Below are 62,888 nucleotides of genomic sequence, written 5' to 3'. Positions count from 1 at the left end.
GTCAAAGGCGGCAGTCTGGGCAATGATTGTGAGTGTAGGGATTGCCAAAAACTGTTGTTGTTTTTTTGTTCCCGCTTACGGGCCATCAGCACGTGGTTCAGTGAACGGGTATAGCGGGGGTATTTGGCCCATTGGCAAACCCTCAGTCAACTCTGTCGTTCCCTTGTTATTACCCAAGCTCAACCCTGTGCATGCGCTATTTCAATTTCATAGACTGAATGGTGTATGGTCGCTGCACACTATACACCGCGGCATCGAAGACGGAGAACCGACAAGTGTCAATGGCTATAGCGTGCCCTGTAATCCCCACAACCTTTCTCTGGTTGAATTGAGGCTGACTTTCGTCCAGTAATAGGATCAAGAACCCATCAAAGACCAATTTCAGCCGATGAGAGCCATTCAGCGTGGTGCGAGTAACTGTTGCCTTTTTTGTTGGTTCGTTAATGATCAGGGAGGAGGGTCGGTGTTTTTGGAAGTTGGCTACCCCTGCGTACTCAGTCACCCGCCCTTGCCATGAATTACCCTAGTAACAGGCCCACCTACCTCGGGGCAACCATTCAATCTTATCCCTTTTCACACAACAAGTCTTTTTTTATTCTACATCATGCCAAAACAGCGGCAGATCAAGCAAGCCGTTTGATGTCCTACAGAAAAAAAGTTCGCGATCGGGCTGAAGGAGTTGAATATTTAATTTTCAGGAGAAAAGCTGCGGAGCACTGCCTACAGCAAAATACACTTTGTATTGAAAACACTAACAATGGTAAAAGAAAACACCAGGCTGTATACATGGAATTGCAGAAGGAAGGTCCCAAGCAAAGCAGTTCTCAAAATTGTGTAAGCCTAGACACTGAAACAAAACGGGCATCGAACTTTGGGTAAAGTTAGTTTTGAATGTCATCCGTTCGACGCAGCACTGAGCTGGGCGAGCGGTTATGTCATTATTATAGTCTATATTATAATACATTGCACATTGACTTTATATGTGAATAATTAAGATAGACCTTATACGTTACCAGTATCGTATAGTGAGTGTCCTTTGTTTAATGTTATATTTTAGTAACAATTGAACACACCAAATACAAAAGCATTGCCCTCAAACAGTGTTCGGTGATCGCTTCAGGGATATCCTTTCCACGCGTTCTCAGTTCTTCTCGTCGTTGCGTAGTTAGACCTATTGGTTGTTAAAGGTCTTGAAAACGCTACGCTTAAAGGGCCATGCAATGTCATTTTGAAAATGCAATCCTTGAAAATGCACCTTTGTGCCACATTTAACCTCATTTTCAATTTTCGTTTTGCCATTTTCAATAGGGTATTTTGGTACCTTTTGGTTGTTATGTTAATCCAAATTCTCATATATTCATGAGCAAAACTGTGATGTCATTCCGGGCAGAAACCTCAATGTTACAGCTATTTCGGCACAAAAAGTTGCTAGAAATTTATATATTTTGCTGTGGTACATTTTGCATTTTCTTTTCTTTGGTGATTAGTGTTGTGTCACTACATGACAGCAGGCCAATGAGTAAAGTTTTCTCACAGATGTTTTGAATAAGCAAATTTTTGGGTTTACAATTTTAACAGAAAATCCCTAAACTCAACAGTGTCTTCCTGAAATGGCATCACAGCAACAGCGCCCTCAGTTGTCTTAAAAAACACGGAAAATATTTAAGAAGTGCACTTTTCAATAGAATTAATCTAAAAGGGATGTCAAATAGTTTTTTATACATTTAAGAGGAGTAAAAAGTTGCACAAAATGTGTTCCTAAAAAAAACATTGCATGACCCCTTTAAAATGGACTGAAAACTTGATTAGGGATAACAGTTAACTTGTTCATTTGCATAATATTTATTTGCTACTAAATCCATCAACAATACCACCACAATTCAAGCTACCACAGTTTGATCAAGGTCTCGTCGATCTTAGTTTTACCACGTTGTCCTTTTTTGTCAGACCAAAAAATGGAGAATTATAGGCCGAGGATTTGTGTGTGTGTGTGTAAGCAGTGTAAGCTTTAATTGAAAACTAGTAGCTTCTTCATGAAACTGTATTAAGATACAAGAATACTTGTAGGCCACACGAGTTTTAAGATATCTTAAGAGTCCATGAACATTCATCATATCCATGTTGACTCAATTTCAATCAGGCTGTCTGTGTACTGCAAGGGCAAAACGTTTCTGTGCGGCCAATTTATATTTTCAAAGACGAAAGAAATTGAAACGGGGTTGAAACGTGACCCAAAGAAAAGAGTGACAATGAATGCAACAAGTGCACAGTCAAATTCCGCCTTGTCTGTGTTTTTAAAGCTTTTGACAATCTACTAAACGTGCACACAATGAAAAAACCAATATAATGAGCAATGGTGCGCGAGTTGTAGGCCTATCATTGATCACTTCCAATGCTCAATATATTTGCAAAAGAGGATACAATATCGTGTTCACTCCCGATCAAGAATTGTACAATTGTGTTGGGCTTCTTTTAGCAAAGCCAATGATTAATGACTTTATTTTACACAAGAGTTCATCTGATGTCATGTTAATTCCATGCACCATGCACTGCACTATTTGTCAGGTACACGTGTGACAGCACAAGTTATACATAGCCCGCTCTTCTTGACCACGACACGCACACTATTCGTTGAATTTCTGTCGTTTTCATCGTTAGCATTGGTGGCGCTATACACAATTTCCTGCACATTTGCTTTCGATTTTGTACATGAATGACAAAATATCAAGCTCTCTCGGCTGGGAATTCGCCCTTTTTAGCGTTACTTACGAACATATAATAGTGGAGAGATCATGAAAAAGGAGAATGTAGGCCTTAAGGTGCACGAAGCTAAACATTGAAAACGTGCGGTTTTGGTGGGATATTCGATTTTCGATGGATCAAATTAATGTTGGTCCTCCGATATCTCGCTGTTTGAGAGTGCTATTCTTATTCCGGTCGCATGTTTCATTTCGAGAAAAAAAAATCCGCTTCAGACAGGTGTTCTTATTACATTGGGACCTGATTTGCGCTATATAAGACTCCGATATTATTAGTGCATTGCAGACGCCCAAAATCGGAATGAAGTAGTTTTTCCGTGAAAACAAAACATAGGCCTACACATTGAAAATTCGTCAGGAGAAAAACAATCTATTTTTTTGAAAAGCATGGGGTATGCATCTTTAAACAAAAACCTCAGTCAAAACAAGCGCTGAAAACAATGCTACATGGGAAAACAGCGTATTCAAAAACAATTAGTTCTTCCACATTAACTTTGGGCCATTTGTTGGAAAAAAATCCACAATCTACGATATTTTCATATTTTTATAGCATGAATATGAAAAACATCTTGAATTCGCACGATTTGGATTAGGCGGGTTGGCACGGGGGTGTCTACCTATTATTCATCATAAATAGATTTGCGATAAAAGTGACATCTTTAAAGGGAATATACATCATTTGCTTTTGCTGTAATTTTCAGAAATGGATGGAATTGGGGGGTTGGAAATATATAGCAAATATAGTTACACTGACTTTTTTGAGGTTTTGGGTTCGAAAATGCTATAAAGACCAAGAAAAACAATCATTTTCCTGTAGTCTGGTTCCCTGACTCCATATAAGAAGAAACAGAGCAGTTTACATACATTGGGGAATTGTAAGGTCAGGGAACCAGTCTAGCTGGCTTGTACCCGTTCATAGGTTTGTAATCGATTGCAAACAAGTGCGATGGTCAATTGGGGCCAGTATTTGAAAAAAGCCAGTTTTTTTCCAACGCTGATCGGCCGATCAGCGTTGGCAATTGATACAAAAATACCACTTTTCTTGACAATGACAGTACACCAGGTGCCATGATTTTACAGGATGCTTTACATTCACTAACACTGTCATTCACTGTCATTCACTAACAGTCCAGCAAGGTATTTCAAAATGATTTAGTAGTTTTATTTTTTGATGTTTGCAAATGTTGTATTTTCCCTTTAAGTTGATTACCGGTACAAGGACTGTTTTTAAAACGCACTTGCGCACTTAAAGGGAATGTACATCATTGGCTTTTGCTTAATTTTCAGAAATGAACTATTTGAGGGGTTAGTATAATAGATCAAATTATTGTCGCACTGACATGTTTGAAGTTTTGTGTTCGGAAATGCTGGAAAAACCAAGAAAAACAAAAATGTTCAAGTAGTCTGGTTCCCTGACTCCACTGAAAATTAAATGGATCAATTTATAGATGCCGAAAAATTGTACGGTAAGGGAACCAGTCTAGCTGGCATGCCCCCATTCATGAACATGCAACCAATAGGAAACAAAATTTGGACTGAAGAAAAAATGATACATTTTGAGCAGTAGTTGAAAAATAGTTAGGTTGTTCCAACGGTGGTCGGCCGACCACCGTTGGAAATGTATACAAAAACACCATTTACTTGAAAATGACTTCACACCAGGTGCCATAATTTTACAGGATGCTTTGGACTGTCATTTACCAACATCCTGTAAGGTATTTCGTAAAAACTTGGTAGTTTTATTTTTCGATGCTTGCAAATGTTGTAATTTCCCTTTAAGGTATCAGAGTAACACATACAGGCTGCATACATTTGCATTTTGTGTGCAGATGTTATGATTCTGCTCTGAATATACGGCTCTGCGTATATGCCAAGACTATAAGCTTCAAAACGGGAAACTTCACACACACACAATGACTTTTAAAAGTTCATGAAAATAGCAGAGAAACGGAAAGGAGGCGAAAAAACAACAAATGAAAACAACCGATTTTACTGTTTTGACAATTAGTACATCATATAGGTTTTCCCGGCCAATTTCGCAAAAATAGCATTGGAATTCATCTTGATAATGGCCAATTTGAAGCGAAGTAGCGCCCTGCTGTCATTCCCGTGGTTCGTATTAGATTTCAGGCGTTCAGATTCGTTTTAAGATCTTACATTTTCATGTTTTACACATCCTAAATTGAAGTATGTCATTCGGTTGAAGTGATCATTCAATTTAGCAGTCGGTTTGGTTAAGGGTTATTTGCATGAGATTCTTGTTTTCGTTTTCATTTCCGCACATTCTATTTAGCGCTTTTTGCATTCAAAATGAAAGTCAATGAAGGTATATGGTGCGAGGCTTTTCATTTCTTTCACCTTTTGATTATTACTGCTTCATGTCGTGGTCCATTTGTGTGTTTCTGGCCCCTCCTCTTGGCAGGGTTTCCCGTCTACCAGGTCTCAGATACGTGGCTACAATTGACCTGGCAGTAGATCTGTTTATGCCAAGATTGTCTGTAAGTTCAAGATAGTATTGGGCATTGCCATCGAAAACTTCGATGATGACCACGGTCTACGTTTGAAATTCTCATGTAACGCCCGTGTGCTGGCACATTGATATTTCTAGTGCTTCAATCTAACAGTTTGCATGGTGGTCAGAGTAGTGGCAGAGTCTTGTGGGAGACAGGTTTTTATATCTATATTTCCAAATTGTAACAAAAATACTCCACCCTATTCTAACAAACAACGGAACGACAAGGACCTATTTCGAATTACTTTGCTTACTTTTCACATATGCTTGCTTAAATGGTGAATTCGAATGACCAAGCTTGCACAGCTTAAAGCTCCAGCGAATTTGGATGCTCGTTTGTGCAATTTTACTTTGAATGCCCTATTTTTTTTTTAAATAGCATGAATAAATGTGAAATCGCATGCTTTTAATGGGAAACTGAGTGGTGTTTTTAGGTAATTGAATGTTGATCTCAATGTGCATTCAAATTCGTGTGGAAATGAGTGATTGGTTGCCAATTTGGCCGCCAAATCTGCTAACTTGGCCGGGAAAACCTATATTATTTGGTATACATGAATGCTAGTCACCATGACTTTTGCCATTCTGAACATCTGAACACGTTGTGATACTCGAAGGGTGTTGGAGAATCCAATAAGTTAATATCAAGTAATGTAAAAGTATTGGTTCTTATAACTATATATTGTGAATAGTCTGAATTGCGTGTAAAAATGTCCACATTTATCGATTGCTCATAAAATGATCCCTCTCTGATAACTATGAGCTGTCTACGGTCAGTAGCGTATCCAGCTTTCGATGTCGGGGGGGGGGGGGGGGGCAACAGCACATCCGCGCCGAAATGTAGACATGTTTTTTTCTCAGGACAATACGGGCGATTCACAATAGTGCGCCTCCAAGAGTTTGCAACGCGTTGGCCAATCACAATGCGCAAAATCTGTCGACCCAATGCGCGTTTGGAAAAGGTCGACTGATTTCGCGCATTGTGATTGGCCAACGGGTTGAAAACTATTGGAGGCGCACTATTGTGAATCGCCCGTATTGGCCTCCGTAAAATCAAAAATACCCATTTTCACGGCGCATTGTAATGGTTTGTTTTTGAGCGGGTTTTCTTTTGTGGATTGATGTCAGAAATCTCTAACCATATATTAAAATAATTGTTGAACAAAATATTTGTCAAAAAAATCCGCCAGGGGGACAACGTGCCCCCCCCCCCCCCCCCCCCCCCCCTCTCTGGATACGCCACTGAGTACGGTGGAGGATCAGTATCAACTAGTGATCAGTATCTTGTTTTGATTTGGTGTCTAGGAAGGGATTGTTTCCGCCAGTGAAGAAAGTTTCGCTTAGGGCTCGCTTTTCCCTTTTAACGGGCGTTATCGATCCTTCATGACTGGTGGATTGGCCAATGGATCATCCCTAGATGTTTGTGTTGAACATCCCCCCAAAAAGGTTGAAGTTCTGAAAATCTTGAAAACGTGGACAAGAGGAACATCCATTATAATGGACGTCAAAGCGCGCATGATGATGTAAATAACTATATGCATACCAGATTATAATGCACAGAGACACCTGATGTCAAATGGTGACCCCTCCCCCTTCTAGAATATGCAATTTATGGAAAAACTTGTGGAAAAGTTTCTAGATTTTTCCCTTTTTGAGTAACCTATTGTTTCTATTTCCCCCCAATTTGGGGGAGGGGGTTTCTCCGCGCCGCAATTGGTTTTCTTGTTTGCTTCAGTTAAGTTTCGTTAGTTACATGTATTAATGAGGTTTTCACGTACTCTTACGATCATGCAATCAAAAATCTAATTTAGGTTCGTGAGCATATTTTTTTCTAGTTGGGAAGGCAGTCATAGGGCTGAGTGATGGTAAAATGCGCCAAGACCTCTACGGTACCCAGTGCCTTTGTCAGATCAGGTGTTTTGATCTGACCCTCTGGAAAATGGACGTCTAGAACGCCCTTTGCAGCTTGCACGGTCATGCTTGCGGGTCGGACCTGTATGGTGTCAAACTGGTAGTGGTGATCCGCACACGTCTTCCTATCGCGTTGGTAGGACCCAAACCACGTCTGTGACATGATGTGGTTGTAAGTGCTGAAATTGGGAAATTTGTCTGGGGACTGGTAGCTCCCGGACGACTCGAAGTTGGCAGTAAATGTGTGGCCATCGAAGTTGACGGTGTAACTGTTGTCAGTTTGCTTCATGTCAGCCTTGCTAGCGTTTAGGTTGTACTGCAACCGCGAAGCAGCATTCAGGATGCTGGAATCGGTGTAGATGATGGACTTATAGTTCAGGTTTGTGGTTGCGCTGTCGCTGGAGGGCGCACTAGCAATCAGGTAAGGGATGTCTAGCTTGAATTCGGGGAAGGTTGGGAGGAGCCATGTTGGGATGCCGATGGGACCTGCGTTGTGTTCCGTACCAATCTCTAGAACCACGGGATGTTGGTCAGCTCCGAGGCCGGGGAGAGAAACATCTGCCAAGGCCATCGAACGACCTACAAAATAAAAATATAAGCATGATTATTATAGGCCTAGGCGTAGTCTAGGGTAATAATATTTCAACAAGCACGATTTTACATTCATTTGGGCATCGCTAGAGTTTTTTTCTATAGCACTCACCAGGAAGCTGAGCAGTAATTGTGAAATATGAGTAGATGGGAAAAGGAAAGAAAGCGCCACAAGCGTCAGTTGAGGTCCAGCTCCCCCTCCACCCCACCTCCGCTTTTTGAATTAGCGACTGACAGCCCCCCCCCCCCCCATATCATGTACGCATACACAATCATGCATCAGACATGGACGCATTGTTGGCTCCTTCATTTCCGTTATTGTTTCATTTATACGTTAAATGAACAGTGCAATGTTGACCTCGTTTTGATTTTGTGGGTGGGGCACCTTTGGAACGGGGAGGCGGTATCACCCCCCGCAAGGATCATGATTTGGATGAGGTTCTATTACGAAATGATTGGAAGTTAAAGACTTTTATAATCACTTGCTAATGGTCACTGGAGTAATTTTACGATAACGGTTATCAGATCATGGCAATTAATATTTTCCAGTGTCAGTCAAAAAAACAATTGTGTGAATGGACCAGGTGCATTAAAGTGGGAGTATACTGAACAATGCGTACCATTTATCTCCCACAGCCTTAGTTTATGAATTTCTTTCACAATATCACTGATATGGTCATGCGAATTTCCATATTTCAGAGCAAAACTTTGATGCAGGGGGGGGGGGGGGGCTCGTGCATATTTTCAATTGGGAGCGCCAATAAAATCCTAAAATCAAGCACACTATATTAACTACAAATGCACCCTTGTCATGACTATTTCTTTAGGGGAATACCGTTCACATGTACGTCACATCCCTTCTTGTTGCTAATGCAATTTTTTTTATTGAATTTTTTTTTTGGGGGGGGGGGCTAGACACATTTTGTTTTGATCCCTTGAAAAAATAATCAAAGTAACAAAGGTTTCATGAAACTCTATTTAAACAGGTTCACAATAAACATCTGTGAAAAATACATTTAGCTCTTCATTTATTATATGATCCCTTGAAAAAATAATTACAGTATATAGAGTACATAAAACTTACGTTACATTGATCTGTTTTGTCGTATCATAGTTATCAGTACAATTAAAACGAATGTGAAAGATGCATTTGAAGTGCTGCATACAGGATGAATTCGGAGGAATATTTGCAATGTGGATTATATGGATTTTATGACTATAAAGGCTTTTATATCACTTAAACCGCATGTATCACGACAAGATGCCATTTTTATCCATAAAACCGGCTACCAGGGGCTCCGTCACGCTTGGTGGCGCTGTTGATTCGCAAATTACAAAACATAATGATAATCATTTGCGAGAATATCAAACAAAATTAGTTAAAGATGGCAACGTATGTTGCGTAACGTTATGTTTCAAATGGTGCTTGTTGCAGGTGGTGAGCCAACTTACAACGTATTGTCTTGATATCCTATTTAGATTTAATAGTAGGATCACAGGGCGTATACTTTCGTCAAACATTACGGTCAAAGATAACTTGTACCTGGTAACGTATGTAAGTCAGTGGCGTATAGTCTCTGCCGAGGACAAGTTGCTTTCAGTCTTTGAACCACCTTAATGGGGATGCTGCATGCTGAGTAAGTCAAACGTCGCATCTGCTTCCCGGCCCAGTATTAAAGCTCCTGATAGAACTTATGGTTGGTGTTTTATATGACGGAGTAAATAAAGTGACTTACCAAATGCCTCACTTGTCGTAATTAACGAATCTTTTAACGTCTCAACAAACTCTTTCGATTGACCGTAAATTTCCCTTTCACTCAGTGTTGGAGCAAAGGCTTAAACCTTCAAGGCCAAGGCTTTGACCCTCAAGGCCAAGGCCAAGGCCAAGGCTTAGACCTTCAAGCCTCGAGGCCAAGGCCAAGGCTTAACCCTCAAGGCCAAGGCCAAGGCCAAGGCCCTGTTTTATAAAATGACCACTGATATAGAACTAATTATAGTCACATGACTCATCATCACGAATCGCCCATTAAGAAGAACAACATGTCTTAAATTGCAATCAACATGCTCGCATACACCGTTTTATGACTGCATTAGATCTATGAAAGTGTAAGTGCAGGTCTTCAATGTGGTTTAACTAAAACAAAATAAAGATTTACTTCTATATTGACGCACAATTCTCCAACAGTGTAACAAAAGGGGGATCCAAGAAACTGATTTGGGAAATGTTTATTTGCTGGGCCAACATGGTAAGAAATATCAGCATTATCTAAAACAGATACATGCAAATCTTTAGCACTTATCAGGGAGACATGTACAACCAATCAGATCTGGGTCATTCCAAAGGGTTGGGAAGCAGTGCATGTTACATCCATATATTTGGTTATATTATTAAAAATATCAATGCATTCTAAACAATTGCTTAACATAATATTCGTCTTAGGGTGTTTCAATATTTGAGAAAGTTTGAAATCATTTGAAAGTACTTTGACAAAAATATGAGCAAAAATGTATTAATTCGGATGTAACATAATTGACACTGTTTCAATGTTACATCCAAAAATTCTTTTTTTGCCATATTTTACACGTGTATGTAAAATGTTACCCAAACTGACATTGCATATTTACAACTGGACACCTAAGCACCAAGAAAAGCTTTTGTTTTGGTATAGTCAGGGTTCAAATATGGCAGAAACAATACCTCAAGTGTGGATGTAACGGTGTAAAAATCACTCAATGGAAGTGTGACATTTGGGGTTTACACCGTGTAAATGTTACATCCACACAAACAAGCTATCATTTCTGCTCCATTTGATGTCTGACTACCATAACAAAAGCTTCTCTTATTGTGTTGCATCTATAGTAAGAATTACGCGAAGTAAATTTGGGTAATATTTCGAAGAAATTTAAAAAAAAAGATAACAAATGTCATATTTGGACGTAACACTGACACGGTGTCAATGTTACATCCAAAATTACATTTTTTGCTCATATTTTTGGCAAAATACATTGAAATGATTTCAAACTTTCTGCAGTCGTGAAACACCCAACAACAAATATTATGTAGAGCAACTGCTAGCAAGGCATTCATGCTTTTCTTAATATGGTCATATGTCACACTTTGTTCCCCAACCCGGTGGAATGACCAATCTATTCCATAATTGTATGCAATTTAAGTGATCATCTCATTAACCCTGCACAAGTGTACAGAATATTTTTGCAGCAAATCTACTACAATGGTAACAACATGTGATGCTATAAAAGTGGAAGTGTGCCCAACACACAAATCTACAAGGGGTTTCCCTCCTCCATGGTAATACGATTAAAATGGTAACAGCAAAATTTCGAACAGATTTATCTGGAAAATGCAAAAATCTATGGGCCTTGAAGGGCCTTGACTCAAAATTGCAAGGCTGTGATCCCTCAAGGCCAAGGCCAAGGCCAAGGCTTTTGCCCTCAAGCCTCGAGGCCAAGGCCAAGGCCCCAGAATCCAGCCTTAAGGCAGCCTTAAGGCCAAGGCCCAGCATCAAGGCACTACATCACTGCTTTCACTATGATCTTTTGCAAAAGTCCAGTACTTGTTTACTAAAAGTATGGGTTTTTCTTAAGGGAATAAATGTGTGCTCCGGAGGTTTTTATCACTCGTTTAATACCGCTTAGAGTCTGGGTGCTGATAATTACCCGAGCCGGAGGCGAGGGTAATTATCAGCACCCAGACTCTAAGCGGTATTAAACAGAGTGATAAATACCGACCGAGCACATATATATTCCCATTCATAAATACCTTATCCGTAAAAAAATATCAAATAATTCGTTCAAAAAATCCCGATTTTGTTCAACAAGTTCACTTTATGCTTTTGGAAACATCCCTCCAGCAAAATAATGGAGTGTTCAGCTGGCGAGTAAGATGTAAACAACCCTTTTATGGAGATTGATGCGCGCGTAACATGTTCTGCGCGATGTCACGCAGAACGCACCTGGGGCGTTGCGTTTTGAATTTAGAATTATAAAATTCTGACTCGCTTGTAGTGTTGCGCATGCCTACGTGAGGATTGTGAACGTTCAACCAATGAAACGGTAAGAGGCACTGGATTTTTAGGAGTCCACATTTTATTGTGACACTGGAAAAGTGTTTAAGACCAGCTAGCCATGTCTTTATCATCCGTTTAAGACCGGCCACGTGACGGGCTCTCGACCAATAGGAATAGCTAAACTGTCTGAGGTATTTATGAATATTAATTTATGTGGTTTGTGTTCCATTAATGACAACATGCAGAATTTTGCGCTAATTGCCCCGGCAAATGAATGCAGAAATGCTGGGGATGAGGTCGACCTTTTTTACGAGGCGGTGGGAGGGGGAGGCTACTACTGCTACATGTATTTTAAGGATTGTGCGTCATCAATCTGAGTGCATATGACGGTGATTCGTATACTCACCTGCTGGAAGCATCTTCTGAACCGTGGTTTTCGGGAGGGGAATTATGGCCCACCAGGCGTGGTAATAGCCCTGAATTGCATCTTTGGCGTCCACCCATGGGCTACTGCTGCAGACCAGCAGTGTTAATACCAAGAATGTAAATGCTGCCATTTGGCTCTCTGACTGACTGGGAGGATGAACCGGACTGTATCGTAGTTCCAACGCTTAATGTCTGGTACTATATGAAGAAATGCCGACAGCCAAACAGCATTATATAGCCTCTACTAAATTGATATTAATTTTTTTATCTCGAAAAATCATTACGATAAAAGTTCACGAACTGTACAAATTGCTGAGTAACAAAACACGTCAATCAAACCATGCATATTATAAGCTAAAAGTCACGTTATCAGTACTGATTCAAGTATCGATATGTTGGGAAGCAGCAATCTGGAAGACCAGATGGTAGAGTTTTCATAGTAATTTAGAAATATCGTGTGCACTATACGTCTGTATCTCGATCTGTGGCCTTATAATTAAAGAGAACGGAAAAAGTACGTGTATAAATGCATCAGGCCTATATGGCGCTCACTGTCTTGAAAAAAACGTTGGCGTAAAACATCAGTTGAAATCGACTTTACTCGCCAAATTTTCTACAATCCTGGTCATAATAACCGGAACTCAGGATATCAAAATCTACCCCATCACGGGCGGATCCAGCTGGGATTGGGGAAGGGAAGGGAAATAAAGTAAGCACTGGGGACGAGGTTGCGGGTGAAGCGACTTCGCCGCCTCAACCTCTTTGTGGTATACTGAGACTTGGTGCCAAGTCGGTAATTGTTTTGCGTACGGTATACCGGTTACTGACCGGCTCCATCACGCACGCAAAATATCGCTGCAATGCGCGTAGTTTTATGGTTCCAAGACCATAATGATGCTGACGATTTCTGATAAAATTACCGACTTAGCGAATACGTTTTCAATTTTGTACACAGCATATGGGAGTATTTTGAATTGCTAGCGAATTAAAAGTGTGTTCCCCATGCTATTTTTGAGCTTCATCCCCAGAATAGATTACTTCAAGTACTTTTTTGTTTAGCAATACAAAAGTTAATCACTGTTGAATGAGACATCGACCGAAGCAAATCGGCCCATGTTTAGTTATTGAATGATTACTGTACAATTGGAATTAATTGGCTGCCAGACAATTACTTTTGTTTTAAACGCTACAGCATACACCAAAATGTTTATATTTTTTGTCACGTCGGCACATGTCCGATATATAATGTGTGTGCATGCAAATTGTATGCGACCCGCGCGCAAGCCAATCGGAGTAGACTGAAGAAATTGTGACGTCATTTCGACCTAAGCTGTTGCTTTGTCAATTGGCTGCCATGTTTTTGTAATGCAACAGGTTACCGAAGACCCGAGAGGAGGCGCCCGCTGAATGGTCACTGCAGAATCTAGGGGTCAAGACGCAATCTTGTTTTGCATAATTAATCGCCGAATCTGCTCGCATGTCATAGACGCTGCGCTATTCCATAGACTAGTGGCAGCCTTGATGTGACAGTAAGAGTAAACCATAGATCTCCGACATGATGGGAGGCAACACCCCCGACATGATGAGAGGCAACACCCTTACACTATCCAGGAAAGCATTGGTTGCTATGCGCCGTGCTTCGCGTAAAATCGGATCTTATTTTCCACCGCCGCTTTTCAAATATCACAGAGCCTGCTTGCGCCTGAATTTGGTATTTATTCTTTTTCTTCATTTATTCATTTTCCTGCCAAAGGGGTTTCAGATCGGGTTGGCGATAATGAAAAGTATTTTAATTTTTTTTCCCCTTGGATTGGGAGCCCAAAATAGGTTTGGTGCCCTGTGCAGAGAGCATCACTCACTGTGTGCATGCGGCACCGCAAAATTACTTGCACGCCGCATCACGCGCCAGACCGTTAATCTCAAATAGCGCCCTCAACGCATCAACATTTCCTGCTCCGTATGCTTTTTTTTTGGATAGTGCACATGGAAATAATTTCCATCTGATAAAACGTTTGTAAAAAAACATATTATACTTCATTTGAACATAAACGGCAGGAGCATTTAGTTGGACGTCGTCAAATCACCGCCCCCCCCCCCCAAAAGTGTAATCTGATGCCAAATTTCCTTCAGATTTCATAGTGTACCGTCGTTATGCAAAAAGGGCACCCATGGTTTCCCCCCTCCCCCCAAAAAAATAATTGAAATATCCTCCAAAAATACTAGTTAAGAAATGGAGAATGTTGCTGATTTGATTTAAAAAAAGAAAAAAAAAGAACTAGAGGGAAATCGTCAGAGGGCATTTCTAAGGATGAGCAGTTCAGGCAAACATACTGTATAACAAAACAACATTGGCAACTGCGACTTTCGACAAACTAAAAGAAATCACATCCAGAAAAGTCTCCATCTTTTGGAAATTGTTCTTTTGTGTGGTGCATTGTTTCATTGTGCAGAGAAAGCTCGTACATTATGCAAAGGGCTGTAAATAAGGACTGTTAAAAAATGGAATACTGTACTGTGAAACTCATCGACATCTATAATTAACTTTACAATCGACATCAATGAGCAATTCTCCTTTAACATTTTATTAAGCTCTTCAATCTATGAATGACTATCATTTGCACACTGAAGTTAACGCAATTTTAAAATTAAGCGAAGTAAAACCAAGTTAGTATTGTAGACCTTAATAAGGGAATAAATATGTAAAACCAGCTGGGGGCCTGGACATGGATTATGGCCCTAGCCGAAGGCGAGGATCATTACCCGCATTCAGGCAAACTGGCCAAGCACATATTTATTCCCATTCATAAATACCATTCAGTCAAAAAGTCAAAACAAGTTAAAAATGCACAATTTTTTGTGAAACACCCATCTGGCCATGTGTTTGGTATATGCCTGGCACGCATAGTGCTAAAAATCTCCTTATACGGAAATTGGCGTGCGCGGCGCGTACTGTGCAATGGTGGCACAAAACGCAGGAATTGTGTTTAAACCAGCTGGTGTTTTATCAGCGGTTTAAAACCACCCACGTGACGGGCTCTTGACCAATAGGAATGGGTAAACTGTCTCAGGTATTTATGAATACAATTTTCAAATTAACATACAAGTTCCTTTGTTAAGCCGCCAACCAAAGTTTCACCACCTCCGCAAACACTATACACGAAATAAACACCATTTTGAAAAATATACACAATGCATTGAAATTGCTCTTTGCTTCAATAATGTTTTTCACAATACAGACACATCATTATCTTACAGAAATTTGTCGACATTCCTACAAAGCAAACACATGAGGAACGATCCTTTAAAGTCTCTTTTGTAAAATCTGTGAATAATTCAACATTGTTACAATTACATGACTTTTTCCTTCACAAATGCCACCTCTCCTGATGGCAAATATTCTGTGCAATATGACTTGAACCATTTAAAAAAAAAGAAGCCATATCTTCATCCTATCCAAACCATTTTCATTACAGTATAATGCATAATGTGGTTTGTACACTGTACATAAAGTTTCACTGTAACTGTGAAAATCAGTTCACAGACAAGCACCTCCTCATATGTACATTGCATGTAAATTGCATGCATATAGCTGTTGGGAAATCAAATCAGCTGAAAACATGCACACAATTCTTTCTGGAAATGACATTAAAGCCCACCGTATAACATGCTACACACTTTATTGTATTTATCAGCAACAACAATTCATAGTCCATACGACACATATGTACACATCCATTGGATGATTACTGCACTGATTTCCATCATGCCAGGTCAAAGGTTAGAGTTCATTTACAAAGCTATGTACATGTTTACAGAAGCTGGTTGCCCCAAATCCAGCAAAATAGATACTGAAATCCCATAGTGTGGTTTGAGTTGAATTGAAGTTTGAAAATCAAACTTGACTGAATTAAAATGGACCCCTCTTCCTTCCCACATACTTGACAGAAGTGGATATTTATGGCAAATCTATCAGGTTAGCTGCTGGCAATCACATCATTCCTGTTTAGGTAGGAGAGAGCGACAGGATTGTGTTGTCAGGAGCCGATGGGAGCTGAAAACAGACAGGCCAATCCCGATGAAGAAGAGGAAGAGAGCTGTCTTAGGTATGGCAGTGCTGTTGGGTCGCCCACCGCTTATCTGTTAAAAGAAAACAAACAATGCATAGTTTTGACTAATACCTAGTATTTCATCACTTCCGTAAAATCCAGCTAAATTAGATGCACTTTTTGTTTAACAAAGGTTTCACTGGCTTCAGGAGGTTCAGCAGTTTCACGACTGAACCATTTAAAGATACTATCCATGGTCTTTGACAAATTCTGTTTTTGCCTCCGTTTTTTCTCCTGATGAAATTTTCCCCACGAGTGTTTAACTAAACAAAACCCTGCTGTTTTTATATTTTAGCATCTGCAGCCCTCTGAGAAATAGGCTTTTATTTTGGGTTGCACTTGTGCAAAAACGGATTCACCCTGCAAGTAGACTGGTTCCCATCCCCATATTATTATTGATTAAGGCAACAACAGCCTACCTCCAAAAGCCTGTTGGCAATGAGTCTACGGTTTATTCTTGATATGATCATGATGGTGGTGTGTTCCTGACTTTGTGCCTCAGTGTTGTAGCTGCAATAATAGCATCCGACTCCTCACTGATCTGGGGCGAGAACAAAGTAGAAAATGAACTGTATTTATAGTGGAGTGTTAACAAACAATGATATACAATTGTGTTTATAAATATCAGACATGACAGTAGTGCTTATGATTTGTTGTAAAATTAGTCTCGACTTTCATATGGTCACCCTGACTGGCACAATTACAAGCACACACAACCACCACACAGCTGACGCGATGAACTGTTATGCACACCGGGAGTTGCACCAAAAATACCCTTTCTTCGGGTTCAGCTTGATCGTTTTGTCATTTGAGAGGATCCTCTGCTGCATAAAGGATAAATATTGTGTCATAGATGAGTTTTTGCTTGTAATTTGAACGAAAATTTAAAATATTGGCAAAAAGCGTGTAAACCTCCTTCTAAGTCTTGTGTTCCCTTTGACTCTACTGTCACCAGATCACGTCCGAATGTTGAAAAAGGCGATAAGTAGGGTCAAAGTTACTTGGACTAATGCTGGGTAGGACATGTAACAGCCCTCGGGTCAGTAGTACATTCTGCAACACAGTAGAGTCCATTGACCCGACAGCTGTTGGATGTCATACTTAGCATAAATAACTGAGGCGCGTTATGATTGGCTGTTTTGATCCTTTGATGCAATTTTTTTTCCTCGCAAATGATCGAATGTACATGTAAGTATTAGTCCCAGGAAGTGGATACGTGGATCTGTGGATACGGAGTGGGACTGAGTTGGGGAGGGGCGACAGAGGGCACTATTTTTTCTTTTTAAAAACATCTTCCAAGGGGATGAATCAGTACATACAACGTAAAATGAATGAGGGGGGATCAGAAGAAAGTCTAAGTCCAATGTATTTCCCGGGAAGTGGAAAATCGAATACGGGGATACGGAGTGGGAAGTGCACGCATATTGTGTGTAGCCGGGCGAAGCTGATGCATGCATTGGCCTTACGTATTGTGAGGGTGTTTATTGTGGGAAATCAATCAGTCAATCGTGACATCATATGATATCTGGGTATCCGGATACGAGGTGGATAGACGACTGGCGGGATATTCTGCAATTGCGCCAGTTATCTTATATCAATGCAAAAGGGCAAAAGCCGAGACATCATAGAATTCAACCTTAAGTGCAGTTTTGTGCGCCAGTAAATGACACTCTCCTCAGTAGTCAGTACGTTGGGTGGCATGGCTATGTGGCATAAGCCAAGGTACAGCACAGCAATACTACAGTCGTTTTCCTAGTTCCGGATTTTTCCTAGTTCCGGATCGCTTCAAATAAAAACCTACCTCTTTTGAATTAGTCTCCAATACTATTTTTTCTGACGAAGTGCATTTTGAAAAGGAAAATGTAAGCTTCTTGATACACAAAGATCTTTTCGATAAAATCTCTAGAAAAGGAATTTTGGCCAGATTTCCGAGTCGCACTTTGACATGTTTGGACGGTTTGTACAAAATCACGGGAGCCGCGAATCAACGATAAATTTCTCCTCGGTACATCGATCGGACTGTGTGATTTCAAATATTTTGTTCGTACTCTACAGTTGTATAAACTCTTGCATCGAATGTTTGTTGAATCAAAATAAGTTGTAGAGTCTCTAACATTTGAAACTTTGCCTACGAATGACCGTATGTTTTTGCCTAGTTCCGGATCACGCGTGCACATAGGACCCAACTACAGGCACGTTAATCGATTTTATCGGCGATCGTGAAGTGTACGGCCCCTGTTTTGTTTTGATCAACTTAAAGAGTCAAAAATGTTTTTCATTGTTCAAAAATCACCTGTACAATCAAAAGCAGACTTTTCTCAATTCCAGTGACACCCGTTTTGCAATTTTGAACAGATTCTTGGGATAGAAATCACAATTTTCCTGTGCGGTTTGTGCCTTGTGATTCAGCGCGCCATGCGTGCTCACCGTACATCACATGGTGATCGCCATCTTTATTTTCGGGTCGCGTGTTGTCACCGCGCTGTCATCGTCATTTTTTACCCCCAAGTTTCCCTCAAAAAATCAAAACCCTGCCCTCTAATCTATGACATACCTGTTTATTGAGAGTGTCGCCAACTAGTTTGGTAGGTCCAATAATTTTAAAGTAGATTTTGTGACAAGGATGTTTCCCGAATTGAAGGGGGAATTTCTCTTTTCTTCTAAAGGTACATGTATGTAAACCTAACCACCACCATTTGTATTTTCACTTCCCACTGAAGCCTACAGGGGCGCATAAGGCGGTTTGAAGACCGTTTTGAGGGTGAAATCTGACGATTTTGATTGGGGGTACGAGTGAAAATGGTAAAAAAAAAATTATTAGTAACCACAATAGGGCCATCAATCTCGGACTCGTCTCTACTATCGCCCGACCATGTCCAAATGTTAAAAAATGATCCGTAGAGTCCTAGTTACTTGGACTAGATCATGTCCATAGAAAGCCCCATAAATGTGACCAATTTACTGGACTACCTCCGTAAATAAAGGCCACACTTCCACCATGTACAAAAACATGTTGAACTTTGTCAAATTTTGATTTTCACATCTATGAGGCTCCGCGTGACCCCGTGAGCGGAGCCTCATAGATCAAGAAACCCGCAAAATTGCCTGCAGCACAAAACACTAATAAAGTACAAAAACGTCCATCAAAATGGAGACATTTCACACAGAACCGCTGCACAGTTTGCCCCTATACTCCGTACTTTATCTCTTGACATACTCACGTATCATGCGCAGAACTAACATAGACCTCTGTCGGTTTTTAGGCCAAAATGATGAAAAATATGCCCTTTCCGCACTGAGCCAACCTGACACTTGAAACGTGCACGCATATGATCGAGCGATGATTTTCGGTTCGCTCGGAGCGCGCTGCGGGGGGTACGGTACATGCACTTGTATTTAAAAAAAATATGTAGCTCCAAAATAAGTAGTATAATGACTGGAAAACCTATTTCAGAAACTACTTTTAGATAAAAAAAGAAATTACTGACATTGCTCAATCCGTTCAAATGATATCACCATTAAAACGCAAAGACCCTAGAAACCTGTTTCGTCAAAAAAAAAGCAATTTATTGTGCATCATTCTGACTGCTTGGAACAACGAAGAAATTGACACAGAATACTTGTTTCAACAACTGTCAACAACAAGCTCTAGTCATTAGCAATTCGCAAACAATATATGATTTATAAAATCCACTCTTTTTTTTTTTTAAAGATGGGCCTTCAAAAGAACTTTGTTGAATATTTTTTACTTTTAAACTGAGGTTCAAGTTATTTCTCAGTGGTGATGTTTGACGAAGTTGCAATCAGGTTAGTTGTTCAATTACTAAGCACCGGCCGGCCAAGTTAAGATTTTTAGCACTTTTGTTGCGAACGAAAAAGTTGATGAACATCACTGACATTGCTGTCAAGGTGTTTAAACTACTTTACGGGCACGTACAATTCCTTGTAAGTTTGCATGGACATGGATATCAAAACTGAAAGTTTCGTAAAAAAGGAACGGGAATAGATCCTCTATCTACAAATATGAGTAAACTAGAAAGAAAAAAATGCATTGTCGATGTCGTTTTTGTTTTTATGCCGTTCAAATGTAATGTAATTTGATCAGGGCCGGTTACTGTGCTTGTCCGCCGCATTGTCCTTTTTTGAGTATCCTGAGGCAATCTCGTCAGTGTTTTAATAAACAGATCTATTTAACCATAAATTGATACAGCAACAGATTTGCTTTCTGAATGCAATGATTTATTTCTTCCTTTCTTTTCTTTTCATCTATGCCCGTAGCTGTACTAATAATGTTTGACTCGCCAAACGGGCTAGTTCGACCATGGGGGAATAAACCGCCGCTATATTGACGGTCAGCTTTGCTAGGCTATCGTTTGCATACGAGCCAGCGCTTTCATCTGGCGCATGCCTAGGCCGTTGGCACGGATCTGCATAATTCATGTTCTAGGAACGTCATACGACCTGCTCATCAACTTGGTGACGTAGGCATAAATTATGATAAGTGTACCTTCCTCCCAGTGTGATACTGACGCTACCGACATGTTTTTGTACATGGTGGAAGTGTGGCCTTTATTTACAGAGTAGTCCAGTAAATTGGCCACATTTATGGGGCTAGTCCAGTAAATTGGTCACATTTATCCTGTTTATGGGGCTAGTCCATAGACTTTGTACACACATGTACTCCTAGAACTATGAGTAGTATGAGGCTCCACGAGCTCCACTACGTGGAGCGAGTCATAGTTCTAGGAGTACTTTGTACACACATTAATTGGGCCAATCCAATTGTACACAACCATGACAACCAACCGCTGAAAAAGCCTAAGTGGCGTCAGGTTGCAACATTCTTTCCTAACCTTTCAATCATGAAGTCACAATAAAGCTGAAAATTATGCAAAAACACCGAATGCTTTACTTTACTTTAATGAAATGATGTTCAACGTTTAATGAAAATCAATGTTATTACCGGCACGTTGCTTTCAAGTCATCAAACTCGACGCCATTTTGCATGTGATGTCTGCATGCAGGGGGAAAAATCTTTTCGCGGGTAACACATTGCACGCGAAAAAGATTCCACCGTTGATCTCCGAGCCAACATATCACATACAGACTCGGTCCGAGTACCAGTGACAATCCGGTACGCGGTACGTACACGTACTTACGCACGTACACGTTCGTGTTCGATCAATCTTACTTTACTTTTGGTATACCCCCACATTTTCGATCGTACACGTACACAAGTTCCTCCATTCGGAAAGGCTGGATGGATGCATGAATTGAAAGAATTGAAAGACGAATTTCAAATTGAAATTGAAGCGGAGGCACTCGATGTTAAGCAACTTGTGACAATGAGGACCTTTTCTTTTTAAATCCTCTCAACAACAGACAGCATGAGGCCCTAGCCGGTTTTGGTGCCAATTTGAAATTTGTCAATAGGATATTTTGGTCACATTTTCAGCATGTATTGAAAATGTTGTATTTATCGGCCCTAATAATTATGTAAAATTTAAATTCTTTGTGACAAAATATGTGTATATCAAACTCTGATATATTAAGCTTTCACCCCGTGCTATATTTCGAGATTCACCCCGAACAATAGATATTTGTTTGCGCTATTTTCCAAGTGGACATGCTTTTGTTCGGTTAGAATAATTTACAGAAAAGCAGACGGTGTTTCAAAAGTTCTGATTTTTTCTGCTTTTCCGCTTTAGTTTCGGCTACCAGATGTTTCCAGAAAAGGAGAATTTAATTTACCTTTCAATAAAATTCTACTTTTCTGGCGTTTCCGCTACCTGAAAAGCATCTTTCGGCTGGCCTCCGGTGGCGGCGGCTCACGCAGATTAGACGGGGTCTTTCCTCTCGCTTGTGCAGCAATCAAGCGTTTACGTTTCCAAGTTTTCTGCTTTATTGCAGCTACCCGAAAAGTAGATTTTATATTCATCAGGCAGCCGAAACTGAAGTGGCCGAAAGATGCTCCTTTCACAAACTTTTCACAAACACCGAACGAATCAGTGTTTTGCTAAGTATTTAACTAAGGCGGCCGAAAGTGGCCATTATTTTGCAAATGTTTTGTTGCAAACGATGATGATTTCGACCCCTCGTTGCCTCCGATTTCACGGTCAAGTTTTTTTTCCGGATGCATGCGCATCGCGGTTTGTCTGTGTGATGTGCATCGGTCACCGCCCGAAAAATTGAAACAAGACAATCTGTAAATTGAAAACAAACTGAGATTTAAAAAAAAAAAATAACGGATATGTTAAAAAGCACAGTGAGATACGAGAGAAACTTCACGTGTTGATTCAGCCACGTTGAAGCCCGGCGCGATTCATCAGCACCGCAATTCGGCCCGAAATTTGCAACAGAGCTTCTACAAGTCACTTGGGTGTCGGTCGGTCGGTCAGTCCCAAAAAAAATTGACCAAAAACGAACCCCCAACTCCCCCATAAAACTGTAAGTACTAAATTGTAACTGTCAAACAAAAAAAGCGATCCAAATACATTAATTAAATACTTGACAGAAATAATATTGTTTGTAACAATTCGTGGTGTTGTTTATGGATCTTTTGTACATTGAGGCAAGATAATGTGTGGTAATGTTAGTCACGTGGTATGTAATGCTCTAGGAACTTATGGGTTTCCACTACACCTGCATCTGGCCCTGTGTCAGTTTAATGAGTCTTCAGGGCGTATACGGATGAGGAGAGCATTATGAAGGTCAATAGTATTATTTTGCATTGTAGTTTTCAAGACAGCCAGAGCTAGCGCTTATTGTGTAGTCGCACTTGTTTTAAGCTCTGGCAACAGAGTTTCTACAAGTCACTCGGGTGTCGGTCGGTCTGTCGGTCCCCCCCCAAAAAAAAATGTACCAAAAACGAACCCCCTAACTCACCCATAAAACTATAAGTATCAAATTGTCCAAATGAAAAGCAAACAAAATACATTAAATACATAACAAAAATTGTTTGTACAATTCGTGACATTGTTTATGAAATGTTTTTGAATTGAAGCAAGATAATGTGTGGTAAAGTAATAGTCACGTGGCATACACACGCGCCGTTAACTTGAGGGGCTAGGGGGCTTCTTCGTTGGTTCCCTAGTTGAAAAAGCACCCGTGCACTATGAACCACCATGATGGAAGCTTTGACCGGAAAGCAATAACCTCAGCCATGACAATGGTGGCAAAGTTGATTATGCTTGCCAGGATTTTTTTCATTCGATCTTTCAATAGGGGCAAATGTTCATACCTTTCCCCTGAAGGTTTTTCTTTTCATTTGTCATGGCCGAGGTTATTGCTTTCGGGTTTAAAGCTTCCATCATGGCGGAAATATCATAGACATGACATGATTTTAGATACCTTGAGAGAAATATCGATTCTGCACTGCCTGAAGATTTAGAAAATACCTCCTCTTGATATGTTACAGTGTTTGTGCAAGACGTTCGAAGCGCCGCGCTTAGCTGCGGAAATGAAAGTGGCCAGGAAGCGCCTCAGATTGCACCACAGAGCATCCATATTCCAAATTAAGCCACGTCGTAAGGGCTTTGCGCTCCGCTTTGGCATTAATTTTGCCCGTCCTTTAGTTCCAGCATCCCCTGGCAAAAGTTTGTTCCAGCGGCAGTGCTCCGGTTTCTGGTCTGCGCGCGCGTCGGCAAAATTATAAAAGTTTTTTGTTGTCAATGTAAGATGATGTCTCAAAACCGCCAAACTCTCTGGTATGATTGGAATCCTACTGCTGCACAATTTCAACGTGTTTTTAGATGGGGTTACGACCGAGTATACGCTTTATGTGGCCTCTCTGGGCTCCCATATATTTTGCACTAAATTTAGTTGGGCACCAATTGCAGACGGTGTTACAATGTTGTAATTGTGCGCCTGGAAGCTAGACTGAGGGAGCGATGGTCGTGTATCTAGAACCTGTAAACGCTTTTTCATTAGCGCAATATGTAAGGGAGCAGACTAATGACCAGCCTGGCAGCTGGCGAATATTTTATTTACACAACTATCTGGGGCACGATGTTAATGTCGCTGTGTGCCCTGACGTCACAGTTTTCTCTGATTTTTGTCTTGACTATCCAAATTTCCCGAAGAATGTTCTTGACGGTCGAGATCGTGAGTGGGTGCAGAATTCTCAAGCCTTATGGCCTTACTGAGGTCACCTCAAGCTCCACTCTGAAGGATATTTTTTTGAGAGTTTTAAGGGGATCGAAGCGTCATCATAAGCACGATCAACCGACATTTGACGAAAAAAAAAGTTGGGGAAAAAAAACCCCGCGTCGCCACACCACTTTTGGGGCAAGCTCCGTACCAGAAACCGGAGACTTTTTTGGCCTAAGACAATTTTAGGGGCTTTTCTCAACACAAAATAGCGACAAATCCTGTAGAAATTGAGAGAAAATGGCCCGAGTACTTTGACCTCTGTATATATACATTTCAATGTACCGCTTTCACTAGTCTTCTTGCCGCCAGGCCCATTTATGCGCATACGTGTATTATGAATTTATAAGTAAAAAGGTCCATAATGTATAAAGCAAGCAATCAGGAAGACTTCTTTACAATGTATAATTATGCAGATTTTTATGTTCTTGTCAGACTTGGCCGATAGGCGCCTTTTAGATTTCATGGGTGTATTGTAATAAATTTCCTGAGAAACATTGGAAGGACCCTTTCATTTTGCTTTTAGGCCCTATACAGTAAACCACGGTGATTTTTTTTAGACTTACCACCAAACCAGTGGTCGTTACCAAAAGTTTGATCTGCTTTTGTAGTTCTCTGAAATGAGAAAAGCATAATCTCTCCGTCATCGGATTCTGTCTTCGAATGTTATCAGAGCAAAACAAGTTTACTTTTCTATTAAGCTGAAAAGCAGAAATTTAATGTAGAAAACAGTCCTGTCAAAACGTACGATCACCTTTTTTTTGCTTTTCTGAAATTTGAAAGCAGATGACCACTTTTCTCCCGCCTGAGTAAGATCTGCTTTTCGGCCATCAATTTTTCCCGAATCAAAGTAATATGGATGCAGCCATTTTTTTGCTATTAGAGCATTTTGTGGGCCATGAACTTGAGGGTTTGCAAAAAAAAGATGCGTGGAAGTTGTGCACCGTATTGCGAGCTCCTATTTCTGCGAAATTCGGATGAAATTTTGCCCCCAAAATTGTTTCTTCTTTTTTTTGCAATGGAGCGCAGGCATCATTTTTTAAAATGGCGAAACACAAGGGGTGATCAGATGTGGATGGAATTTTCTCCCAAAAGTCATCGGATTAACCCCCCCCCCCCTCAAAAAAAAATTAACAGAAAATGAAAGATGACGAAATAAGCTTTAATTTGATGGGTGTCTCAAATACCTTGGATAGTTGTGATTATTTTAAATATTTTTGGGAAGTGCGCGTAATTATCACCGAGGCCTAGGGAAGTAGGCCTACTGCAATCTGTACTCTGCAGCCTGTATTAGTCCTTTATTTCTGCAGTAAAAATGAAGTGACTACGATTTCAACACCCTATAGCTATGTTTGTCTCTTTCCATATTTTGACCAATCTACCGTGGAGATCTGCCTTTTTTATGTTTCCTTTTTCCCCGTATTGACAACCCTTTGGAACTTCGGCTACATGTACATTTATACATGTAGTTAGAAGAGATGTACAGCCTAGCCGAATGCTCTAGTTCTGGCCAACGCCAACAGGCCGAATACTAGCACGCCCTCACTTAACTTTGTTGTCATTAATTATGTAAATAAGGTTCAAGGCGCGCGCGCTGTATGCATGACGTCGATATCGAAGGTCGGATATCCGCGGATCGAGATCGGACGTACATTGACAAGTGATGAACGAGCGGTGCTTAGAAAGCTAAGGGAGAGTTCGGTGAGTGTAAAAAAAAGAAAACTCATTCTAAAATGTATCGGTGGCTCTATTTTTTTCAGTCACCACATCATTGTAGGGATATAGAAATTTATGTAGTCACAATTAAGTACAGATTTCCACCAAATACTATTGTGACAAACCTCCAAGTTGGAGCAATCACGACAAAATGTACCGGTTTCGCACGGCACGGCTGGCTGTCGTATACGTACGAGATGATGTCATCCTGCCACAGAGTACCAGTGTTGATGCTCCATATGGGGATTAACCGTGTGTACACTATGCTGTGACACGGTTACCCACTAACACGCTATATTTAGAACATGTTCATGTATTTTAACGCTGGTACAAAATTGTCAACATGTACAGAACTGCAGTTGATGGGCCATTCTCCGCTAAATTGTTCAAATGTGCCTTTTTGTGTCGTTTGTGTTTCTAAGAAGTATGGAGTGTGTTCGATAATGAGTTATATTAATTTTCGTCGTGGCTGAGTTTTGTTTCATAAACCCATGTAGTAAGAAGGTAAAAAAATCAAGACAAATCTTAGAAATTGTGACGGTAAGGTGGTATTTGTTGCGGTTTTCTTAGTCTGAGTAACTTGGACCCAACTTATCGCCTTTTTAACATTCGGACATGGTCTGGCGATAGTACAGATTACCACCAAATACTATCGCCAGACCATGTCCGAATGTTAAAAAGGCGATAAGTTGGGTCCAAGTTACTCGGACTACGGTTTTCTCATGTCGCCAGCCAAGGTGCGTTTCATGAAAAGGCTCCCATTCGTCTTTCATGTGTGCATATCAATGAATACCCTTTTATATAAATTATTAGTCCATAGTATGCCCTAAATATACAATGACAAATCAAAAAAGATTAGCTCATTAATTTTACTTGAGCGCGCCTTCAGAGCGCATGTCGCCAATTTCACAACCAGATACGTTACTATTTTTTCAAAACGATAAACAGACTTAACATTTGAGGAATATGCACGCTGAAGTTGCTCACAGACTAGACCAAACTGGGGATTATATTGTACATATGACATAAATCTAATAAGTTTTGAATTTAAAAAAAAATATAGAACTGTCAACGAAAAAAATCCATGTTACGTATGTGTAGTGCCAGATACGTTACCTATTTTTGCCTTTCCTTTCGAGACACGTGACGGAAGCTGACCTCAAACACCATACCAGTCAACAGTGTGTTGGGTGATGACTGATCAAGTGGCGGAAAGAGTAGTTAAGGTCACGCATTTTGTCAAGGGAAGCCTATTTCAACATAAGCGGGTCAGATACGTTACACCAGATACGTTACACCAGATACGTTACACCAGATACGTTACTGATTATGAATTCATCATGCAAATGTTATGCTGACGTCAACAAACATGGGCTACGTCATCAATTCCCCACGATGTCTACACGTGCAACAGTTTCTTAACACATTGTGATTCATAGAGCGCATGCTTGCCGAGAAGGATTGTAATTTTGTGCTGAATTTCTGTTGAATATTCTTAAAGTTGATAAGTAGCATTTATACAATGTTTTTTTATAGTAAAATATGTAACTTGTAGAATCTGTAGATAAAGATTTTAGGAAGTGACTAGTGAGTAGTTGTAATTGCACAAAAAGTTGATAGCATGAAAGCATCGTTGTTGGTTTACATAGAATATCTCAGTTTAGTATGGTAACGTATCTGATCAGCTCGGTAACGTATCTGTTCAAAAATCAATCTTTAATTTGCGAGCGTAGCTAAGACAATACAATTAAATGTATTGTTCAGACGTTATCTCTAACCAATGGGGACACTTAAATGATGGTTTCGAGGGTAGGGAAGGTGGGTTGGTTGGGGGTGAACTTAGGGGTGGGATGTGGGGCAGCTCAAAACACATAGGAAAAGGAAATTCTGACCTCCATCCTGTGTGCCTGAATTCAGTTTTAAATCATTTGGTCATAGCTAGTTGATCAGGATTGTTTGCCAGGGGTTGCTTTGTTTTGCATTTTAGTGAAGTCATTAACCGTGATATGCATGCGCAAAACATATCACGCGAAAAAAACGTCACATGATTATTTCCAAATACTTTATAGTCCCCTGCTCTGACCCTCAAAAAATGAAAATAAAAAAAAATAATAAGTATTAATAATAACCTTAATAATAGAACAAGATGATATTCTAAACGCAGGCGCGGATCCGAACCCCTGTTCTTGAACCCCCCCCCCCCATGCTCTGACCCCCCAAAACCCGCAACAATGGGATATAAAAAAATATCTGACAGGCCGACCCCCCCCCCCCTGCAAAAATTCCTGGATCCGCCCTGCATTATGGTCCTTGAAATATATACTTAAGTAATTCTTTGTTTTTTAACGATCATTATAAAATGATGTTTTTTTGTTGACAAACAGGATAAACGAAACCTCTTATATCAGTCTGTCTGTCACAATGTGTACCAATGAAATTCACATCTATTTAAAATATCCACAGAATCTTATTTAAAGACATGAATTTATTGATGTGGACTTGCGGTAACGTATCTGTTAGATCGTTACACGACGTTTAGAAGACTTAACTTCAAGTAGTTATTTTCCCCCAAAATAAAAAGTTAGTTAAAAATCGCTTTTGTATTATTCCATGTATTCATAAAATGCACATTATAACAGAGTGACGAAATAGGGATCATTTCTGCTGTACATAAGAAACAATGCAAACTCGACTTTTATTGATTGTTTTTTAATTGTCGGGTTCTGACTTTGTTCGTATACAGTGTGTACACATTTTTAGATTTTGACGATACCTTTGGTGTATGAAGAGCCAGGCGTTTTCAATAGCATCATTATATTATAATATGATTGATCACAGCAGCTGCTATACAGTTTTGTGTAAGTGCTGCTTACTGCGTTATCCCGTATATCGTATTTTTATCATAAATCTGATTTGCCAGATACGTTACCGAAACAGCTTGGCATTGTGGATCTTACTATCTCAATCTCATCGGAAATATTTGTATAATTACCTGTTGTCCTGTTCATCGAAATGATAATTGACTAATTACTTAGTTTATGGCAAATAAATGTGAAATTGCAACTTGCAAAGTGATAGATGTAGCAACGGAAATTATGTGCATATCCAATCGAGACAGACAGTTTATGTGCCTTGCTTTCACAATCTAGAAAAAAACGACGTTTTCCAATGTACCTGTCAAATACTGTCACTCAAATCCCTCTATTTTTAGTCTGTCTTTCACAATGTGTAGCTCCGAAATTCATATTGACTTAAGCCTCCCCAGTTTTTGTTTCAAAGGACAACTTTTCTATAAATAGAATGGTGGTAACGTATCTGTTAGGTTGTTAAAACACGTTTTTGAAGGTTCAATTTCAAGTATTTATGTCAAAAAATATGGCTTAGTTAAAAATCAGTACTGTTTTGTTCCATGTTCTGGAGCTATTAAACTTTACAATTTTGAGCATATATTCATTGAAGTTGATATTTTGTAAAGTCCGAGTCCCAACTTGAACACTTTAACGAAGAATGACCCTGATATGCAACCAAGAACCATGTTGAGTGTATTTTAATTTGTTATTCGTACCATTTTGATATGCGTTGTATTAAAGCTTTGATGAAATTGAAAGGAGTTTGTTGCTTGCCAAAAAAGGAAAACCCAGGTTTTTGTTGAAGTACATGTACATGTAGACCCAAAAAAGGAAAGATTGTTGCATCCATTCCTGGTGCCACTTTTGCATGTTTTTCATTATTCATGACAATGACGATCATGACAATGAAGCAGCCAGTCATTGCAAAAATGTTGAAAAGACGTGAATTTGGGACTGACAATCATTTCCAATTTTAGAAAATATTTGAAAATGCACTCAACAGTCCATAGACTTTGTACACAACCAAAGAAGTGGCATCTGGAATTCTGGATACTACATTCTCCCCAGCCCCCCCCCCCAAAAAACTTTCAATATAGTCGTGTTCCCTAACGTGGCGCACTTCGAAGCTTACCCAACTTTCCTCTTGTAGTGTTGCCAAACCTCTTTGTTGACAAACCTCAAATTCATGCAGTAAAATACTGGTACTTTTAGTTTTACCTCATTAATGCTTGCTATTTAACCTCTGTGAACAATTTCGGTTTCAAAAAATTTAATCCGAAATTCAAAAACAGTGGCGTCCGGAAATTGGGCACAAATTGGCGTTGCAGAGTGTTCCCTAACGTGGCGCACTTAAGTAAATCTCGGAAAATTCCAAATTAACATTTAAGAATTTCTGTAAACTTGCTAAATTCTGATAAATTTATTATCTCTACTTACATACCCAGCCAGATGTTTGTCAGAAAATTATTTTCTTATTTTTTGGGGCATTTTCAAAGGTTCACTTTGCACTTTTAAATAAAATCGGAAAATAATGCCAAAATAAATTTTTCTTCTAACTTTGTAACGGGTAAATAAACTCGCGATTTATAAACGGGAGTGTTTAGAACTTGCTGAAATTCACTTTTTGTGAAATTTCAGTTAAAACTTTTTGCTCTAGCTAGGCGCTACAAGCGAAAAATCAAAGTGCGCTACGTTGGGGGCCGCGCCACGTTAGGGTACATCAACAATATAGCCCCTACTGCCCTAGGCCTAGCATGCCTAGTGTAGTGGCAGCGGTAGCTTAATATATACCCAGCTCTAACTCTAAGGCTCATGACATGGGAAATTCGCCATTCAGAATTGGCCTCTAGCTTATCTATGTCATAGAGCTGGGTATTCCAAGCTAGTGGCACTGGCAGCACCTACTTCACAAGTTTCAAAAGTAGGCCTATTCAACAGGAATGCATACTGTAATTTTCTTTTGTGAAAATAATTCCACTGCATCCATTTTTTTCTCATGCTAGGGGCATTTAACTATAGGTGGGTGCAGGATAACGTAATCCGATGAAAACTAGATCTATTCATTTGCACACCAGTTTTCATCGGTTGCTATGTGTTACCATTCAGCACTCCAGACTCAAAAACCACTGAGTTTCAAGAACATTGGTCTGGGAGCTAGATAAGCCAATGTGAAAAAAATCTCCCCGTCTACCTATAATATGAACTTTCTCAAGTATTTAAAAGACAATTTTGACACAAAGTCACCCTTTTCCCTTCAAATTGCAAAGCGGGTGAGGCGGGGCAAAGCCTTGTTCACTACTAAGTACAGTATTTATGCATTCCATTTTGTACTTATTTAGGGGACTGCCAAGGGAAAAAATAAATTGAAAAAAAAGTGGGTGTGTACAATTATTTTTAAAATAGGTTGGGATATTATAATGGTTGAATATATATTTTGTAATTTGTTTATTTGTAATTAAAAAAAAGAAAAAAGAAGGATGCATGCATTTGTAACCTAGTTTACACATGTACATGTGCATCTACTGTTCATTCTGTGCATTGTGGACCAACTTACAAAATGAAATAAATTACAAATTTAATTTTGTATAAAAAATTCAAACAAATGCAGGAGACAAAAACCTGGGGTTGGTGTTGCACCAGTTTGTTGTTGTTGATGTTTTAGATTTTTTTTAAATAAAAAACTATACATGTAGGTTGTGCATTATTTTCTAGGATGGGTTGGGTAACTAAAACACAGGTACTGGTATTTCTTATCACAGTACTTTGTTCATGTAGCTTCAACCTAACAAAACTTATTTGCACCAAAGCATCAACCATACGTTACATGTACATGACTCACTTGTAAAAATGTATTCCATATGTATGCATGTAAAACTAAACTGTCTTTCCAAGCTACTAAATTATGGGTGCTCAAAAATATGCAATTGATGGTTAGTTTACATCATTAGCCAGAAGCCGTTGAGGTAGAATATGTACATGTACGTGTTATTTTGAAACTCATACCTGAGGACATTCGGTCCAACAGTGCTGGAGATACATGAGATTTTGCAGTCAGATTAATGATGCTAACAATGTGTGTTCAAAGGCATATAACTCAACTGAAAACGTCCATACATGTACATGTACATTATGTAAATGTCATGTATGTTGGTATTTTATTTATTTTTCCCTTATTTTTTAAAGTGAAGGGTTGGTATTAGGTGCGTAATTTGTAAAAAAAAAAAAATTGTAAAAAATATGAATGCCTGTATAGGTTAGGTGTTACATGTACAAGTGCCCAAAACTGCACATACATGTACCTGTACTGTACAAGTCAAGTTTTTAAAATTCCACATTCTCCAGAAAATCTGTAAATAAACAGGTGTATGAATATTATTTGTACATGTACATGTATACATGTACCTGGGCAATTCCATAATAACAGGCCAAATTGAGAGACAGCTGGACAGTTTTTAGTGCCTGGGTAATTCCATACTAAGGACAAGTAAAAAAAAAACCAGTTGATCATCCAGGTTTTTTCAAAAAGAGGAGGATGAGGGCCTTTTTATTTTTATTTATAATGTTTTTTCCAAGATGGCCGCCAAGTATTTAAATTAAAAATGGCCGCCAAAGTCGGTTCAAAATGACCGTCAGCTTTTAATTAGCTATCCTAATCATTTACTAATGGTAAGTAGAGTCAAAATATTCATGTTAAACATGTTCTATGTATTTTATTAAAGTGAAATACTAGAAAAAGTTAGCTTTTTGAGGTGAGAAATAAAAACAATTAAACAAAGGGTGCACCTTCAAACAAGGATGCGGGCGGGGATGATCAATTTTTTTTTTACTTGGCTTAACAGGCCAATTAGAAAGTTTGTGGGTGTTGCACATACAGGGTAACTGATGAGCTAGTATTTTCTAGATGTTTTCCTATACCTTGCTAAGTATCTTTTCTGTGTTTTACGTACGTAACATGGACACTTGGACAGACACTATGTGATGAAACTTATGAAAGGGTGTTAGATAAATGAAGTTTCTCATAAGCACTTCCATTTAAATTGTCAACCAAACTTACACTGTTATCAAGCGAAAAAGGTAATACCGGTACAACACTGAACAGTTTTTCGTGGTGGCTTCAAAGTTAAGATGTGATTTATGTTACGTACGAACAGGGAAAGACGTTTTGTGGGAAAAAGTCAGTTTGTACGTCATTGTAAATCCTGAGCATTCCTTCAGGGCACTTGTACATCTTCTTAAATAATTAGAAAATAAGGGATCATTAAATTTTATGCTCACACTTTGTCACTTTTTACAAAATGTCTGTCCTCTGTTGAACGTAACACTTACTTAAACAATATCCACCATGTTTTCTAAAATACAATACCATTACCAGTTTATATCCTGTGAGTGTGAGGGTCAGGATATTTATTCAAAGACTTGCAATATTTACAACAAAAATATTGAGAGACAGAGACCAAGCTGTTAGTTTTAATTATTAAAACTCCAAGGTCTTCTCTAATATCACACTTTTGGGCCCATTATCACACTTTTGGGCCCATGACAATGAAATACTTTTTGTTTAGCAAAATTGATACATTGCACTGTATCTGTGGTCAGAATTTTGTATGGAGTAGTTAGTTACAACATATTTCACAAGGCATCTGCCATTGCAGCTGCTGTCTTGGAATGCGAAGTCCCCAGCCCATTCATAAATTTAGTATCACTGAGCATTTTGGAATGCCTTCATTGACCAGGTCACTCACGCTCCATTCATCAATGTAGCATTGACTGGATTAGATTGGTCTAGTATTACTATTAATAATTCTGTCCACTCATTGAAAACACTAAATTTCATTCAGCCATGCAATTTTACTAATAATACTTGGTATGCTTGAAAACGAAGTGTCCATCATGGTTCAGACAGAATAAGAATATTCTCTGTACAAACTTTGGAATTGTGACATTTGGTCATGCTTCTGGCACCAGATGTCAAAATTTCTAGATTTTAATTTTTAACAAAGAAATTCAGAATTTCAATAGGTACCGGTATGTCCTTGCACCACAATAAAATTTAAGGACAAATCGGCAGCTTAGCAGTTTCACCAGAGCTGTGCCATATGATACTCCCACCCCACTAAATATTCAAATATCTTATCATTCACCAACTGTCCAAGTGGTTCAAAAATATTCAAATATTCAAAATGTTCAATACAAAATATTAAAAAAATGTGAGTGGTCTTGGGATCAATGGAAACAAGTTTAAATATCAATAATATATTTCAAAAAAATGTGAGCGGTCTTGAGATCAATGGATTTTTTTTTTTAAATCAAAAAAATAATTTAACCCTAACCTTTCCAAATCCTCTTTGCAAAATGGAGGTTTTTGCAGGATTGAGGCTACATGGCAGAAATGTGTGACTGATTTTGGAGGATGCACTGTGTCAAGGTCTTGGGTCGGACCTTGTGTTGTTTATGCTCAGCCTTGCATAAATTTAGGCCTAGATTATACTTGAAATCCTCCGCACAGCTCCAGGATGTCACTGGCTCTGCCTCAACATGTTGACAGTGATTGTTGGAGGATTTTGCAGGATTGAGGCAGTGGTTACCGCTCCAACTTTCAAGGACCACATTCAAGAAATAATGGGGGATTTTGCAGGATTGAGGCTGTATGCAATTTTTACATGGAGGCAATTGCAGGATTTTGCAGGATTGAGGTTGCATCCTAGCAAAAGTGTTTCTGAGGGAGTTAGGTTTAATCATATGTGATAGAAATGCCTATTATTTTTTTTGTAGACAGTCTCTTACATGCTGTGGGGGATATTACATACACATGTATGATGTAGGCTGAAGCCCTAATTCACATCTTTAAAATTTGTCAAATGTACCGGTAGGCTAGTCAGCTACTTGAAAAAATATATTGATACATAGGCCTACATGTTTGGTGTTCTAAATATTTTATTAAGTTTATCAAAATTTTTTTAACAGGCTCAGATGCACGCAAATCTCAATCATGGCCATTTAATTCCTGACTGACGCACACAGTTTTAAGCTAGCACATTTAAAACTTGATCGGCACGTTTGGGGATATTGGCTCTGTGGGTCATTCAAAATTTGCGATGTTTCAAATTTCGATTTTCCATTCAATGAAAAACATGTCCAGTTCAGTTCGGGCAAGCCTTATGCTAGCAACCCCCAGCTCCGGCATGGTGTGGTGTCTTTGTGCCATTCTCACCCATTGTGAAAACAAATTGGTGCTGAGTGTCTCTTACGTAACTATGCAAGTGCTTTCCCTGAATCATGTGATTAGCAACAGTGTCTTTGGTCTGGAGAATTCAAAGTTAAAACGTGCCAAGCATTGCGAGTAAGTCAGTGTACCATTTTTTTTCTTCAAACATGTCAAATGTAACTCCCAAAGGGTATACAATGTAGGTTACTAGCTATGTTATACCCTGTACATGAACATGTACATTGTAGATCATTAGATGCATGCAACTTGTCCCTCAGATCAGACAATTTCCTCATATTTAACATCCAGTTAAATATGTAAAGCTTGTAATTTCCTTGTTTTTGGGGTTTTGTTTTTTGGTTACTATTGAATTGCATGCCTGAGATATGGAATCGATTCTATTTGATTTTGACCTGCAGTTGCCCAAGCCTAGAACATGGTACAATGTACACATCATGCACGCTGTACATAAGCAGAGCCAGACTAGACTAGTAAAAACAAGGCATGTTTCCTGTCGGCTTCCTGTGCTAATGCAGACAGCTCAGTGTTAGCAAACAAAGGGCTTTTCTGATGCCTCATTAGTAGTCTATTAGCATCTTGAGAGGTGTAAATCCTTTGTGTCTCAATTTACCTACCAACACACAGGGACAGGATGATTTGGTAGTCCCACAGTGAGTCCAAAGTCTCATGACTCATCCTGAAGGCACTCCCAGCTGCCTGGTATTGTTGACTGTGGCAGAGAAAAAATTCTGTTTACAATGTACTTGTACTTTACAGTTCAGAAAAGGTAAAGTCTAGTGTTTGCATTTCTTCTGAATAATACCATTTCTAGGTAAAAAGACTGTGGGTTATCTTTGTAAATCTTGAGAGGAATGTTCCAAACTTACACAAAAGACAACTAAATATTGGTGGATTGATAGTAGTCATGTACCGGTATGGTCAGTACATGTAGAACAAGTTTCTCGGTCAATTTGTTTTAAAATCCTTTTACATTTTGTTTGTTCATTACATGTATGTACTTCTTTTGCCATTTGCCAATTCCTACATATGTGCAGTTAAAACTACATTGCATTTGGCCCATTATTTGGCACTGCCAAAAAACAACCCACCGTTGTCTACATGTATGTGTCAAATTATGGAGCTATTTATTGATGTATAAAAACACATTAAATTGTACTCTTATGTTGTGTTCACTGTACATGTATGTAGGATAGCGCACAATGTTGATATTAGACACAAAGGTGTATTTGACCTACATGTATATTTTAGCCTCAATGCTTCTTTTAGGCCTATATCATCAACCTGACTTGTAAGTTGTAAGTAATGCCATGTGTGTACCATGTGTAGTAAACTACATGTACACTTCAAGGCATTCGGATACCATCCGGTATGCATGCAAAAAGCAATGTGCATGATAGTGTCAAACTGTTAAGTACTTACATGTACATTACTTTGTATCTTCAGTTTATGCTTTAATAGAGAAAAGGACCCCATCCTTTCATTATAAATCGAGTAATCCAATGTTCAGGCCGTTTGGTTTCCTTGTTTTGAATCTGAGTTTCAGATTAGTTTTAGATTTGATTTACAAATGTACATGTATGTACATACATTGTAAGTACATGTAGCTGGTGTTAAACATGTACTAATTAATAATTATACATCTTGTAATTTCACAAGTGTGATTGACCTACATGTACTGTAATATCAAACAGGTTTTTTTTTAAATCCCAGTTACGTCTTTTAAAATTTTTTTATCAAAATGTGCACAGGATAATTGTTTGGTCATTGCTGTTTGAAGCTACCGGTACATGTAAGTATCTTTGAAACTAGAGATTGTATGATATACATGTACATGTATTTGGTTTGAATCTGCACTAGTCTTTTCGCAAAATTGATACAGTTTGCTCAATTGTACACAATGTACATGTACATTTATGTACATGTACCTGTAGATGCATCATGTAAATAATGTAGTTAATACGCACAGTTGTCAGCCTACTGTGCATTAATTTATAAACAGCAAAAAGTGGAATTAACCTTAGTGCTGTATAGTTCAAATGTGTGAAATATTTCTTGACCCAGATTTTGCAATCAATATTTTGTGACAGGCAGAACACATGCACTGCATGCCTGCATTATGTATGGTATATTTAATATATAGACTGTACTGCACATGTTTGCACATGCAATGCATGTACAGTACGTAAGTACTGTATGCAGTAAGAATTTTTTTTAACACACTTAAATTAGTTAAAAACAAGTTATTGCAGAACTGTGTATTGCCTGAATTGCCCGTCCTGACATGAAAACTTTCCATTTTGATTCTAGTGTATCATTACAACTTTTTTCCTTCAGTTTCATCATACATGGAGTGCTGTTGCCTCGTGGTTAAGGGCATTGGATTCATGGTCTGCAGGTAAAGCTGCAGGTTGTGGGTTCGAGTCCAGCCTGGGGTCATGGTGCGTGTGCCCTTGGGCAAGGCACTTTGTCACTCATTGCTTCTGTCCACCCAGGAGTAAATGGGTATGGAATTAGCTTCCTTACGCCTAACAGACTACATCGAGCTGTATATTTCCCAGGGAGCTGAGGTGGTATTTGGAATGTTTAATTGGCCCAATGATCAGGGGTAATAATAATAACTTTGATCTTAGTTAAAAGCGCTATAGAACCTGTTAATTATTATTTTACATGTACATGTAAGAACACTCAAATTCTGTGTGCAAGCCACATACATGTACATGTACGTGTAGATTGTTGCAAAAAGTTTAGATTGATGACAACAAATGCATTCAGTGGATTCTGCAGTATGTGTACATGTGTATGCAGTGGCTTTATGCAAAGGTTGCTAAAACACGTATACATGTGTACTCCTTCATATGTATGTATGACTGATGAAATACAACTAGACGTACAATGTACTTGAAACACGATTTCTGGCAGTGTCACTCACTACTCAGAAATGACGGATAATAGGCCCTAGTAGCTACATGTATCATGTACAATGTACCATTACCAAGACCATTTTCCCTTTTGGTCATTAAAATTTAAATAGCTGTGCTCACTTTTATTAATCATTCGCATCTTTAGCAAATTATTGCACAGCATTAGTAATTTTAAGTCCGTTGTGGTTAATTTTTGTGGTACATGTACATTTTTGTACCATCCAAGTGGACACAAACAACAGTATTCCTCAAATGTATTTTAACATTTGATATAGGCCTACCTGTATTATAAATGTTTAGATTGAACTTTGAAATGAGTGCAGCCATGTCCTGAAAAAGGATATATTCCACCTGTAAGTTAATATTGTTGCATTCTGCGTACATGTAGTTTGTCAAATGCATACAATAAAAAATGTAGTGTACCGTACCGTACATATTATGGAAAGTCCCCTATTTAACAGGGTTTGATTTGTGATTTTTTTCTTGAATGTTATGAAAAGGGTCAGCATGTACATATTTATAAATGTATACATGTACTACATACAATGTGTACATGAAACATTGACATAAGATGCACACGTAGTTTATTGGTTAACTCTTTCAAAAGACAGGGTCTAGGTTAAAGGGAATAGACCCTATACATTATTTGCTTTTGCTATAATTTTCAGAAATGGATGGAATTGGGGGGTTGGAAATATATAGCAAATATAGTTACACGTACACTGACTTTTTTGAGGTTTTGGGTTTGAAATGCTATAAAAACCAAGAAAAACAATCATTTTCCTGTAGTCTGGTTCCCTGACTCCATACATGTATAAGAAGAAACAGAGCAGTTTACATACATTGGGGAATTGTAAGGTCAGGGAACCAGTCTAGCTGGCTTGTACCCGTTCATAGGTGTGTAATCGATTGCAAACAAGTGCGATGGTCAATTGGGGCCAGTATTTGAAAAAAAACCAGGTTTTTGATACAAAAATACCACTTTTCTTGAAAATGACAGTATACATGTACCAGGTGCCATGATTTTACAGGATGCTTTACACTGTCATTCACTAACAGTCCAGCAAAGTATTTCAAAATGATTTGGTAGTTTTATTTTTTGATGTTTGCAAATGTTGTATTTTCCCTTTAACCCCAACTCCCTAGGGGGTGTGCAAAATCATATTGAAATTGGAGGATTCAGGACTGTTAGGGTTAATAGTTTGTTGGCACATTAAATACATCTAATGTAGACTTTATTTGTCATGTCGGAGGATCTAACTTCTAAGAATTTCCCACTCAGTAAGGGGTTGCCCCACCTTGCCATTCAAACCATGTACAATACTTACACACTGGTCAGGGACACATAAGGCCTACGTCATTCACTGCAGGTCATCAGCTGATTGGTCCGTTGGTGTTGTTGTATGCGTTAGGTGTACATGTAGATATGTGTAACTTTTCTTATTGTGTCGGTCTGAATAGTGATTATTGATTTTGTGCATTGAGGAACAGGCGTCTGTTTACCTGCAGCTTTTGTACCAAGTTAAAAGGACTGTGAGTTCATCAAAAGATAGAGGCACCTTTTGGGTGACAGTAGGTTTTTAAATTTTGGCTTCGCTACAGTCACAGAATGTTTACTGCTTGATTCTTCCATGGAGGTAGAATTCTACATACAATGCAACTTTTGCAAGTATATTGTTGCTGTCAGTGTGAGTGTACATGTAACCTGAAAATTTGTAAGATATTTTCAAGTGTTGTAAAGCAGTTTTGTAAAACAGTTTGGACAGTGCACTACAGTAGCTTTCACTTTGCAGTAATTTCTGATTATGTATACATGTACATGTACAACACGTATGTTCACTTCTGTAAGTTACAATGTACTATGCACAGTGTTTGCCATGGTATTGAGTTTTTCCCTTCAAGGACATAATTGTATAGGCACTAGAAACTTAGTGCTGTAGAGAGCTTTCAGCAGGAGATTGTGGGTTCAATTCCAACTCAAGCAAGCTTGTGACATTTTTATTAAAAGTACATGAACAGCAGTTAGTATAGAGTGCTAATAAATAATGTTAATTTGCCGATGAAAAAACAGTCTAAAAAGGTCCATTCACGTATTCTGTTTAGCAAGCATTGGTCACCTGTCGACAGAAACATGTTTATGCTGTATGAGCCAGCCATGCCAGTGTTATGCTGACATTTTTGTTATGTTCAGATTAACCCGTGCCAAATTCCCTTCTGATGAACAAGTTCCTTTTATATTCTGTTGAAAGTACTTGTGTACATGTACCATACATGTATACGTGTACATGTAGCCCCATCACTCGGCTCGTCTGAGCGTTCACCACTTGTGATCCTTCATTTCCTCTGAAGGAAATTCACTGACCTAGTGTCACGGCTTGACTCATGCTCTTGTGATTCACAAAATTCACCAACCGGCATATTTTTACATACAAGAAAATGTATCTCTATACATGTACAGTTGACATGCATTTATATGTAGATTATTAGTTCACCAGTCACATGTGCTGAGGTACATTAATTTAATTTAAATGTGAACAAATTCACTGTCGTAGCTAGTGTGAATAGCTTCATTGAAATCACAAACACATTTGATAGTGATACATGTATGAAAATTATGTGAACTTGCCTGAGGATACTACATGTAGATATACTCAAAATATCATGTACTTATAATGGCATACAGAGTAAAGTTCATGGATATACACTGAACTGCACATGTACATGTACCTTAATAGGTCAATTCAGTTGACTCCCGTTAATACAAACTCAGCCAGACCTCAGCCAAAATGTCTGTTTAAATCGGACTTTGTACCCCATTAGGCCAAAAAAAAAAAGTCTCCGGTTTCTGGTATGGAGCTTGCCCAAAAAGTGGTGCAGCGACGCGGCTTTTTTTTTTTTTTTTACCTGATTTTTTTGCTTCAAATGTCGGCTGATGACTGCAAATGGTGCCCGACTAAACTTAGTACAAATAGGCCTATACGGGATTGGGAGTCCAGATAGGCCACATAAAGCTTATTCACGACCATAACCCCATCTAAAAACACGTTAAAATTGTGATGCAGCAGAATTCCAATCAAACCAGTGAGTTTGGCGGTTTTTTGACATCATCTTTCACTGAAAAAAAAAACTTTTTCATTTTGCCGACGCGCATGGCTACGGCGACGCGCGCGCATACCAGAAACCGGAGACTTTTTTTTTTTGGCCTTAGTGTGGAAATGCCCACGTGCCCAAAATTTGTAAAGTGTATTGTCTGATTCTTTAAAAAAAGATTTCCCAGAAAAAATTCTCAAAAACTTCTTTCTCTGTGTTCAATGTTCATAATCATTGGACCATTCCTTCCTCCATGATTGGACCATGTGTAAATATTGAATAGGTACATGTACATGTACACATACACCCACACTGGACTGTACGCAAACTATATACTGTGAAACTTCACAGCATTTTTGTGTTAATGGTAAAGTACATGTACTTAAGACTCCTTTGTTGATAAATTCAGATTGGTCTTTTTCTTCCAACAATTGCATATTTCACAACACCTTCATGTTGACAAAGGTTTCTTACTTACATTTGTGTGAATGCCACCTGGGGTGGGGTATACTTACTATAGACAGGTACATGTAGACTGACCCCCTCCTTATTAGAGGTACATGTACAGGTAACTTTCATACCGTTAAAAAACAGGTTACTGCATGGCCCCTAAGGAATGTTGTTCTTTCACTTGCAGTCTGAGGTGCTTTTAATAAAGCGCTTTTGTTGTCCCAGGCATTGAAGCCAAATGCTGTCCTCAGGAAAGAAAAAGGGAAAAATATTATGGAAGAGAGAGAGAACAAAAAATCACTGTTTGGGGTGTGCTTGTCGTGGGAAAATATACATGTACAGTGTACATGTACCTACAGGTAGTACAATCAGAAATTTGCTTTCTACTTTGTCGCAGTTAAAGGTACATACCGGTTTACCCGGTACATACATGGGTTGTTCTATAAATTAGGGGTCCAAAGTGGGACATTGCATAAAAAGGGCCCAAAAACTATTTAAATTATGGTCAATCTGGCTTTTTATCAGGATGGTAAAGTGCAAGCCTTTTCAACAGAAAGGAGATCCTTAACAACTTCATTTCATCTGGAATTTTAAAACCAATAGGTATCACACATAACTGGGACACCTCAAGGCACCATGTTACGTGTGAAATACTACAAAGGGTCATATATTTTTTGTTTCTTAGCATTGCTGTCTTGTTGTTTTCTTATCACTTTATTTAATGGACAGAATTTTTAAAATACCATGGAAAAGTAAACAATGTTACCATGAAATACACTTTACACACAGCCGAATTGGTTCACTAGTAACAGGGACACGGGGACACCAAATGTTGGGGAACACCATATCACATCTTCAGACATGTATTTCTTTAAATATTGTATCATGTTGAAATTGAGTTAGTACATCCATCATTTTGACCTAAAAAATGGCATAGTTTACCTATTAAGGAGGAAAATGTTACTATTTTGAGCCTACTTTTTTGTCCCACTTTTTAGCCAAAAATATGATCATTTTTGGCTTATTTTTAACAAAAACAGGAACTAAATGGGATCAAGATAACACATTTGTACGTTTTACATGTATCAGTGCAACTAATTGGAGTTTGTTACACGCAAAGTATAATTAACTTTAATACATTTTTCTAAATTAAACCAAAAAAAACTATTTCCTATTGGACCCCTAATTTTTACCGGTAGAATGACACATGTATATGTTTAACATGTACATATATGTGATTAGGTATTTAATGAGGAAATAATACTATTATTTTCAATATATATTTTTTAAATTAGAATTGAGAGATTTACGTATTGATAGCTCTAAAAGTCTCGATAGTCCACCTCATTCCAACGGTAGATAAATGGGGAGATCGCTTGAGTTACCCTTTGAGCATTATAGGGACAAGGTTGGGTACAGCGTGAAAATTTGAAGTAGACTTAATTACAAATCGTAATGGTCAGGGGGTTTTTGGTACAATGTATGCAGGCCAATACAGCAGGACAACATGGTTCGGTACATCAGTGGCGCTCACTCAGCGGTGAAACCAGGCTTGAATTGAAGACTAGAGCAGTGCTGACACGTTTTTTGCGATAAACATGGTCGCCATCACGCATGTATTTTAGTGCGAGATACTGCCAGATCTAAAACACTTTTGGACACAGCAAAAACTAATCATAACGAAGCCGAAATCACCATTTTTAAAAAAAAAATTATTTTAAATATGATGTCATAGAAAACTGAAAATCATTGTACAAAGTTCTGTGAGCTTGGCAAATTCCTCTTCTGTTTCAAGTTCAACTTCAAAGTTGCATGCTGGAAGCCTGGAAAAGCCATTGAAAACTCCTGAGCTGGGACAGCATTGACCTAAAATAATTATCTGCTTCATTTGTAGCATTACTTTGTTTTTCAGTGTATAGGATATATCATTCAACATTTAAAAATCAAAATTTGGGGTGGTTGGGTGGGTAGGTCAAAACAATTTCAAAAAACGATCAAAATTTTAAATTATTTACTTTTTTTAATGGCCCCATACCAGTTTAAAACTATGGAATGGATTGCATTCATGTACATTACATGTATGGGATGGCAGCACAAGTCAAAGCTGGCTTCATTGTCTGTTCAGTCACTGTTTAGAAAGGAGGGGATATTGGGGGACACGGCAGTGTGTGGCACATATAACATCACTTGATGCATAATCACAGCCATATTGACCGGGATATCTCTGAATAATGCATCACACGTCAGGCTCCATTTTGGTTTTAAGTCCAAGTCCTGTACGTGTTTATACTTGTCTGCAGCATGCAGCCACTGGTAGGAGCACAATTGGGTGATTAATCGTAGTCTACATGTACAGTATTATACAAATGTACATGTATACATTGTAGCCCTAACCCAAAAGAACATCTCTATACATTTACAGTACTCTTAATGGTCTGAATCTTTAACAGAAGTCCGCTTCAATTGTGCACCTGAGCTTGTAGAAATAATAAAATTTACATTTTTATTGATTAGATACCGCATATTTTCGTGCAGAATGCATACTGGGTAGTCTGATGCGGTTTAATTTTTAATTAAATCCCTGCTTTGAGTATACATTCATTTGTACGTAAAAATGAACTTCATAATTCCTGTCCACAGATGCTACTTTTTATGGCCAATAATTTATCAATGCCACAACAGATTTTGGACTACTTTGCTTACAGGAACATGAACATGCATTGTCTTAAACCAATACTGTACTAGTGGTGTGCATTTAGTAGTACGGGAACCGGGTACCCTATTGAAATAACCCGTACAAGAAACCCAACCCAAAATTCAAATCCAAAAATATCTTATGGTGTAAACTGCATTTTTTGTGAGCGTCATCTGTCATGCGTTAAAATGCGCATTAATGTGAAATCGGTTATTTTGAAGATTCCCCACAAATGTCATGCCAAAACCTTTCTTTTATTTTGTCTGAGAAGTTACTGAGTGAAATTGGGAATCACTTCGGGACAGAAGGACTACATGTAAATCTCGTTTAATATCAGTCCACAAAGAAACACACTGTTTAACACCAAACAATATAATGGATTATCTCAACTCACCCATCTGTACAAATACAAGATCATCTGGTAGCCTCCATACCGGTACATACATGTACAAACAAATCCGTGCTCACAAAGACTGCTACCGGTTTTCATTATATCCCAAGACCCTATTGGAATGGAATATACTTCATCAAGACATCCGTACCGACCTGATCTAAATTCATTTAAAGCTGCGCTAGACTCCATCAACATCAACCAAGTGATAAAAACAGCGCATTATATCAATTAATGGCTTGTCTAGCTGTGTTGCGTTTAGACCCTTACCCGACGTACGACGACAACCAGGTGTTTGTACGGAGAGTGATACAGATTTGTAAAGTTGGTTATAAAAATACATACGGTAGGTACCTGATCCTATAATCTGGATCCGGTTCCTGACATCAGCGGTCGGGTAATCGGGTACCAGGTTCCAATGCACGTGTACCCCTACTTAATAATGCACTGAATCGAATTACGTCCTACCATGATGTTTTCACCGTCATTACTTTTTCCCCTATCATTATCAAGAATTGTAAAATGTATTCCTTGTTCATTGTTCAGAATCATGTATGAATTTCATTGTGTACTGATTCAACCTTTTATTTTATCTTTGCAGATTATCTTTGTAAGGAATACCATGCTTGAAGGTCACCAGGTGTTGACAGTAGTTTCCAATAGTAGACAAGGCTTTAGTGGTTAACATGTCTTTGTCATCAAAGAGAACCAGCCCTATGACTGGTGTCCCCTCAGAGGACAGAAATGGCAAAGCTGCAGATCATCCCCCATCAAAAACAAAATCAGCATCGGCATCAGCTGCCAGGAAAAATGGAGGTGGGAGCCTTGCAAATGGGAGCATAGCTGAAAGTGATTTGACTTCTGCCTCTTCAATGCGAGAACGCATCCCATCAATAGAGCAACGTAAGCAAGGTGCAGCTACTTCCTCCAAGTCAGCCAAAAGCAGAGCAGAGGCATTATTATCCAGGAAGGTGACAGGGTCGGCTACTTCAGTGAGAACCCAGCCAGTGGTGACATCCAAACCACCTACAAGCAAGGGTCCACGAAGATCTACCTCATCAGATAAAATGCATACAGGGCCTGAAAATGGCATCTCAGGGCTGACCCAGGACCAAGGAGCATCCAGGACTGGTGGGACACTACCTAAAAGGGAAGTCAGCTCTGCTAGCTCTTGCTCTAGCTCTGAAGGTGATGACAAGGTACATAAGGTCACCTCTCAGAAACAGCCTCCTAAGAGGTCAAGTCTAGCAGAGGAGAATGGGAAAAAGGTATGGGGAGGTGGACCAGGGAGTAAGAGCTCTTCAGCTTCTAAATCAAAGACTCCCCCAAGTGTTAGGAGAAAGTCATCCCCTCCATCATCAGAAAACAACTCAAGGTTTCAGCGGCAGTCATCCCTAAGATCCTCTAGAAATGGATCGTCTCAAGCTCAAGGTAGAAAACCATCTTCAAGAACCCCATCCAATTCATCACTAGATAGTGGATTGTCGCCTACAAAGCTTGCTGAAAACGAGAGTCGGAAACTGAGAAATGGAGCTACAAAAAGCAGCAGCGAGGACTCCATTAGTGACACTGAGCGTAAAACAAAAAGTGCACTTTCAAGGACTCCTTCTACAAAGAGAAAGGTTTGCATGGAGATTGTCTTGGAAAAGAAAGTTATCAGTAAGTCAAGTGGGACTACAGTTGTGAAAACAGAGTCCGGCATGGGTAAATCTCCCTCCAAACACAGCCTGTCTTCCCCCACGGATGAGAATGCCACACGGACCAGTCCAACAAAGTCCAAAAGTGCAACCACACTGAAGCCAAGCATTCTTGGAATCCACACTGGTGCTAGGATGAAGGTGCGAACCGCTTCCAGTGATACAAACCAGAAACTTAACGGTACAAGTATGGATAGATCTCGTGGTGTGAGTGCACCAGTTGTACGCAGGGCTGATCACAATTTGCCTGGTGTATCACCTTATGCTCCGGTGCGCGCCAAATCTGGAACAGTACGGTCTAGTGATCCCAAACCAAATCTGAAAAGTCCAGACCGCAGTAGGGTTATGTCTAAGGTGATAATGCCACAACGCTCCCGAACCAGAGCTCGAAGTATGGAACCAGTGGGTAGGAGTGCCCCCGTTCCGATGACATTGGTAGATTCCTCCTCTAATCCTGAACCTGTCCCAGCTCCAGAAAACACAACAAACAACACCAACCCAATCATCCATGCTCGCAGGAGTCAAAGTGTTGAGCGCAAGTCCAACAAGGATAGCTTTGTTGCATCACGCCGTCAAGCTTGGGAGGATAAGGCGTCCCAATCCCCAGCCAAGAAGGGACTGGTGTCCCCAGAGAAAAAGTTTCAGAGGTCAGGGGTTGGCCGAAGATCATTGATCGATGAGAGGAAAGCAATGCTCTTTGGAGGTTTTTCAAGTGCAAGGGGTCAAGTTAAGGACAGTGAGGCTGCTAAGAAGCCTGCCATACCAGCCAAGCCGGAGGCAATCACTTCCAAGCCTCCCCTATCAAGAGGTGATCGCAAAGCTTCAATTGAATTGCACATCAGTGAAGAGTTACCATCTGCCAAGACTGTGTCATCAGTAGCCAATCCCCCAGTGGACACAGTCAAGCCTGCCGTTCTGCAAGAGAACACACAGAAGATACAGCCCAATGCTATCAACATGTTGCCCAATAAGCTGCAGTCATCTACCGATGAGGTTGACTCCACTAGGAGATATTCACCCAGCAAGGTATAGCTCAAGACTTATTCATGCTTGAATACCATTGATATGGTTTTCGATGGGGGAGGGGGCGGGGGCGGGGGAGCTGTGCAATATCTTTATTAACATAGGCGTGGAAGGTTTAAAATCCTAGCAAGAAGTCACGCCAATATAGTGAGTGTGCAGCATTATTCAGTGGTAGCTTGGTCAACAAATCTTATAAAACATTCCACTTGAAACTTATGGTTCTAATTTGCACTCTGCCCGGCAGAACTAAATGTATCACAAAAGCAGGAAGATATTGGATTGAGCTGTTCCATTCAAGGACATTTAATTCACAAATGTTATATGTACATGTATAGACTGAAGCCAATGGTTTTAGAAATGGAACACGTAGGAAACTACACTTGTCTGTGTTTTGAATTCAATTTGCTTTCATTTTGGGCATTTTCTTAATTGATTGACTTTCGTAGGAGAATGCGATCATCAATGTAGCCAATGACAAGATCTACTCTCAGAAGACATCCATGGTAGACAACCAGGAGTATGGGGATGCCTTGGAGAAATGGTCAATGCTGAAGGAGAATCAGACTATTGGGGGGCTGGACAAGAAACGAGATGATATCAGTCTTGACAACAAGGAAGCTGAGAGCCGTCGACAGGCCCTGCTAGAATACAGCAACAGGTATGTACATGTACATGTATGTGTGTGGACTCAAAGCATGAACAGAAGATGACCCCGTGGTACCATTATATGTGCATGCTCTTATTCATGTGAGTGTTGCGCACAGTACACCCAACTAATTTTTATGTGAATGTGCACAAACACATAAGTGTCTTTGCATGGGCGCATTGTGCCATCATTGATGGGGCACTTGTATGGAGTACACAATACAAATGTGGTACTGGTGTTTTTTTGTTGTTGTTGTGTGGATAACATGACTAGTGTAGCGTTAATGTTTTAATGTTTTTGACGTTGAACTCCTGGACGTGTTAGTACTATTTTAGGACTTTTCATTGAGGGTTAATTTTGATAAAAATTTAACTGTCAAAGATTTGTCTTTAGTTTATACTCTCCACTGACAAGATTCTGGTCAGTATTTGACAGTTAATTTCTTAATCAAATACATCACTATATCATCTGGTTCAGGTCCCCATGGTTGAAGATATGATATCCTAGTCCGTGTTTTTGTGCCTTAGTGTCTTCTACATTCCCTTCCTGCTTTAAAAAAAAACAATTGCAAAAACATTAATCTTCTAGTGTTAATGTCGATTTTCAGTACTGTGCCAGTTTTGACCAGTGTGTCAAGAGAACATGTACAGATAGATGTTAATTAATGGACCAAGTGGAAAGCACGAAAGTTCTACTCAGCCTTTCGACTTGGTTCAAGAGATTTCATTTTTTTTAAAGTTTTTATGCCGATGCTTGCTATCACAGGGAGCTGGAGACATCAAACTACAAGAAACAAATCATTGAGCCGGACCCAATGCAAGACTGTCCTCCGGAGGTGAAAGATGGTCATTACTACCAGCGTATTGTCAATGAGGAGCAGGCTCGAATAGAGTCACTGTGTACGCTAGCAAACAAAGACTCGGAGAAGGAACTATCAGAAGAAGGTTAGTACATTGCCGGCTTTTTTTTTTACTATCTGTGCTTCTGAATTCTTTGAAGTTAATAGGACACCATTTTGATGTCGATTTACGAACGCAACATACAAGTGGGGAATTCTCTGTTCAACTCATGAAACACATTGTAGCAGATTATTCCTTAACATTTGATTATTGACCATCACTCGGCGAAACACAGAAAAAAATGAGAATTAAGTTGAGAATGGAGCTGTGACAAACCTGAGACGACATCACTGCAGTATGTTTTAAATGGCAATGTCAGAATGATTTTAAAAAACCCAACTGCATTACATGAGCCCATTTAATCAAAGTTTGACAGTTTTTAAATTTGAATGCTGTATCGTTCATGTTTATATTGTAAGCTCTACTCAGCATTTCAAGTTGTTTGAAACCATATTCTTATCAACAAAAAAGCCAAACACATGCTGATTGAATGGGGTATTCAATTATATGCGAAGTTTTAGCCTGAACTATTTCCAGTGCACTACGCAAGCTATACAATAAATTGCCACAAGAAAGGAATAAAACCTACCTTAATTATTGTTAATGTATTCACGTTTGATAATTCTTAAAAAATAATGGAAAACTCAGGTTGTGCGTACCATATGCACAACGCTAGTCAAGACGGGAAACTGGCCAAAACTCGGTAGTGCGTGAATACATACAGTGTATGAGGCCGGCGGACGACAGACCTCGTTTTTACGGTGGACAACTTTGGGGAAACACGCTGCATCGTATCACTCCAAATACGAGTGTGCCATCTCAAATTGAACTCTTGAACACGGAAAATACATACATGGACAAGAGAGATCAAGTTCTGTGAATTAACTTGCAAAAATGTTCTTTCTCCATCGGTGTTTTCTTGGCATTTTTACGATGTCGAATCCGACTGACCAGTTGACAGTGCACCGCGCAGCCTGCCATGCATAGCCATGCTAGCGCTAGCGCATAGCTATGCACAGACTGGTTACCGCATTTTCATCATGTCTTCTAAATTGGCCCCTGCGCGGCGCGGCGGGAACCAGTCGTCGCCGCATTGAGCTAGCATTGTGCACGATTTTGCGCAAGGATTTGTTTTTTAATTTTTTCAAAATTTAAACATGGTTTCTTAATTTGACATGCAAATGACTTCAAAATTGTTGTTCTTTCCTTCAGCTGGTGGTAAGCTTAGAGCTTCAATTGGTAAAGCCTCCCTCCTCACAAACAAGAAATTTAAGCAGTTCCGTGGACTCTGCGAACAGAACATTGTAAGTAAAAACTCTTGAAGTGGTGTTTTTTTGTGTTTTTTGTTTGTTTAAATTTACAAGACCGGACATCACTTTCATCCAAGTCATTAGTGCATGTTCCAACCACATTGTAAAATTAGAGTTTCTCCCACTGCTGCAAGGGCCTTGTCATGTATATCACCTTTTGATGCATTAACCCTAACTCCCTAGGCCTTTTTGCTAGGATGTAGCCTCAATCCTGCAAAATCCTCCAATTGGCCTCATGGAAAAATAGCATATAGCCTCAATCCTGCAAATTCCTCCATTATTTCTTGAATATGGTCCGTGGAGGGGTGACCACTGCCTGAATTCTGCAAAATCCTCCGGCTATGACTGTTAATAGGCTGAGGCAGAGGCATTGACATCCTGGAGCAGTGCGGAGGATGTCAAGTATAATCAAGGACTAAATGTATGCATGGCTGAACATAAACAACACAAGGTCCGGCCCAAGACCTTGACACAGTGCGTACTCCGAAATCAGCAACACACTTTTACCATGTAACCTCAATCCTGTAAATTCCTCCAATTTGCAAAAAGGATTTTGGAGGATTCAGGGCGGTTAGGGTTAATTAAATGTGCAATGAATTTACAATGTACATCCTATATGAGTATCAGTACCTGAGGCAAGATCCCTGAATTATCCAGAAGATTACTACAGTGAAACACCGCTATAATGAACACCGTGGGATGTTCACTGTGTGTCTCTTCTCTCTGCAACAGATTTTGTTGGATGAAGGCTTACTATTCATGCACTAAGTAACGGTAGTTGGTGCTTTTATGTATGGACTGCATGCATGCTCAGTGGATGGCGCTTTGTGACCACTGGTGAAAGCTCAAGTGTGTGGGACACACTGCCTGTACATACTGGCTCACACTTTTATGATACAGAGTTAAAACTCATTTTATGCTGAATGTTCACAAACCTGTATCATCTTTGGGTGAGTGCCAGGCATACAGCTATCTTGGGCATTGGAAGCCAAGTATTGATAGATGTTTGTGTTATGATGATGGCCATACTTAGCATTAGTCATATCAAACATTCTCAAGTCAAGCTTGTGAAAGGGGCAAAGTATATGCACCCATTTTTCCCCTCTTAATTGTACTCAGAACTATAGCTTACACATAATGTCCACAAAAAAGCAACCCCTTTAAACACCCCCTTTTTTGCAGCTTATCGCAAATATTGATATATATTTGACAAGTATAGTTCATTAGCTTTTCAACAATGAAAAAGTCTTTCCAATCAAAAAAACATTCATTGAGTTATGGCCAATTCAAAAAAAAGTGTCACTTTTCCATTTTTTTCCAGGGCAACTGACGCTTGACTACCCTCCTAATGACTAATAAGTGACAATTTAGATCATGGACAAAATGAAAGAGCGGCACTTTTTTTGAACTGGATATAACCCAATAAATGTTTTTCTGATTGGAAAGATTTTTGTTGTTGAAAAGCTAATGAATAAACTTGACAAATCTGAATAAAAAAAAGCTGTGAAAAAGAGGGTGCTTTCAGGGTTTTTTTGGGGTTTTTTTTTTGGGGGGGGGGGGGGCACCCCACACAAAATTACCAGTGTTTGCTTAAAGGGAATGCAGGCTATTCTAGCGCATACTTGATAAATAACCACACAATGGAATTTGTATTAAAAACAATGAGATAGATTGAATTCTCCTGGATTTGTCAGTCTCATCTACATGTAAAGCCAACATTACCATTTCTTGATGCGTGAACTGAAGGATGAATACATCACCAAAAGACTTATAGTGGTATTACATGTGTAATAAATTGCTATGTTCTTAACAGAATCCAGTGGAAGGAGAAGCCCTTTCTGTGACTAATTTAGACCTGACTGGATTCTGGGACATGGTCTTGCTTCAAGTGGACGATGTCAATAGTATGTTTGCTGAGATCGAGGAGCTCAGGCAAAATGGATGGAGAACGCCAAAACAATTACCGCAAAAAATCAAGGTAAATGACGAAATGGCAACAAATGTGTAAAAGATGGTGTGTCTGCTTGAAGAATTGTCAAATGATAGTTCACATGTATAGTCTTTTCATATGTGTTACCTGCACCAAAAACTCAAGTCTAATGATGTTTAATTAGCTCGTTTTTTAATACATAAAAACACTATAACTAAGTTTTTGTTCTGATGGGTTATTTATTTTGATTGCTGAAAACACCCTCAAATTCTGTCAACAGAGTGTACAATATTACTAAGAGTAAACAGAATTTTCAACCTAGAGGGGAAATGCACTTTTCATTCAAAAGGTACTTGATAATGAAATGATTTTTCTCTGAAACAGAAAAGTTGAAACGAAAGTCTTTTCCATTTTCCCCCCAGACAACTGGTAAGAAGCCTGGCCTGACTTCCCCACCCCCCTCACCGGGGATCTACAAGTCCACAGCTCACCCTCTGCATCCAGTGGATCCCAAGGCCAAGGCAGAGAGGGAGAAGAAAGCAGTCAAAGCACGGCAAGCTAGGGAAGAGGCGCGGAGGAGGCTCATGGCAGCTAAGAAGGCAGCTGCTAGGAAGAGAGTAATGTCTGAAGATGGCGAGCCACCGGTGCCGGTGGAGATATTCACACCAGATAAGTCATAATTTGGGAGATGAGTTCAGTAGTAAACCATCAATGAACACAAATGGATTTCACATAGCTACATGTAATAGCTATAACAATTGATGTTATTATAACTAATGGTAAACCCAACCCCTTCAGCTGTTGAAGGGCTTATTTGAAATTTTGGATTTAAATAAAAGGTACATGTACATGTAAGTAGGCTCTTGATCTACCATTGTCACAGAAAACTGAGTCCTCTGAACCCACAAGTATAATGCCATGTGTGGTATGATCTCGGTCTTAACTACGTATGCATGTAATGATACTATTACTGCTACTGATGGATGCTAATCCCCCATTTCCACCATGGGCCAATACTCGGGTGCATTCCTTTTCTGGAGATGCTGTGGGATTTGTGCATGTGGTTCTGTGTACATTCAGTTACATGCACATGATCTACCTTCCTTTATTTGCTCTTGGCACAGAGTCTGTGCTGGTATTAAGATGATTTTATTTGGAGTAACTGTACCTGCGTAGCTTCATGAGTTTAGGCCTCAGTGTTCTCCAACCTGTAAAAAGGCTGTCAGCTGCCAGGCTTAGAAAGTGGCCACCAAGTTTAACATTTTTAGACATTTTGTGTCTTCACAACCCAAAATACTATACTCAAACAAATTCGATCACGTTCTCACGATGTAAATTATTTTGGAGTTGAAATATGTTCAATTTTTTTCTAAATCACAAAGCGAAAACTTGCCGTGACATCATATTGATTCATTAATGTTCACTCTGGTGTTGAGTATGAATCGGGCCATAATGCCATGCAAAATAACCCCTTGTCATGTTCTGCTTGTGGGCCTTGGTCTTAAGGAGCTGCAGGTGCCTTCACAATCATTTATTGTAGCAGGGCCATGCAGAAGAAGGCCAGGTACCACTCTCAATCCATGGTGATTTCACATACATAGTTAAGGAGCTGTTGTAAAAGATAACAAAGAGGAACACATCAGATACAATCTCTTATTAGTTTTCAATTTACAGTGTATACTCTTCAAGCTATTCCTTAGTTTCACCCTCTCAATTGCCAATTTTCTTGCAATACAATGCAGAGTTGCAAATGCCCAAAAAAGAATCGAAAAAGGTTTCTTTGTAAAAGAAAAATGGAAAAAAAAAAAATTAAAATTAAAATTTACTGAAATAAAAAAGTTCAATTTGTCAAATAGTGCGTAGAGATTTTATCTTTTAACCTGAATGCAACACTGTCCTGTGGTTTTCTGACACATTGCCCACTGTGTGAATGATAAGTTTTTCAGCCTCTTGCACTCCGTCGGTTTGAAATGCATATTAACGACATTTTTGTTTTAATTTTGATGAAATTGGATTGAAAGATGGGAGTCATAATTCGGCTACTCAATTTGTAAGGCATAACATGGCGGAAGTTTTGTACATTTCACAATGGGAGGCTATCCTGCGTGACGTCACACTTTTGTTGTGTGTGGAAAAAAAGGAAAAATAAGATGTATTTTACATTACAGACTGTAGGAAAGCAGCCTAAACCCCCACCCAATAACCCACTCCCTCCCCCCTCCCCCTCCTCACCCCGATCCCCACTCCACCCCACCCCTAACCCCCTGTTTTTCAACTTTTTCAATATGTCATCCCATTGCCGACACCTAGCACCAAACTTAAAATTTAAAAGTTGGAGAACACTGGGGTCTTGGATTCTGAATTTGCTACTCAGCTTTCAAATCTTTCTGATGGCATGGCAATCCCTGCCTGATGCAACAAGCGTGTGTTCGTTAGTATTTGTACCCTGTACTTTGGATCTGTGGAGAAAACACAGCCAGTATGTGATCAGGCAATGACAATCTTTTCTGTATAAGTTGTATACCTTGTGGTGTGGATGTAAAAGGGTGCAGGCGAGATCATATCAGCTCCATGCTGGATTTAAAACTAGGATAGAAAAGCCTAAAAGGCCTAATAGCATACAACTCAGGAGTTATTGCATCATTTGGATAATTGAGCTTTGGTAGAACAAATATTGTATACATGTATATTTGATGATTAAGATATTTTACAGAAGAATCATAGAAGTAGCAGTGTAGTTGTACATTTATAGTAGTCTTGAAGGAGTACTGCATGTTTCTATTTTTCTCTGTCTGTAGATTTAGTTTTGAGCAAAAAAAAACATTTTTGTCTGAGAAATATTGTCTAAAGTTTAGATACAGGAAAGTGACCCAGAAAATGATACACTTCTCTGTTCGTTTTTCTCTAATGCTGTAAAAGCTTGCCATATTAATATATTTCTTTTTATGTGTCAGATCAATAGTATTACATTCACATTTATGCTTTGGGCCCATTTACACTCATGACTCATACTGTACGGTATTTGTGTGTACATTGAACATTAGGTTTTTGTACAGTTGAAATTCGTCATATTGAAATATCTAGATGGGTATGACCTATTCCTGATGTAAATCACTTTCATTTTGTGTTTTCCTATGTTTTTTATGCCCAAAAATTCATTTTATGTTTTGTGTTTTAGTTGTTAAGAAATAGCATTTTTGGTAAGGTTTGAAGGCCTCTTTTGTTCAATTCTGTTGAATTTTGAAGTCATCAAAGTTTGTATTAATCTAGGCATAAAGGATCTTACATTGTCTTACATGTACATGTACATGTGCATGTATTGTACAATATTTGGTGTGTGAACTAAAGGATTACAAAAAGATACTGTAAAAAATCTTTCTGCCGATTTCCAAACCATATGTTCTTATCTTGGATAATTTGATTTTTTTTTAATGTGAAGATTTCCGTTGTGAGCCAAGTATATTTATGACTTAAGTTCATGAGATTTATATTGGATTGTGTTGACTATTTATTTGTTTGAAGTGCCTTAAGTTTGGGTTGATGAAACAAGGAAGACTTTGAAATATAGTAAGTTATACTGACATAAAAGTTTCCAACTTAAAAGGACCCGTTTATTTTGTTAAACTATTTAGCTCAAACTCGCCTAAATTGTACATATTGTTTGTCATTCTCTCTCATTCTTTTTTTGTACAGCATTAGCTAGCATTAATTTAATCATCTTTAACACTTGCGACTGGTGGCTCAGCATTTGGAAGGTTGCATTAGGGAAACATGATGTTTTCCATAAGTAAATGCCAACATTTCTTTTATTTGATATACATGTATAGTTTGACATAAAATTTGTTTACACACTTGGTGTGATCAATCCATATACAACCATTTATTGGAGGTCTTTCTCCTTTAACAGCACTGGTGAAAATTTTGAGCTAGATGAGCCAGATACAAAGTGATATGTGTAGTGGAAGTGTACATTGCTCTGGTTCAAAAGCTCATACATTTAAGAGTAAGATACCATTTTTATGGCTTGATGCATTTCACAGGGAGATGTTAGTATAATTTTGAATGCCCGATTCCTCAACTGAACTTGAATTACAGCTGGCCTGTCGTAGCATTGAGGTGTTTATTTTTTTGCAGAGTCCTAAATAATTAAGAATCAGCCAGGACTTAATCTCTAGGATATTGTATTGTGGAAGGGGTAATAGGAGTGAGATGTAAATAGTTACTCTGGGTATGCTATTGGGTATACTTGTTGCTGTACTTATGTTTGACTGAGGTGGAGTACTTGATTTCTCAAAGGGCACTTAAGCTTGTGTAAGCTGCGTACAGCCAGGGCGTGGAAAACTTAAGGCACAAAAAGCTGGTGCACACTGGAAAACTATCAGGAAGACTGTGCATTGTACATGTAAAACTATGCCATATAGTGGATACTGTTACTGGATGACTGATATCTGTGGACCATGGGGCTATTGTTTTACACCAGGCTTGGTTTCAACTGTCTTGTGCCCTTAAGAATCTTGCCCTACATTGCATCAGTCATTTGATCTTTTATGTACTCCTGATGTCACCCGCAACATCCCAACACACAAGAAATTACTGCAGGTATTTTAGGGCACTTGCCCTGAGTAATGTGTAATATGGCTATTGTAAACCTCACAATGGTTATGTATGAGTGAGTTACAAGTGCAATGGCTGCCAACCTTTATTTATTATACCCATTTCATCAGTATTTTGTTGTACAAGGAAGTAATCTGATATCTCGGATAAGCACAGGCAAACAATTTCCCATTGGCTATGTACAAAAAACAATATTGAAGTTGGCTACACATGTGGAATACATCCTTGTATGCTTTGTACCTAAACAAGTTATTGGTTAGTTTGGTACCAAGATACTCAGCCTTGCTAGTACTGCAGTTGAGTGATAATTGCACCAGACTCAGGTCCCTGCTCATGTGAATTAGATGTTTAATTACTGTGTGCATACATCCATGCAGCATTAGTAGTTGAAGAAACAAGGCATTTGCAAAGTGAACTGTTGGCTAAAAACTGGTTTCCCCAAGATCTGCTTGTAAAAAAATTGCAATATGTAAGTGTGCACTGTATGAGGTCTAATAAAACAACATTGATATGGTCTCGTTTGGAAAGTAGTACACAATTCTAAGGGGCACACGCATATTAGCATTGCTCCCATCTGAATAAAGCTATGTCACTATTTTGTGTACACATTTTTGTCTGGTTCCATGGGGCAATATATGATGTTTTCTAAAACGACACTAGTTACCAGACTAGGTTGGTGATATGTATGACAGTAACAGTAAAAAAAAAAGCCTCAAGGACAAAACACAATGTTGTGATGTGTCAGTATCTTTGGCAAAAGGGTTGTTTTGAATCGTACAGAACTGTGTGTGTTTGTAGTATAAATGTACATTGTATTAAAGTATGGAGGTCTGTAAATGTGTATCTAACCAGCCGTATGTTGGAAATATGCTTGTATATTTGTTATTTTTCTATGTTTGGGTATTCTGAAATGAAAAACAAATAGTTTTTGTTTGTTGGGGGGGGGGGGCGGGCTTGGGATGTCCAATGGAAAGTTTCTCTCATTGCCCGGCCTGGTAAGCAGTCATGTATGCTGATGTATTTAAATAAGTCTGAAGTGCAAATAAGTACACATGATTTTGCTTCTTGTTGGCGGTGTTTTTATCTGCAGCACATATCGTCAATGGATCATAATTATTCAGCTAGTTCGATGTTTATTCATAAGAAAATTACAGTGACGTCACACCAGTGCTATCACTCAGTCATGCATGTATATTAAAGCATTTCAAAGGACGGCTTTCGTCGAGCTGCCAGAGTGGCCTAGTGGATAATGGAATGAACTATGGATCACAAGATCTGTGGTTCGAACCTATGCCCGTTTTCATCAAATCTTTTTGTTGGTTGGGATAGGTTTAATTGAAGGGAAAACACTACGAGAACCTAAGTGTCTTCCATCCATACAGCGTGATAAATATTCATGTCAGGGTGCGTGATGTGATTGGTTAAATACGATGTATGCTGCAAAAAAAAAAAAATACGCTTCCCGTTCATTGTGCATACAACATGATTTTTAAGTGTCTGTTGATCGACAGAGCAGGTACAAAACATGTTGCATCCAGGTTGTTGATTCAGGTGAGATCACCATCAAGGTGTGTTGTTAAAAAACTAAATCCAAGGGACACAAAACTTGCAGTATGTGATGTACATGTATATATGTATGTGTAGTAAATCAGGTCTGGTTATACAGCAGCCCAGCATTATATTGAAGGTATTAATTGTCACTTTACAGTGACCAATAGGCATCAAAGGTACTTGATGAATTGATTATAGTTTGAGATGTTATACACTAGAAACACCACTGTGCAGGAACTTGTAATGTACCGGTACAGTTAAGAAGTTATGGACATGACTATTTTTTTTTATTTTGTAGGTGAATTTCTCTTTCATTTCGTGCATTTTGGTACAGTACAAAAGGCGCTTAGTGTAACAGCACATGTACATTCAAATTAGGGTGATGTATATATAGCATACTAATTGAAAGTCAGTCATATGGATGAGAATGTGCAGCAGATTGAAGTACTTGCTTCATTCCCCAAACCATCCAGTATCAGTTGAAGTCCTGGAAGTATGTCTTGTGAACAGTCTTCAAACTGATGTTTGAAATTGATCACATGCAACTGATCTGCCCCCATTCCTTCTCAAGTACCAAATGATACTATGGACCAATTAGATGAACACTCTTGTTTTGGTTAATGCAGTATACATCCAAAGAGTGTGCAATTTAGGCATAAATGGTACCCAATAAGAAGTGATCCCTGGAGCAGTGTTTTAAGATGAGGAACCAGACCAAAATGGCTGCAGTAGGTCAGAAAAGAGCACCAGTACTTGCTTTGGGTCTTTGTCAAGAATTGCGTGCGTGGAATCCCAGATTTTCATCTTATTTATTGTTAATGATTAATGTACATGTTGCACTCAGATTTTCTCAAAAATACCATGTATGTACAAAAGTACATGTATGCTGCATCCAATAAGATATATTTTTAAGCGATTTTTTGCCAATTAATGGTGTATTATAAGTGCAAGTTGTTTACAGTACATGTAATATATCAGGTTTTGCCACATGTTCATGCTTGTGTCATTGCTTTGGTTTGCACTTCCACATACGAGTAGGTTTTCATGGAGCGAGGTTTAACACGCCTTATTGTCAGTGTTACATGGTTTTAATTTTTAAAAGTGGGGAGACAGTGAAGCATTTTAAGAGACATTTTTGCTATGTCTTTCATTGTATATCTTGGGATGCTTTTGCAATTAAAAATATTTTTACATCTTAATGCAAGTAGGTCGGAATGACAAAAATGCTCTGCAGAATGTTTATGGGGTTAAGAATTTCCAAGTGATTTTATAAATAGAATGAATTGATCGCCTACGTCTGATAAAATCTCATCAATGGAATGGCTAATGGAAAGAAAAACAGATACAGACAACTTTACCAGGCTATGTTATTTGTGTTTATAAGGGATATTTATAAATGCATTCCTTCGGTGGTTATTTGTGAACTACATGTAACTGATATTTTAATTTGCTTTGTGGGAAATCATGCCAAGTTTGAGGAGTCCTAATGACCTCCATTATTTAAGAATAACTGTTCATTCCCTAAAACCAGCATTTTTTTACTGTACTAAATATGAGCATTTTCCTGTCATTAGTGTGCTAGAAAAATCCCTGAAATTTCAACTATAGTAGTTTAAAATTATTTAGACTATTTCAAGGCAGGTGTACCAATTTAAGGAAATCTTGGGGTTTTTTTTACTTTGCATGTGTCCTCCTGTAGATTGTAAAAAAAAGGAGCAAATATTAATAGTCGCATGGTAATATTATGAAATAAATATAAGCGATGCAAACATTTGTTTCAAAGCCATCATAATTTATTCTTTCTTGAATCATAGGATTACAAATGGATCCCATCAGCTGCCCCGCTTCTCTATTGATCAGTATAATGTGCTTCATCATACTAGTCCCCTATTTTCAAAGTATGTTTCATGTTGAAAACAAAATGAGGGTCACTTTCAATCAAAGGAATTATTTTGCAACCTTTGCTCCCCCCCCAAAAATTTTTTTTTTTAAAATCAAACATAACTTTTTTCCTGTCCAGCAAAATCTGAGCTAGAATTTGAAGGACTTAGTGCATGTGCGTTATTGTTCATACCAGTGTGGTGACCAATTTTCATCGCAGTGTGCCCAAACCTAAGTCATCTTCCCACAAGAATGCACCTTAGCATGTGGCAGCACAGGGGCAATGGTACTTGAGTGTCCTCTATTTCACCATGACAGATGGAGGGGACATGTCCAGTGTCTATCTCCACCTTGCCTACATCGTCTGTTTTCCCAATTGTGTACAATAAAATATGTAAAGAATGTAGTATCCAGAGTATTTCTTAACAAAATTGGAAATGATTCTCAGTCCCAGAATCATTCTTTTCAACATTTTTGCAATGACACCTTCACTGAGATGATAATATGATGGAAAAAGTGGCGACAGGAAGCAACATTCTTTCCTAAAATATTTTTAAAACCCACTGCTATTTTAAGCGACGTACATGACCACAGTATGAAATTTTATAACAAAACAAAAAAGTGTGACAAGTCTGTATCATGATTTCTTCTTGTCTCTTCCATTTAACACACTACTGTGTGCGAGTTCCTCATCAGGCAGATACGTATGCAGAATTTCATATATTGTTTGTGTATAGAAACTACAAAATTCCCCCAAAACCATGATGCGGGCAATTCCAGCATTGTGAAAGGAAGTGTAATGCCCTTGACTGAGCCAATTAAAGCTATAGTCCATCATTTGCAGCCATCCGAAAAGTAACTGGCGTAATTACTGTTGAAAAACAAACTTGGTTGAAAGATAGTAAGGGAACTAAACTCCCTGTGAAATTATTCTTTCTGGGAAGCTGTCATTTTGAAGTAATCAACGAAAGAAGGCATTTCCAACGGTGATTCTTAAGAAGCACCGTAGGAAAATTTAAATTAGTAGTTCGTTTTGTTATTCAGCGCAGCGCGCACAAGTTTTGGAACGACGCACACGCGCGCGCGGTTGTTATAATTCGTCGGATCAGTGCGCAACGCCGCATATAGCTGCAATTACAAAACAATTCAAAACATGATTCAGTAACTTTTGATTTAAAATTGAGATCTTAGAATGCTGTTTTTCTCGGAATGTACAGCTGAAGCTTAGCTGAAACTTCATCAGGTTAGTTGCTCAGTATCCTTTATTAAATGCACTAATTACAAATGATGGACTACAGCTTTAACCATGATATCTAATTAACATGATTAATGACTCAAAGAAATGATCCAAAACTCCTAGTCTGTAATCTCCTTGACCATTACAAGATGATAGACATATATTTGATAAATAATTTGAAAAATAAATTTTCAGGTTTATTCAGAGAGCTTTTAAAAGCTGTCACGGACATTAAAGATAATGCTGGAATTGCCTATTTGCATAACAATGTGTCAATCATACATTGGAATATCAGCCAAGGATATCTGTGCTTTGGCAGAATGCCAGCATTACACACAAACAGCTTCAATGTAGCACAGAACTAACACAAGAACAAGTGCAACAGTGGATGCAATATAAAACAGCAACATGGTTTTTACTATGTTAGATTCTCACTGTAGCAATTGTAATGCACTATTGCAAATCAGGCAATTGTTCGACAATGACAAGTACCAGTCATTTTGACTTCATCGGCTCTCCTAATACTTTATTGCTTCAACAATACCTTGTTTCTTCCAAATTGAACTGAATACAAGAGTACTTTAATACAAACAAAATATGATGAATTTAAATTACTACTTCTCTGGTTCAAGATTTCAATAAGCCACAAACATATTAACTTTGCTTGCATTGGGTCTATTTCACCATAATATATTGTCATGGACGACAGATCATTTGAGTTTGGGAATGATATTACAAACACCATACATGTTCAATGCACTTTATACATGATTTACAGTTGTACAGATAAGCACTGTATACCCAGTACTGTCTGAGAAATTACAAGATCCACTTCTACATCAGAATAAACAACCAGTTTACCCCAGCTAGCTGTAAGGTAGTATCGAAAACGAAGACCCCTAAAACAAAGACCAAAGACCCACTCGAAAACAGTGGGTTTTCGAGTGGGTATTCATTTTAGGACCCACTCAAAAACGAAGACCCACTGTTTTCGAGTGGGTCTTCGGTCTTCGTTTTAGTGGTCTTTGTTTTCAATACTACCTGAGCTGTAAGCAGGTGATCATGGCTTTGCTTCCCACCAGAGCAAGCATGTGGATTTGTCGTGCAAGCTCAGGGAGAGCAGCACATAAAGACTAATTTGGCAAACAAAATTAGAAGCCACTTTTTAGTGGAAACACCTCCGCGCACACTTGCATTTGTTAACCCTATTGGTCAAAGGAGCCTGAAGTGCATGCGTATTATCTGAGCATGAGCCTGGGCCCAATTTCATAGCACTGCTTAACA

The 62,888-nt window shown here is 38.9% G+C and overlaps 2 protein-coding genes and 1 long non-coding RNA gene across 4 annotated transcripts; 1 reads left to right on the top strand and 2 right to left on the bottom strand.

Annotated features, from left to right (window-relative positions):
- Window positions 1–6,513: 6,513 nt before the first annotated feature.
- Window positions 6,514–12,355, bottom strand: LOC119720966. The gene is made up of 2 exons (XM_038190831.1): window positions 12,205–12,355; window positions 6,514–7,758 (listed from the first exon to the last, which is right to left on the bottom strand). The coding sequence occupies exons 1-2, from the start codon at window positions 12,353–12,355 to the stop codon at window positions 7,100–7,102; spliced, it is 810 nt and encodes a 269-aa protein (XP_038046759.1). The 3' UTR covers window positions 6,514–7,099.
- A 2,430-nt stretch (window positions 12,356–14,785) lies between these two features.
- LOC119720594 lies at window positions 14,786–21,442 on the bottom strand. The gene is made up of 3 exons (XR_005270101.1): window positions 21,294–21,442; window positions 16,750–16,871; window positions 14,786–16,361 (listed from the first exon to the last, which is right to left on the bottom strand). It is a non-coding gene; the product is annotated as an uncharacterized LOC119720594 (long non-coding RNA).
- A 4,638-nt stretch (window positions 21,443–26,080) lies between these two features.
- LOC119720841 (disks large-associated protein 1-like) lies at window positions 26,081–60,257 on the top strand. Of its 2 annotated transcripts, none has more exons than XM_038190698.1 (7): window positions 26,081–26,179; window positions 45,418–47,539; window positions 47,983–48,194; window positions 48,948–49,126; window positions 50,294–50,385; window positions 52,205–52,369; window positions 52,744–60,257. In XM_038190698.1, exons 2-7 carry the CDS (start codon window positions 45,503–45,505, stop codon window positions 52,999–53,001), a joined length of 2,943 nt encoding a protein of 980 aa, XP_038046626.1. In that variant the 5' UTR covers window positions 26,081–26,179; window positions 45,418–45,502; the 3' UTR covers window positions 53,002–60,257. The 2 variants fall into 2 exon arrangements, with proteins under 2 accessions (XP_038046626.1, XP_038046627.1); XM_038190699.1 differs by lacking the exon at window positions 26,081–26,179 and adding an exon at window positions 39,703–39,878.
- The last annotated feature ends 2,631 nt before the right edge of the window (window positions 60,258–62,888 follow it).

Source organism: Patiria miniata, unplaced genomic scaffold (genome assembly GCF_015706575.1).
Source record: "Patiria miniata isolate m_02_andy unplaced genomic scaffold, ASM1570657v1 HiC_scaffold_9, whole genome shotgun sequence".
In the NCBI taxonomy this organism is placed as follows: domain Eukaryota; kingdom Metazoa; phylum Echinodermata; class Asteroidea; order Valvatida; family Asterinidae; genus Patiria; species Patiria miniata.
The sequence above is the reverse complement of the archived record's forward strand: the minus strand, read 5'-3'. Positions and strand labels throughout refer to the sequence as shown.

What these genes read in the sequence shown, in the direction of transcription:
- LOC119720966 (XM_038190831.1), bottom strand. Translation starts at nt 12,355, where the DNA reads ATGGCAGCATTTACATTCTTGGTATTAACACTGCTGGTCTGCAGCAGT. An exon ending in TCAGAAGATGCTTCCAGCAG is followed by an intron (nt 7,759 to 12,204) that starts GTGAGTATACGA and finishes TTTATTTTGTAG; the next exon opens with GTCGTTCGATGGCCTTGGCA.
- LOC119720841 (XM_038190698.1), top strand. Translation starts at nt 45,503, where the DNA reads ATGTCTTTGTCATCAAAGAGAACCAGCCCTATGACTGGTGTCCCCTCA. An exon ending in CTGCTAGAATACAGCAACAG is followed by an intron (nt 48,195 to 48,947) that starts GTATGTACATGT and finishes TTGCTATCACAG; the next exon opens with GGAGCTGGAGACATCAAACT. An exon ending in AATTACCGCAAAAAATCAAG is followed by an intron (nt 52,370 to 52,743) that starts GTAAATGACGAA and finishes TTTTCCCCCCAG; the next exon opens with ACAACTGGTAAGAAGCCTGG.